The sequence below is a fragment of the Rattus norvegicus genome, chromosome 13 (assembly GCF_036323735.1).
Source record: "Rattus norvegicus strain BN/NHsdMcwi chromosome 13, GRCr8, whole genome shotgun sequence".
NCBI classification, from domain to species: Eukaryota; Metazoa; Chordata; class Mammalia; order Rodentia; family Muridae; genus Rattus; species Rattus norvegicus.
The window spans coordinates 31,239,631-31,311,719 of record NC_086031.1 but is presented as its reverse complement, the minus strand read 5'-3'; positions in this window follow the sequence as shown (position 1 = coordinate 31,311,719).

Below are 72,089 nucleotides of genomic sequence, written 5' to 3'. Positions count from 1 at the left end.
TAAAACGTTGCTCTATCTTGAATAACAAGCTTATTACATGCGAATCCTATTGCGAACCTACTGAATTCACCATGTTACTTAGAGTCCGTTCCCTAAAATGTTGTTACATATTGAAAAGAACACTCATACAAGCATGTCCCATTGGGAACTCACTGAATTCGCCTAAAAATTTTGATTCCATTCGTGAAAATTTTTCTATATCCCGAACAGTCCACTTATTACTACTGCGGCCTATTGGGAACTAACCGAATTCACCATGTTACTCAGATTCGGCACACCAAATTTTGATAAATCTTTAGAAGTACGCATATTACAAGAGCCTGCTACTGGGAAATAACTGAATTCACAGAGAAACAGTGTTTCCGTTCCTTAAAACGTTGCTCTATCTTGAATAACAAGCTTTTTACATGCGAATCCTATTGGGAACCTACTGAATACACCATGATACTTAACGTCCGTTCCTTAAAATGTTGTTACATATTGAAAAGCACACTCATACAAGCATGTCCCATTGGGATCTCACTGAATTCGCCTAGAAATTTTGATTCCATTCGTGAAAATTTTTCTGTATCCCTAAAACTCCACTTATTACTACTGCGGCCTATTGGGAACTAACCGAATTCACCATGTTACTCAGTTCGGCAAACCAAATTTTGATAAATCTTTAGAAGTACGCATATTACAAGAGCCTGCTACTGGGAACTAACTGAATTCACAGAGAAACAGTGTTTCCATTCCTCAAAACGTTGCTCTATCTTGAATAACAAGCTTATTACATGCGAATCCTATTGGGAACCTACTGAATTCACCATGTTACTTAGAGTCCGTTCCTTAAAATGTTGTTACATATTGAAAAGCACACTCATACAAGCATGTCCCATTGGGAACTCACTGAATTCGCCTAGAAATTTTGATTCCATTCGTGAAAATTTTTCTATATCCCGAACAGTCCACTTATTACTACTGCGGCCTATTGGGAACTAACCGAATTCACCATGTTACTCAGATTCGGCACACCAAATTTTGATAAATCTTTAGAAGTATGCATATTACAAGAGCCTGCTACTGGGAACTAACTGAATTCACAGAGAAACAGTGTTTCCATTCCTTAAAACGTTGCTCTATCTTGAATAACAAGCTTTTTACATGTGAATCCTATTGGGAACCTACTGAATTCACCATGTTACTTAGAGTCCGTTCCTTAAAATGTTGTTACATATTGAAAAGCACACTCATACAAGCATGTCCCATTGGGAACTCACTGAATTCGCCTAGAAATTTTGATTCCATTCGTGAATATTTTTCTATATCCCGAACAGTCCACTTATTACTACTGCGGCCTATTGGGAACTAACCGAATTCACCATGTTACTCAGATTAGGCACACCAAATTTTGATAAATCTTTAGAAGTACACATATTACAAGAGCCTGCTACTGGGAACTAACTGAATTCACAGAGAAACAGTGTTTCCGTTCCTTAAAACGTTGCTCTATCTTGTATAACAAGCTTATTACATGCGAATCCTATTGGGTACCTACTGAATTCACCATGTTACTTAGAGTCCGTTCCTTAAAATGTTCTTACATATTGAAAAGCACACTCATACAAGCATGTCCCATTGGGAACTCACTGAATTCGCCTAGAAATTTTGATTCCATTCGTGAAAATTTTTCTGTATCCCGAACACTCCACTTATTACTACTGCGGCCTATTGGAAACTAACCGAATTCACCATGTTACTCAGATTCGGCAAACCAAATTTTGATAAATCTTTAGAAGTACGCATATTACAAGAGCCTGCTACTGGGAACTAACTGAATTCACAGAGAAACAGTGTTTCCGTTCCTTAAAACATTGCTCTATCTAGAGTAACAAGCTTATTACATGCGAATCCTATTGGGAACCTACTGAATTCACCAAGTTACTTAGAGTCCGTTCCTTAAAATGTTGTTACATATTGAAAAGCACACTCATACAAGCATTTCCCATTGGGAACTCACTGAATTCGCCTAGAAATTTTGATTCCATTCGTGAAAATTTTTCTATATCCCGAACAGTCCACTTAGTACTACTGCGGCCTATTGGGAACTAACCCATTTCACCAGGTTACTCAGTTCGGCAAACCAAATTTTGATAAATCTTTAGAAGTACACATATTACAAGAGCCTGCTACTGGGTACTAACTGAATTCACAGAGAAACAGTGTTTCCGTTCCTTAAAACGTTGCTCTATCTTGAATAACAAGCTTTTTACATGCGAATCCTATTGGGAACCTACTGAATTCACCATGTTACTTAGAGTCCGTTCCTCAAAATGTTGTTACATATTGAAAAGCACACTCATACAAGCATGTCCCATTGGGAACTCACTGAATTCGCCTAGAAATTTTGATTCCATTCGTGAAAATTTTTCTGTATCCCGAACACTCCACTTATTACTACTGCGGCCTATTGGGAACTAACCGAATTCACCATGTTACTCAGATTCGGCACACCAAATTTTGATAAATCTTTAGAAGTACGCATATTACAAGAGCCTGCTACTGGGAACTAACTGAATTCACAGAGAAACAGTGTTTCCGTTCCTTAAAACGTTGCTCTATCTTGAATAACAAGCTTATTACATGCGAATCCTATTGGGAACCTACTGAATTCACCATGTTACTTAGAGTCCGTTCCTTAAAATGTTGTTACATATTGAAAAGCACACTCATACAAGCATGTCCCATTGGGAACTCACTGAATTCGCCTAGAAATTTTGATTCCATTCGTGAAAATTTTTCTATATCCCGAACAGTCCACTTATTACTACTGCGGCCTATTGGGAACTAACCGAATTCACCATGTTACTCAGATTCGGCACACCAAATTTTGATAAATCTTTAGAAGTACGCATATTACAAGAGCCTGCTACTGGGAACTAACTGAATTCACAGAGAAACAGTGTTTCCATTCCTTAAAACGTTGCTCTATCTTGAATAACAAGCTTTTTACATGTGAATCCTATTGGGAACCTACTGAATTCACCATGTTACTTAGACTCCGTTCCTTAAAATGTTGTTACATATTGAAAAGCACACTCATACAAGCATGTCCCATTGGGAACTCACTGAATTCGCCTAGAAATTTTGATTCCATTCGTGAATATTTTTCTATATCCCGAACAGTCCACTTATTACTACTGCGGCCTATTGGGAACTAACCGAATTCACCATGTTACTCAGATTCGGCACACCAAATTATGATAAATCTTTAGAAGTACGCATATTACAAGAGCCTGCTACTGGGAACTAACTGAATTCACAGAGAAAGAGTGTTTCCGTTCCTTAAAACGTTGCTCTATCTTGTATAACAAGCTTATTACATGCGAATCCTATTGGGAACCTACTGAATTCACCATGTTACTTAGAGTCCGTTCCTTAAAATGTTGTTACATATTGAAAAGCAAACTCATACAAGCATGTCCCATTGGGAACTCACTGAATTCGCCTAGAAATTTTGATTCCATTCGTGAAAATTTTTCTGTATCCCGAACACTCCACTTATTACTACTGCGGCCTATTGGAAACTAACCGAATTCACCATGTTACTCAGATTCAGCAAACCAAATTTTGATAAATCTTTAGAAGTACGCATATTACAAGAGCCTGCTACTGGGAACTAACTGAATTCACAGAGAAACAGTGTTTCCGTTCCTTAAAACATTGCTCTATTTTGAATAACTAGCTTATTACATGCGAATCCTATTGGGAACCTACTGAATTCACCAAGTTACTTAGAGTCCGTTCCTTAAAATGTTGTTACATATTGAAAAGCACACTCATACAAGCATGTCCCATTGGGAACTCACTGAATTCGCCTAGAAATTTTGATTCAATTCGTGAAAATTTTTCTATATCCCGAACAGTCCACTTAGTACTACTGCGGCCTATTGGAAACTAACCCATTTCACCAGGTTGCTCAGATTCGGCACACCAAATTTTGATAAATCTTTAGAAGTACGCATATTACAAGAGCCTGCTACTGGGAACTAACTGAATTCACAGAGAAACAGTGTTTCCGTTCCGTAAAACGTTGCTCTATCTTGAATAACAAGCTTATTACATGCGAATCCTATTGGGAACCTACTGAATTCACCATGTTACTTAGAGTCCGTTCCTTAAATGTTGTTACATATTGAAAAGCACACTCATACAAGCATGTCCCATTGGGAACTCACTGAATTCGCCTAGAAATTTTGATTCCATTCGTGAAAATTTTTCTGTATCCCAAACACTCCACTTATTACTACCGCGGCCTATTGGGAACTAACCGAATTCACCATGTTACTCAGATTCGGCAAACCAAATTTTGATAAATCTTTAGAAGTACGCATATTACAAGAGCCTGCTACTGGGAACTAACTGAATTCACAGAGAAACAGTGTTTCCGTTCCTTAAAACGTTGCTCTATCTTGAATAACAAGCTTATTACATGCGAATCCTATTGGGAACCTACTGAATTCACCATGTTACTTAGAGTCCGTTCCTTAAAATGTTGTTACATATTGAAAAGCACACTCATACAAGCATGTCCCGTTGGGAACTCACTGAATTCGCCTAGAAATTTTGATTCCATTCGTGAAAATTTTTCTATATCCCGAACAGTCCACTTATTACTACTGCGGCCTATTGGGAACTAACCGAATTCACCATGTTACTCAGATTCGGCAAACCAAATTTTGATAAATCTTTAGAAGTACGCATATTACAAGAGCCTGCTACTGGGAACTAACTGAATTCACAGAGAAACAGTGTTTCCATTCCTTAAAACGTTGCTCTATCTTGAATAACAAGCTTATTACATGCGAATCCTATTGGGAACCTACTGAATTCACCATGTTACTTAGAGTCCGTTCCTTAAAATGTTGTTACATATTGAAAAGCACACTCATACAAGCATGTCCCATTGGGAACTCACTGAATTCGCCTAGAAATTTTGATTCCATTCGTGAAAATTTTTCTATATCCCGAACAGTCCACTTATTACTACTGCGGCCTATTGGGAACTAACCGAATTCACCATGTTACTCAGATTCGGCACACCAAATTTTGATAAATCTTTAGAAGTACGCATATTACAAGAGCCTGCTACTGGGAAATAACTGAATTCACAGAGAAACAGTGTTTCCGTTCCTTAAAACGTTGCTCTATCTTGAATAACAAGCTTTTTACATGCGAATCCTATTGGGAACCTACTGAATACACCATGATACTTAACGTCCGTTCCTTAAAATGTTGTTACATATTGAAAAGCACACTCATACAAGCATGTCCCATTGGGATCTCACTGAATTCGCCTAGAAATTTTGATTCCATTCGTGAAAATTTTTCTATATCCCGAACAGTCCACTTATTACTACTGCGGCCTATTGGGAACTAACCGAATTCACCATGTTACTCAGATTCGGCACACCAAATTTTGATAAATCTTTAGAAGTACGCATATTACAAGAGCCTGCTACTGGGAACTAACTGAATTCACAGAGAAAGAGTGTTTCCGTTCCTTAAAACGTTGCTCTATCTTGAATAACAAGCTTTATACACGCGAATCCTATTGGGAACCTACTGAATTCAAAATGTTACTTAGAGTCCGTTCCTTAAAATGTTGTTACATATTGAAAAGCAAACTCATACAAGCATGTCCCGTTGGGAACTCACTGAATTCGCCTAGAAATTTTGATTCCATTCGTGAAAATTTTTCTGTATCCCTAAAACTCCACTTAGTACTACTGCGGCCTATTGGGAACTAATCGACTTCACCATGTTACTCAGTTCGGCAAACCAAATTTTGATAAATCTTTAGAAGTACACATATTACAAGAGCCTGCTACTGGGTACTAACTGAATTCACAGAGAAACAGTGTTTCCGTTCCTTAAAACGTTGCTCTATCTTGAATAACAAGCTTTTTACATGCGAATCCTATTGGGAACCTACTGAATTCACCATGTTACTTAGAGTCCGTTCCTCAAAATGTTGTTACATATTGAAAAGCACACTCATACAAGCATGTCCCATTGGGAACTCACTGAATTCGCCTAGAAATTTTGATTCCATTCGTGAAAATTTTTCTGTATCCCGAACACTCCACTTATTACTACTGCGGCCTATTGGGAACTAACCGAATTCACCATGTTACTCAGATTCGGCACACCAAATTTTGATAAATCTTTAGAAGTACGCATATTACAAGAGCCTGCTACTGGGAACTAACTGAATTCACAGAGAAACAGTGTTTCCGTTCCTTAAAACGTTGCTCTATCTTGAATAACAAGCTTATTACATGCGAATCCTATTGGGAACCTACTGAATTCACCATGTTACTTAGAGTCCGTTCCTTAAAATGTTGTTACATATTGAAAAGCACACTCATACAAGCATGTCCCATTGGGAACTCACTGAATTCGCCTAGAAATTTTGATTCCATTCGTGAATATTTTTCTATATCCCGAACAGTCCACTTATTACTACTGCGGCCTATTGGGAACTAACCGAATTCACCATGTTACTCAGATTCGGCACACCAAATTATGATAAATCTTTAGAAGTACGCATATTACAAGAGCCTGCTACTGGGAACTAACTGAATTCACAGAGAAACAGTGTTTCCGTTCCTTAAAACGTTGCTCTATCTTGTATAACAAGCTTATTACATGCGAATCCTATTGGGAACCTACTGAATTCACCATGTTACTTAGAGTCCGTTCCTTAAAATGTTGTTACATATTGAAAAGCACACTCATACAAGCATGTCCCATTGGGAACTCACTGAATTCGCCTAGAAATTTTGATTCCATTCGTGAAAATTTTTCTGTATCCCGAACACTCCACTTATTACTACTGCGGCCTATTGGAAACTAACCGAATTCACCATGTTACTCAGATTCGGCAAACCAAATTTTGATAAATCTTTAGAAGTACGCATATTACAAGAGCCTGCTACTGGGAACTAACTGAATTCACAGAGAAACAGTGTTTCCGTTCCTTAAAACATTGCTCTATTTTGAATAACTAGCTTATTACATGCGAATCCTATTGGGAACCTACTGAATTCACCAAGTTACTTAGAGTCCGTTCCTTAAAATGTTGTTACATATTGAAAAGCACACTCATACAAGCATGTCCCATTGGGAACTCACTGAATTCGCCTAGAAATTTTGATTCCATTCGTGAAAATTTTTCTATATCCCGAACAGTCCACTTAGTACTACTGCGGCCTATTGGGAACTAACCCATTTCACCAGGTTACTCAGATTAGGCACACCAAATTTTGATAAATCTTTAGAAGTACGCATATTACAAGAGCCTGCTACTGGGAACTAACTGAATTCACAGAGAAACAGTGTTTCTGTTCCGTAAAACGTTGCTCTATCTTGAATAACAAGCTTATTACATGCGAATCCTATTGGGAACCTACTGAATTCACCATGTTACTTAGAGTCCGTTCCTTAAAATGTTGTTACATATTGAAAAGCACACTCATACAAGCATGTCCCGTTGGGAACTCACTGAATTCGCCTAGAAATTTTGATTCCATTCGTGAAAATTTTTCTATATCCCGAACAGTCCACTTATTACTACTGCGGCCTATTGGGAACTAACCGAATTCACCATGTTACTCAGATTCGGCACACCAAATTTTGATAAATCTTTAGAAGTACGCATATTACAAGAGCCTGCTACTGGGAACTAACTGAATTCACAGAGAAACAGTGTTTCCATTCCTTAAAACGTTGCTCTATCTTGAATAACAAGCTTTTTACATGTGAATCCTCTTGGGAACCTACTGAATTCACCATGTTACTTAGAGTCCGTTCCTTAAAATGTTGTTACATATTGAAAAGCACACTCATACAAGCATGTCCCATTGGGAACTCACTGAATTCGCCTAGAAATTTTGATTCCATTCGTGAATATTTTTCTATATCCCGAACAGTCCACTTATTACTACTGCGGCCTATTGGGAACTAACCGAATTCACCATGTTACTCAGATTCGGCACACCAAATTATGATAAATCTTTAGAAGTACGCATATTACAAGAGCCTGCTACTGGGAACTAACTGAATTCACAGAGAAACAGTGTTTCCGTTCCTTAAAACGTTGCTCTATCTTGTATAACAAGCTTATTACATGCGAATCCTATTGGGAACCTACTGAATTCACCATGTTACTTAGAGTCCGTTCCTTAAAATGTTGTTACATATTGAAAAGAACACTCATACAAGCATGTCCCATTGGGAACTCACTGTATTCGCCTAGAAATTTTGATTCCATTCGTGAAAATTTTTCTGTATCCCGAACACTCCACTTATTACTACTGCGGCCTATTGGGAACTAACCGAATTCACCATGTTACTCAGATTCGGCAAACCAAATTTTGATAAATCTTTAGAAGTACGCATATTACAAGAGCCTGCTACTGGGAACTAACTGAATTCACAGAGAAACAGTGTTTCCGTTCCTTAAAACATTGCTCTATTTTGAATAACTAGCTTATTACATGCGAATCCTATTGGGAACCTACTGAATTCACCAAGTTACTTAGAGTCCGTTCCTTAAAATGTTGTTACATATTGAAAAGCACACTCATACAAGCATGTCCCATTGGGAACTCACTGAATTCGCCTAGAAATTTTGATTCCATTCGTGAAAATTTTTCTATATCCCGAACAGTCCACTTAGTACTACTGCGGCCTATTGGGAACTAACCCATTTCACCAGGTTACTCAGATTAGGCACACCAAATTTTGATAAATCTTTAGAAGTACGCATATTACAAGAGCCTGCTACTGGGAACTAACTGAATTCACAGAGAAACAGTGTTTCCGTTCCGTAAAACGTTGCTCTATCTTGAATAACAAGCTTATTACATGCGAATCCTATTGGGAACCTACTGAATTCACCATGTTACTTAGAGTCCGTTCCTTAAAATGTTGTTACATATTGAAAAGCACACTCATACAAGCATGTCCCATTGGGAACTCACTGAATTCGCCTAGAAATATTGATTCCATTCGTGAAAATTTTTCTGTATCCCAAACACTCCACTTATTACTACTGCGGCCTATTGGGAACTAACCGAATTCACCATGTTACTCAGATTCGGCAAACCAAATTTTGATAAATCTTTAGAAGTACGCATATTACAAGAGCCTGCTACTGGGAACTAACTGAATTCACAGAGAAACAGTGTTTCCGTTCCTTAAAACGTTGCTCTATCTTGAATAACAAGCTTATTACATGCGAATCCTATTGGGAACCTAATGAATTCACCATGTTACTTAGAGTCCGTTCCTTAAAATGTTGTTACATATTGAAAAGCACACTCATACAAGAATGTCCCGTTGGGAACTCACTGAATTCGCCTAGAAATTTTGATTCCATTCGTGAAAATTTTTCTATATCCCGAACAGTCCACTTATTACTACTGCGGCCTATTGGGAACTAACCGAATTCACCATGTTACTCAGATTCGGCAAACCAAATTTTGATAAATCTTTAGAAGTACGCATATTACAAGAGCCTGCTACTGGGAACTAACTGAAATCACAGAGAAACAGTGTTTCCGTTCCTTAAAACGTTGCTCTATCTTGAATAACAAGCTTATTACATGCGAATCCTATTGGGAACCTACTGAATTCACCATGTTACTTAGAGTCCGTTCCTTAAAATGTTGTTACATATTGAAAAGAACACTCATACAAGCATGTCCCATTGGGAACTCACTGAATTCGCCTAGAAATTTTGATTCCATTCGTGAAAATTTTTCTATATCCCGAACAGTCCACTTATTACTACTGCGGCCTATTGGGAACTAACCGAATTCACCATGTTACTCAGATTCGGCACACCAAATTTTGATAAATCTTTAGAAGTACGCATATTACAAGAGCCTGCTACTGGGAAATAACTGAATTCACAGAGAAACAGTGTTTCCGTTCCTTAAAACGTTGCTCTATCTTGAATAACAAGCTTTTTACATGCGAATCCTATTGGGAACCTACTGAATACACCATGATACTTAACGTCCGTTCCTTAAAATGTTGTTACATATTGAAAAGCACACTCATACAAGCATGTCCCATTGGGATCTCACTGAATTCGCCTAGAAATTTTGATTCCATTCGTGAAAATTTTTCTATATCCCGAACAGTCCACTTATTACTACTGCGGCCTATTGGGAACTAACCGAATTCACCATGTTACTCAGATTCGGCACACCAAATTTTGATAAATCTTTAGAAGTACGCATATTACAAGAGCCTGCTACTGGGAACTAACTGAATTCACAGAGAAAGAGTGTTTCCGTTCCTTAAAACGTTGCTCTATCTTGAATAACAAGCTTTATACATGCGAATCCTATTGGGAACCTACTGAATTCAAAATGTTACTTAGAGTCCGTTCCTTAAAATGTTGTTACATATTGAAAAGCACACTCATACAAGCATGTCCCGTTGGGAACTAACTGAATTCTCCTAGAAATTTTGATTCCATTCGTGAAAATTTTTCTGTATCCCTAAAACTCCACTTATTACTACTGCGGCCTATTGGGAACTAATCGAATTCACCATGTTACTCAGTTCGGCAAACCAAATTTTGATAAATCTTTAAAAGTCCGCATATTACAAGAGCCTGCTACTGGGAACTAACTGAATTCACAGAGAAACAGTGTTTCCATTCCTTAAAACGTTGCTCTATCTTGAATAACAAGCTTTTTACATGTGAATCCTATTGGGAACCTACTGAATTCACCATGTTACTTAGAGTCCGTTCCTTAAAATGTTGTTACATATTGAAAAGCACACTCATACAAGCATGTCCCATTGGGAACTCACTGAATTCGCCTAGAAATTTTGATTCCATTCGTGAATATTTTTCTATATCCCGAACAGTCCACTTATTACTATTGCGGCCTATTGGGAACTAACCGAATTCACCATGTTACTCAGATTCGGCACACCAAATTTTGATAAATCTTTAGAAGTACGCATATTACAAGAACCTGCTACTGGGAACTAACTGAATTCACAGAGAAACAGTGTTTCCGTTCCTTAAAACGTTGCTCTATCTTGTATAACAAGCTTATTACATGCGAATCCTATTGGAACCTACTGAATTCACCATGTTACTTAGAGTCCGTTCCTTAAAATGTTGTTACATATTGAAAAGCACACTCATACAAGCATGTCCCATTGGGAACTCACTGAATTCGCCTAGAAATTTTGATTCCATTCGTGAAAATTTTTCTGTATCCCGAACACTCCACTTATTACTACTGCGGCCTATTGGAAACTAACCGAATTCACCATGTTACTCAGATTCGGCAAACCAAATTTTGATAAATCTTTAGAAGTACGCATATTACAAGAGCCTGCTACTGGGAACTAACTGAATTTACAGAGAAACAGTGTTTCCGTTCCTTAAAACATTGCTCTATCTTGAATAACAAGCTTATTACATGCGAATCCTATTGGGAACCTACTGAATTCACCAAGTTACTTAGAGTCCGTTCCTTAAAATGTTGTTACATATTGAAAAGCACACTCATACAAGCATGTCCCATTGGGAACTCACTGAATTCGCCTAGAAATTTTGATTCCATTCGTGAAAATTTTTCTATATCCCGAACAGTCCACTTAGTACTACTGCGGCCTATTGGGAACTAACACATTTCACCAGGTTACTCAGATTAGGCACACCAAATTTTGATAAATCTTTAGAAGTACGCATATTACAAGAGCCTGCTACTGGGAACTAACTGAATTCACAGAGAAACAGTGTTTCCGTTCCGTAAAACGTTGCTCTATCTTGAATAACAAGCTTATTACATGCGAATCCTTTTGCGAACCTACGGAATTCACCATGTTACTTAGAGTCCGTTCCTTAAAATGTTGTTACATATTGAAAAGCACACTCATACAAGCATGTCCCATTGGGAATTCACTGAATTCGCCTAGAAATTTTGATTCCATTCGTGAAAATTTTTCTATATCCCGAACAGTCCACTTAGTACTACTGCGGCCTATAGGGAACTAACCGAATTCACCATGTTACTCAGATTCGGCACAACAAATTTTGATAAATCTTTAGAAGTACGCATACTACAAGAGCCTGCTACTGGGAACTAACTGAATTCACAGAGAAACAGTGTTTCCGTTCCTTAAAACGTTGCTCTATCTTGAATAACAAGCTTTTTACATGTGAATCCTATTGGGAACCTACTGAATTCACCATGTTACTTAGAGTCCGTTCCTTAAAATGTTGTTACATATTGAAAAGCACACTCATACAAGCATGTCCCGTTGGGAACTCACTGAATTCGCCTAGAAATTTTGATTCCATTCGTGAAAATTTTTCTGTATCCCTAAAACTCCACTTATTACTACTGCGGCCTATTGGGAACTAACCGAATTCACCATGTTACTCAGTTCGGCAAACCAAATTTTGATAAATCTTTAGAAGTACGCATATTACAAGAGCCTGCTACTGGGAACTAACTGAATTCACAGAGAAACAGTGTTTCCGTTCCTTAAAACGTTGCTCTATCTTGAATAACAAGCTTTTTACATGTGAATCCTATTGGGAACCTACTGAATTCACCATGTTACTTAGAGTCCGTTCCTTAAAATGTTGTTACATATTGAAAAGCACACTCATACAAGCATGTCCCATTGGGAACTCACTGAATTCGCCTAGAAATTTTGATTCCATTCGTGAATATTTTTCTATATCCCGAACAGTCCACTTATTACTACTGCGGCCTATTGGGAACTAACCGAATTCACCATGTTACTCAGATTCGGCACACCAAATTTTGATAAATCTTTAGAAGTACGCATATTACAAGAGCCTGCTACTGGGAACTAACTGAATTCACAGAGAAACAGTGTTTCCGTTCCTTAAAACGTTGCTCTATCTTGTATAACAAGCTTATTACATGCGAATCCTATTGGGAACCTACTGAATTCACCATGTTACTTAGAGTCCGTTCCTTAAAATGTTGTTACATATTGAAAAGCACACTCATACAAGCATGTCCCATTGGGAACTCACTGAATTCGCCTAGAAATTTTGATTCCATTCGTGAAAATTTTTCTGTATCCCGAACACTCCCCTTATTACTACTGCGGCCTATTGGAAACTAACCGAATTCACCATGTTACTCAGATTCGGCAAACCAAATTTTGATAAATCTTTAGAAGTACGCATATTACAAGAGCCTGCTACTGGGAACTAACTGAATTCACAGAGAAACAGTGTTTCCGTTCCTTAAAACATTGCTCTATCTTGAATAACAAGCTTATTACATGCGAATCCTATTGGGAACCTACTGAATTCACCAAGTTACTTAGAGTCCGTTCCTTAAAATGTTGTTACATATTGAAAAGCACACTCATACAAGCATGTCCCATTGGGAACTCACTGAATTCGCCTAGAAATTTTGATTCCATTCGTGAAAATTTTTCTATATCCGAACAGTCCACTTAGTACTACTGCGGCCTATTGGGAACTAACACATTTCACCATGTTACTCAGATTCGGCACACCAAATTTTGATAAATCTTTAGAAGTACGCATATTACAAGAGCCTGCTACTGGGAACTAACTGAATTCACAGAGAAACAGTGTTTCCGTTCCGTAAAACATTGCTCTATCTTGAATAACAAGCTTTTTACATGCGAATCCTATTGGGAACCTACTGAATTCACCAAGTTACTTAGAGTCCGTTCCTTAAAATGTTGTTACATATTGAAAAGCACACTCATACAAGCATGTCCCATTGGGAACTCACTGAATTCGCCTAGAAATTTTGATTCCATTCGTGAATATTTTTCTATATCCCGAACAGTCCACTTATTACTACTGCGGCCTATTGGGAACTAACCGAATTCACCATGTTACTCAGATTCGGCACACCAAATTTTGATAAATCTTTAGAAGTACGCATATTACAAGAGCCTGCTACTGGGAACTAACTGAATTCACAGAGAAACAGTGTTTCCGTTCCTTAAAACATTGCTCTATCTTGAATAACAAGCTTATTACATGCGAATCCTATTGGGAACCTACTGAATTCACCAAGTTACTTAGAGTCCGTTCCTTAAAATGTTGTTACATATTGAAAAGCACACTCATACAAGCATGTCCCATTGGGAACTCACTGAATTCGCCTAGAAATTTTGATTCCATTCGTGAAAATTTTTCTATATCCCGAACAGTCCACTTAGTACTACTGCGGCCTATTGGGAACTAACCCATTTCACCAGGTTACTCAGATTAGGCACACCAAATTTTGATAAATCTTTAGAAGTACGCATATTACAAGAGCCTGCTACTGGGAACTAACTGAATTCACAGAGAAACAGTGTTTCCGTTCCTTAAAACGTTGCTCTATCTTGAATAACAAGCTTTTTACATGTGAATCCTATTGGGAACCTACTGAATTCACCATGTTACTTAGAGTCCGTTCCTTAAAATGTTGTTACATATTGAAAAGCACACTCATACAAGCATGTCCCATTGGGAACTCACTGAATTCGCCTAGAAATTTTGATTCCATTCGTGAATATTTTTCTATATCCCGAACACTCCACTTATTACTACTGCGGCCTATTGGGAACTAACCGAATTCACCATGTTACTCAGATTCGGCACACCAAATTTTGATAAATCTTTAGAAGTACGCATATTACAAGAGCCTGCTACTGGGAACTAACTGAATTCACAGAGAAACAGTGTTTCCGTTCCTTAAAACGTTGCTCTATCTTGTATAACAAGCTTATTACATGCGAATCCTATTGGGAACCTACTGAATTCACCATGTTACTTAGAGTCCGTTCCTTAAAATGTTGTTACATATTGAAAAGCACACTCATACAAGCATGTCCCATTGGGAACTCACTGAATTAACCTAGAAATTTGGATTCCATTCGTGAAAATTTTTCTGTATCCCGAACACTCCACTTATTACTACTGCGGCCTATTGGAAACTAACCGAATTCACCATGTTACTCAGATTCGGCAAACCAAATTTTGATAAATCTTTAGAAGTACGCATATTACAAGAGCCTGCTACTGGGAACTAACTGAATTCACAGAGAAACAGTGTTTCCGTTCCTTAAAACGTTGCTCTATCTTGTATAACAAGCTTATTACATGCGAATCCTATTGGGAACCTACTGAATTCACCATGTTACTTAGAGGCCGTTCCTTAAAATGTTGTTACATATTGAAAAGCACACTCATACAAGCATGTCCCATTGGGAACTCACTGAATTCGCCTAGAAATTTTGATTCCATTGGTGAAAATTTTTCTGTATCCCGAACACTCCACTTATTACTACTGCGGCCTATTGGAAACTAACCGAATTCACCATGTTACTCAGATTCGGCAAACCAAATTTTGATAAATCTTTAGAAGTACGCATATTACAAGAGCCTGCTACTGGGAACTAACTGAATTCACAGAGAAACAGTGTTTCCGTTCCTTAAAACGTTGCTCTATCTTGAATAACAAGCTTTTTACATGTGAATCCTATTGGGAACCTACTGAATTCACCATGTTACTTAGAGTCCGTTCCTTAAAATGTTGTTACATATTGAAAAGCACACTCATACAAGCATGTCCCATTGGGAACTCACTGAATTCGCCTAGAAATTTTGATTCCATTCGTGAATATTTTTCTATATCCCGAACAGTCCACTTATTACTACTGCGGCCTATTGGGAACTAACCGAATTCACCATGTTACTCAGATTCGGCACACCAAATTTTGATAAATCTTTAGAAGTACGCATATTACAAGAGCCTGCTACTGGGAACTAACTGAATTCACAGAGAAACAGTGTTTCCGTTCCTTAAAACGTTGCTCTATCTTGTATAACAAGCTTATTACATGCGAATCCTATTGGGAACCTACTGAATTCACCATGTTACTTAGAGTCCGTTCCTTAAAATGTTGTTACATATTGAAAAGCACACTCATACAAGCATGTCCCATTGGGAACTCACTGAAATCGCCTAGAAATTTTGATTCCATTCGTGAAAATTTTTCTGTATCCCGAACACTCCACTTATTACTACTGCGGCCTATTGGAAACTAACCGAATTCACCATGTTACTCAGATTCGGCAAACCAAATTTTGATAAATCTTTAGAAGTACGCATATTACAAGAGCCTGCTACTGGGAACTAACTGAATTCACAGAGAAACAGTGTTTCCGTTCCTTAAAACATTGCTCTATCTTGAATAACAAGCTTATTACATGCGAATCCTATTGGGAACCTACTGAATTCACCAAGTTACTTAGAGTCCGTTCCTTAAAATGTTGTTACATATTGAAAAGCACACTCATACAAGCATGTCCCATTGGGAACTCACTGAATTCGCCTAGAAATTTTGGTTCCATTCGTGAAAATTTTTCTATATCCCCAACAGTCCACTTATTACTACTGCGGCCTATTGGGAACTAACCGAATTCACCATGTTACTCAGATTCGGCAAACCAAATTTTGATAAATCTTTAGAAGTACGCATATTACAAGAGCCTGCTACTGGGAACTAACTGAATTCACGGAGAAACAGTGTTTCCGTTCCTTAAAACGTTGCTCTATCTTGAATAACAAGCTTATTACATGCGAATCCTATTGGGAACCTACTGAATACATCATGATACTTAGCGTCCGTTCCTTAAAATGTTGTTACATATTGAAAAGCCCACTCATACAAGCATGTCCCATTGGGAACTCACTGAATTCGCCTAGAAATTTTGATTCCATTCGTGAAAATTTTTCTATATCCCGAACAGTCCACTTAGTACTACTGCGGCCTATTGGGAACTAACCGAATTCACCATGTACTCAGATTCGGCACACCAAATTTTGATAAATCTTTAGAAGTACTCATATTACAAGAGCCTGCTACTGGGAACGAACTGAATTCACAGAGAAACAGTGTTTCCGTTCCGTAAAACGTTGCTCTATCTTGAATACAAGCTTTTTACATGCGAATCCTATTGGGAACCTTCTGAATTCACCATGTTACTTAGAGTCCGTTCCTTAAAATGTTGTTACATATTGAAAAGCACACTCATACAAGCATGTCCCATTGGGAATTCACTGAATTCGCCTAGAAATTTTGATTCCATTCGTGAAAATTTTTCTATATCCCGAACAGACCACTTAGTACTACTGCGGCCTATTGGGAACTAACCGAATTCACCATGTTACTCAGATTCGGCACACCAAATTTTGATAAATCTTTAGAAGTACGCATATTACAAGAGCCTGCTACTGGGAACTAACTGAATTCACAGAGAAACAGTGTTTCCGTTCCGTAAAACGTTGCTCTATCTTGAATAACAAGCTTTTTACGTGCGAATCCTATTGGGATCCTACTGAATACACCATGATACTTAGCGTCCGTTCCTTAAAATGTTGTTACATATTGAAAAGCACACTCATACAAGCATGTCCCATTGGGAACTCACTGAATTCGCCTAGAAATTTTGATTCCATTCGTGAAAATTTTTCTATATCCCGAACAGTCCACTTATTACTACTCCGGCCTATTGGGAACTAACCGAATTCACCATGTTACTCAGATTCGGCAAACCAAATTTTGATAAATCTTTAGAAGTACGCATATTACAAGAGCCTGCTACTGGGAACTAACTGAATTCAGAGAGAAACAGTGTTTCCGTTCCTTAAAACGTTGCTCTATCTTGAATAACAAGCTTATTACATGCGAATCCTATTGGGAACCTACTGAATTCAACATGTTACTTAGAGTCCGTTCCTTAAAATGTTGTTACATATTGAAAAGCACACTCATACAAGCATGTCCCATTGGGAACTCACTGAATTCGCCTAGAAATTTTGATTCCATTCATGAAAATTTTTCTATATCCCGAACAGTCCACTTAGTACTACTGCGGCCTATTGGGAACTAACCGAATTCACCATGTTACTCAGATTCGGCACACCAAATTTTGATAAATCTTTAGAAGTACGCATATTACAAGAGCCTGCTACTGGGAACTAACTGAATTCACAGAGAAACAGTGTTTCCGTTTCGTAAAACGTTGCTCTATCTTGAATAACAAGCTTTTTACGTGCGAATCCTATTGGGATCCTCCTGAATGCACCATGATACTTAGCGTCCGTTCCTTAAAATGTTGTTACATATTGAAAAGCACACTCATACAAGCATGTCCCATTGGGAACTCACTGAATTCGCCTAGAAATTTTGATTCCATTCGTGAAAATTTTTCTATATCCCGAACAGTCCACTTATTACTACTGCGGCCTATTGGGAACTAACCGAATTCACCATGTTACTCAGATTCGGCACACCAAATTTTGATAAATCTTTAGAAGTACGCATATTACAAGAGCCTGCTACTGGGAACTAACTGAATTCACAGAGAAACAGTGTTTCCGTTCCTTAAAACGTTGCTCTATCTTGAATAACAAGCTTTTTACATCGAATCCTATTGGGAACCTACTGAATTCACCATGTTACTTAGAGTCCGTTCCTTAAAATGTTGTTACATATTGAAAAGCACACTCATACAAGCATGTCCCATTCGGAACTCACTGAATTCGCCTAGAAATTTCGATTCCATTCATGGAAATTTTTCTGTATCCCGAACACTCCACTTATTACTACTGCGCCCTATTGGGAACTAACCGAATTCACCATGTTACTCAGATTCGGCAAATCAAATTTTGATAAATCTTTAGAAGTACGCATATTACAAGAGCCTGCTACTGGGAACTAACTGAATTCACAGAGAAACAGTGTGTCCGTTCCTTAAAACGTTGCTCTAACTTGAATAATAAGCTTATTACATGCGAATCCTATTGGGAACCTACTGAATTCACCATGTTACTTAGAGTCCGTTCCTTAAAATGTTGTTACATATTGAAAAGCACACTCATACAAGCATGTCCCATTGGGAACTCACTGAATTCGCCTAGAAATTTTGGTTCCATTCGTGAAAATTTTTCTATATCCCCAACAGTCCACTTATTACTACTGCGGCCTATTGGGAACTAACCGAATTCACCATGTTACTCAGATTCGGCAAACCAAATTTTGATAAATCTTTAGAAGTACGCATATTACAAGAGCCTGCTACTGGGAACTAACTGAATTCACAGAGAAACAGTGTTTCCGTTCCTTAAAACGTTGCTCTATCTTGAATAACAAGCTTTTTACATGCGAATCCTATTGGGAACCTACTGAATACATCATGATACTTAGCGTCCGTTCCTTAAAATGTTGTTACATATTGAAAACCACACTCATACAAGCATGTCCCATTGGGAACTCACTGAATTCGCCTAGAAATTTTGATTCCATTCGTGAAAATTTTTCTATATCCCGAACAGTCCACTTATTACTACTGCGGCCTATTGGGAACTAACCGAATTCACCATGTTACTCAGATTCGGCACACCAAATTTTGATAAATCTTTAGAAGTACTCATATTACAAGAGCCTGCTACTGGGAACTAACTGAATTCACAGAGAAACAGTGTTTCCGTTCCGTAAAACGTTGCTCTATCTTGAATACAAGCTTTTTACATGCGAATCCTATTGGGAACCTACTGAATTCATCATGTTACTTAGAGTCCGTTCCTTAAAATGTTGTTACATATTGAAAAGCACACTCATACAAGCATGTCCCATTGGGAATTCACTGAATTCGCCTAGAAATTTTGATTCCATTCGTGAAAATTTTTCTACATCCCGAACAGACCACTTAGTACTACTGCGGCCTATTGGGAACTAACCGAATTCACCATGTTACTCAGATTCGGCACACCAAATTTTGATAAATCTTTAGAAGTACGCATATTACAAGAGCCTGCTACTGGGAACTAACTGAATTCACAGAGAAACAGTGTTTCCGTTCCTTAAAACGTTGCTCTATCTTGAATAACAAGCTTTTTACATGCGAATCCTATTGGGAACCTACTGAATTCACCATGTTACTTAGAGTCCGTTCCTTAAAGTGTTGTTACATATTGAAAAGCACACTCATACAAGCATGTCCCATTGGGAACTCACTGAATTCGCCTAGAAATTTTGATTCCATTCGTGAAAATTTTTCTGTATCCCGAATACTCCACTTATTACTACTGCGGCCTATTGGGAACTAACCGAATTCACCATGTTACTCAGATTCGGCACACCAAATTTTGATAAATCTTTAGAAGTACGCATATTACAAGAGCCCGCTACTGGGAACTAACTGAATTCACAGTGAAACAGTGTTTCCGTTCCTTAAAACGTTGCTCTATCTTGAATAACAAGCTTTTTACATGTGAATCCTATAGGGAACCTACTGAATTCACCATGTTACTTAGAGTCCGTTCCTTAAAATGTTGTTACATATTGAAAAGCACACTCATACAAGCATGTCCCATTGGGAACTCACTGAATTCGCCTAGAAATTTTGATTCCATTCGTGAAAATTTTTCTGTATCCTGAACACTCCACTTATTACTACTGCGGCCGACTGGGAACTAACCGAATTCACCATGTTACTCAAATTCGGCAAACCAAATTTTGATAAATCTTTAGAAGTACGCATATTACAAGAGCCTGCTACTGGGAACTAACTGAATTCACAGAGAAACAGTGTTTCCGTTCCTTAAAACGTTGCTCTATCTTGAATAACAAGCTTATTACATGCGAATCCTATTGGGAACCTACTGAATTCACCATGTTACTTAGAGTCCGTTCCTTAAAATGTTGTTACATATTGAAAAGCACACTCATACAAGCATGTCCCATTGGGAACTCACTGAATTCGCCTAGAAATTTTGATTCAGTTCGTGAAATTTTTCTATATCCCGAACGGTCCACTTATTACTACTGCGGCCTATTGGGAACTAACCGAATTCACCATGTTACTCAGATTCGGCACACCAAATTTTGATAAATCTTTAGAAGTACGCATATTACAAGAGCCTGCTACTGGGAACTAACAGAATTCACAGAGAAACAGTGTTTCCGTTCCTTAAAACGTTGCTCTATCTTGAATAACAAGCTTTTTACATGCGAATCCTATTGGGAACCTACTGAATTCACCATGTTACTTAGAGTCCGTTCCTCAAAATGTTGTTACATATTGAAAAGCACACTCATACAAGCATGTCCCATTGGGAACTCACTGAATTCGCCTAGAAATTTTGATTCCATTCGTGAAAATTTTTCTGTATCCCGAACACTCCACTTATTACTACTGCGGCCTATTGGAAACTAACCGAATTCACCATGTTTCTCAGATTCGGCAAACCAAATTTTGATAAATCTTTAGAAGTACGCATATTACAAGAGCCTGCTACTGGGAACTAACTGAATTCACAGAGAAACAGTGTTTCCGTTCCTTAAAACATTGCTCTATCTTGAATAACAAGCTTATTACATGCGAATCCTATTGGGAACCTACTGAATTCACCAAGTTACTTAGAGTCCGTTCCTTAAAATGTTGTTACATATTGAAAAGCACACTCATACAAGCATGTCCCATTGGGAACTCACTGAATTCGCCTAGAAATTTTGATTCCATTCGTGAAAATTTTTCTATATTCCGAACAGTCCACTTAGTACTACTGCGGCCTATTGGGAACTAACCCATTTCACCAGGTTCCTCAGATTAGGCACACCAAATTTTGATAAATCTTTAGAAGTACGCATATTACAAGAGCCTGCTACTGGGAACTAACTGAATTCACAGAGAAACAGTGTTTCCGTTCCGTAAAACGTTGCTCTATCTTGAATAACAAGCTTATTACATGCGAATCCTATTGGGAACCTACTGAATACACCATGATACTTAGCGTCCGTTCCTTAAAATGTTGTTACATATTGAAAAGCACACTCATACAAGCATGTCCCATTGGGAACTCACGGAATTCGCCTAGAAATTTTGATTCCATTCGTGAAAATTTTTCTATATCCCGAACAGTCCACTTATTACTACTGCGGCCTATTGGGAACTAACCGAATTCACCATGTTACTCAGATTCGGCAAACCAAATTTTGATAAATCTTTAGAAGTACGCATATTACAAGAGCCTGCTACTGGGAACTAACTGAATTCACAGAGAAACAGTGTTTCCGTTCCTTAAAACGTTGCTCTATCTTGAATAACAAGCTTTTTACATGCGAATCCTATTGGGAACCTACTGAATTCACCATGTTACTTAGAGTCCGTTCCTTAAAATGTTGTTACATATTGAAAAGCACACTCATACAAGCATGTCCCATTGGGAACTCACTGAATTCGCCTAGAAATTTTGATTCCATTCGTGAAAATTATTCTGTATCCCGAATACTCCACTTATTACTACTGCGGCCTATTGGGAACTAACCGAATTCACCATGTTACTAAGATTCGGCAAAACAAATTTTGATAAATCTTTAGAAGTACGCATATTACAAGAGCCTGCTACTGGGAACTAACTGAATTCACAGAGAAACAGTGTTTCCGTTCCTTAAAACAGTGCTCTATCTTGAATAACAAGCTTATTACATGCGAATCCTATTGGGAACGTACTGAATTCACCAAGTTACTTAGAGTCCGTTCCTTAAAATGTTGTTACATATTGAAAAGCACACTCATACAAGCATGTCCCATTGGGAACTCACTGAATTCGCCTAGAAATTTTGATTCCATTCGTGAAAATTTTTCTATATCCCGAACAGTCCACTTAGTACTACTGCGGCCTATTGGGAACTAACCCAATTCACCATGTTACTCAGATTCGGCACACCAAATTTTGATAAATCTTTAGAAGTACGCATATTACAAGAGCCTGCTACAGGGAACTAACTGAATTCACAGAGAAACAGTGTTTCCGTTCCATAAAACGTTGCTCTATCTTGAATAACAAGCTTTTTACATGCGAATCCTATTGGGAACCTACTGAATACACCATGATACTTAGCGTCCGTTCCTTAAAATGTTGTTACATATTGAAAACCACACTCATACAAGCATGTCCCATTGGGAACTCACTGAATTCGCCTAGTAATTTTGATTCCATTCGTGAAAATTTTTCTATATCCCGAACAGTCCACTTATTACTACTGCGGCCTATTGGGAACTAACCGAATTCACCATGTTACTCAGATTCGGCACACCAAATTTTGATAAATCTTTAGAAGTACGCATATTACAAGAGCCCGCTACTGGGAACTAACTGAATTCACAGAGAAACAGTGTTTCCGTTCCTTAAAACGTTGCTCTATCTTGAATAACAAGCTTTTTACATGTGAATCCTATTGGGAACCTACTGAATTCACCATGTTACTTAGAGTCCGTTCCTTAAAATGTTGTTACATATTGAAAAGCACACTCATACTAGCATGTCCCATTGGGAACTCACTGAATTCGCCTAGAAATTTTGATTCCATTCGTGAAAATTTTTCTGTATCCCGAACACTCCACTTATTACTACTGCGGCCGATTGGGAACTAACCGAATTCACCATGTTACTCAAATTCGGCAAACCAAATTTTGATAAATCTTTAGAAGTACGCATATTACAAGAGCCTGCTACTGGGAACTAACTGAATTCACAGAGAAACAGTGTTTCCGTTCCTTAAAACGTTGCTCTATCTTGAATAACAAGCTTATTACATGCGAATCCTATTGGGAACCTAATGAATTCACCATGTTACTTAGAGTCCGTTCCTTAAAATGTTGTTACATATTGAAAAGCACACTCATACAAGAATGTCCCGTTGGGAACTCACTGAATTCGCCTAGAAATTTTGATTCCATTCGTGAAAATTTTTCTATATCCCGAACAGTCCACTTATTACTACTGCGGCCTATTGGGAACTAACCGAATTCACCATGTTACTCAGATTCGGCAAACCAAATTTTGATAAATCTTTAGAAGTACGCATATTACAAGAGCCTGCTACTGGGAACTAACTGAAATCACAGAGAAACAGTGTTTCCGTTCCTTAAAACGTTGCTCTATCTTGAATAACAAGCTTATTACATGCGAATCCTATTGGGAACCTACTGAATTCACCATGTTACTTAGAGTCCGTTCCTTAAAATGTTGTTACATATTGAAAAGAACACTCATACAAGCATGTCCCATTGGGAACTCACTGAATTCGCCTAGAAATTTTGATTCCATTCGTGAAAATTTTTCTATATCCCGAACAGTCCACTTATTACTACTGCGGCCTATTGGGAACTAACCGAATTCACCATGTTACTCAGATTCGGCACACCAAATTTTGATAAATCTTTAGAAGTACGCATATTACAAGAGCCTGCTACTGGGAAATAACTGAATTCACAGAGAAACAGTGTTTCCGTTCCTTAAAACGTTGCTCTATCTTGAATAACAAGCTTTTTACATGCGAATCCTATTGGGAACCTACTGAATACACCATGATACTTAACGTCCGTTCCTTAAAATGTTGTTACATATTGAAAAGCACACTCATACAAGCATGTCCCATTGGGATCTCACTGAATTCGCCTAGAAATTTTGATTCCATTCGTGAAAATTTTTCTATATCCCGAACAGTCCACTTATTACTACTGCGGCCTATTGGGAACTAACCGAATTCACCATGTTACTCAGATTCGGCACACCAAATTTTGATAAATCTTTATAAGTACGCATATTACAAGAGCCTGCTACTGGGAACTAACTGAATTCACAGAGAAAGAGTGTTTCCGTTCCTTAAAACGTTGCTCTATCTTGAATAACAAGCTTTATACATGCGAATCCTATTGGGAACCTACTGAATTCAAAATGTTACTTAGAGTCCGTTCCTTAAAATGTTGTTACATATTGAAAAGCACACTCATACAAGCATGTCCCGTTGGGAACTAACTGAATTCTCCTAGAAATTTTGATTCCATTCGTGAAAATTTTTCTGTATCCCTAAAACTCCACTTATTACTACTGCGGCCTATTGGGAACTAATCGAATTCACCATGTTACTCAGTTCGGCAAACCAAATTTTGATAAATCTTTAAAAGTCCGCATATTACAAGAGCCTGCTACTGGGAACTAACTGAATTCACAGAGAAACAGTGTTTCCATTCCTTAAAACGTTGCTCTATCTTGAATAACAAGCTTTTTACATGTGAATCCTATTGGGAACCTACTGAATTCACCATGTTACTTAGAGTCCGTTCCTTAAAATGTTGTTACATATTGAAAAGCACACTCATACAAGCATGTCCCATTGGGAACTCACTGAATTCGCCTAGAAATTTTGATTCCATTCGTGAATATTTTTCTATATCCCGAACAGTCCACTTATTACTATTGCGGCCTATTGGGAACTAACCGAATTCACCATGTTACTCAGATTCGGCACACCAAATTTTGATAAATCTTTAGAAGTACGCATATTACAAGAACCTGCTACTGGGAACTAACTGAATTCACAGAGAAACAGTGTTTCCGTTCCTTAAAACGTTGCTCTATCTTGTATAACAAGCTTATTACATGCGAATCCTATTGGAACCTACTGAATTCACCATGTTACTTAGAGTCCGTTCCTTAAAATGTTGTTACATATTGAAAAGCACACTCATACAAGCATGTCCCATTGGGAACTCACTGAATTCGCCTAGAAATTTTGATTCCATTCGTGAAAATTTTTCTGTATCCCGAACACTCCACTTATTACTACTGCGGCCTATTGGAAACTAACCGAATTCACCATGTTACTCAGATTCGGCAAACCAAATTTTGATAAATCTTTAGAAGTACGCATATTACAAGAGCCTGCTACTGGGAACTAACTGAATTTACAGAGAAACAGTGTTTCCGTTCCTTAAAACATTGCTCTATCTTGAATAACAAGCTTATTACATGCGAATCCTATTGGGAACCTACTGAATTCACCAAGTTACTTAGAGTCCGTTCCTTAAAATGTTGTTACATATTGAAAAGCACACTCATACAAGCATGTCCCATTGGGAACTCACTGAATTCGCTTAGAAATTTTGATTCCATTCGTGAAAATTTTTCTATATCCCGAACAGTCCACTTAGTACTACTGCGGCCTATTGGGAACTAACACATTTCACCAGGTTACTCAGATTAGGCACACCAAATTTTGATAAATCTTTAGAAGTACGCATATTACAAGAGCCTGCTACTGGGAACTAACTGAATTCACAGAGAAACAGTGTTTCCGTTCCGTAAAACGTTGCTCTATCTTGAATAACAAGCTTATTACATGCGAATCCTTTTGCGAACCTACGGAATTCACCATGTTACTTAGAGTCCGTTCCTTAAAATGTTGTTACATATTGAAAAGCACACTCATACAAGCATGTCCCATTGGGAATTCACTGAATTCGCCTAGAAATTTTGATTCCATTCGTGAAAATTTTTCTATATCCCGAACAGTCCACTTAGTACTACTGCGGCCTATAGGGAACTAACCGAATTCACCATGTTACTCAGATTCGGCACAACAAATTTTGATAAATCTTTAGAAGTACGCATACTACAAGAGCCTGCTACTGGGAACTAACTGAATTCACAGAGAAACAGTGTTTCCGTTCCTTAAAACGTTGCTCTATCTTGAATAACAAGCTTTTTACATGTGAATCCTATTGGGAACCTACTGAATTCACCATGTTACTTAGAGTCCGTTCCTTAAAATGTTGTTACATATTGAAAAGCACACTCATACAAGCATGTCCCGTTGGGAACTCACTGAATTCGCCTAGAAATTTTGATTCCATTCGTGAAAATTTTTCTGTATCCCTAAAACTCCACTTATTACTACTGCGGCCTATTGGGAACTAACCGAATTCACCATGTTACTCAGTTCGGCAAACCAAATTTTGATAAATCTTTAGAAGTACGCATATTACAAGAGCCTGCTACTGGGAACTAACTGAATTCACAGAGAAACAGTGTTTCCGTTCCTTAAAACGTTGCTCTATCTTGAATAACAAGCTTTTTACATGTGAATCCTATTGGGAACCTACTGAATTCACCATGTTACTTAGAGTCCGTTCCTTAAAATGTTGTTACATATTGAAAAGCACACTCATACAAGCATGTCCCATTGGGAACTCACTGAATTCGCCTAGAAATTTTGATTCCATTCGTGAATATTTTTCTATATCCCGAACAGTCCACTTATTACTACTGCGGCCTATTGGGAACTAACCGAATTCACCATGTTACTCAGATTCGGCACACCAAATTTTGATAAATCTTTAGAAGTACGCATATTACAAGAGCCTGCTACTGGGAACTAACTGAATTCACAGAGAAACAGTGTTTCCGTTCCTTAAAACGTTGCTCTATCTTGTATAACAAGCTTATTACATGCGAATCCTATTGGGAACCTACTGAATTCACCATGTTACTTAGAGTCCGTTCCTTAAAATGTTGTTACATATTGAAAAGCACACTCATACAAGCATGTCCCATTGGGAACTCACTGAATTCGCCTAGAAATTTTGATTCCATTCGTGAAAATTTTTCTGTATCCCGAACACTCCCCTTATTACTACTGCGGCCTATTGGAAACTAACCGAATTCACCATGTTACTCAGATTCGGCAAACCAAATTTTGATAAATCTTTAGAAGTACGCATATTACAAGAGCCTGCTACTGGGAACTAACTGAATTCACAGAGAAACAGTGTTTCCGTTCCTTAAAACATTGCTCTATCTTGAATAACAAGCTTATTACATGCGAATCCTATTGGGAACCTACTGAATTCACCAAGTTACTTAGAGTCCGTTCCTTAAAATGTTGTTACATATTGAAAAGCACACTCATACAAGCATGTCCCATTGGGAACTCACTGAATTCGCCTAGAAATTTTGATTCCATTCGTGAAAATTTTTCTATATCCCGAACAGTCCACTTAGTACTACTGCGGCCTATTGGGAACTAACACATTTCACCATGTTACTCAGATTCGGCACACCAAATTTTGATAAATCTTTAGAAGTACGCATATTACAAGAGCCTGCTACTGGGAACTAACTGAATTCACAGAGAAACAGTGTTTCCGTTCCGTAAAACATTGCTCTATCTTGAATAACAAGCTTTTTACATGCGAATCCTATTGGGAACCTACTGAATTCACCAAGTTACTTAGAGTCCGTTCCTTAAAATGTTGTTACATATTGAAAAGCACACTCATACAAGCATGTCCCATTGGGAACTCACTGAATTCGCCTAGAAATTTTGATTCCATTCGTGAATATTTTTCTATATCCCGAACAGTCCACTTATTACTACTGCGGCCTATTGGGAACTAACCGAATTCACCATGTTACTCAGATTCGGCACACCAAATTTTGATAAATCTTTAGAAGTACGCATATTACAAGAGCCTGCTACTGGGAACTAACTGAATTCACAGAGAAACAGTGTTTCCGTTCCTTAAAACATTGCTCTATCTTGAATAACAAGCTTATTACATGCGAATCCTATTGGGAACCTACTGAATTCACCAAGTTACTTAGAGTCCGTTCCTTAAAATGTTGTTACATATTGAAAAGCACACTCATACAAGCATGTCCCATTGGGAACTCACTGAATTCGCCTAGAAATTTTGATTCCATTCGTGAAAATTTTTCTATATCCCGAACAGTCCACTTAGTACTACTGCGGCCTATTGGGAACTAACCCATTTCACCAGGTTACTCAGATTAGGCACACCAAATTTTGATAAATCTTTAGAAGTACGCATATTACAAGAGCCTGCTACTGGGAACTAACTGAATTCACAGAGAAACAGTGTTTCCGTTCCTTAAAACGTTGCTCTATCTTGAATAACAAGCTTTTTACATGTGAATCCTATTGGGAACCTACTGAATTCACCATGTTACTTAGAGTCCGTTCCTTAAAATGTTGTTACATATTGAAAAGCACACTCATACAAGCATGTCCCATTGGGAACTCACTGAATTCGCCTAGAAATTTTGATTCCATTCGTGAATATTTTTCTATATCCCGAACACTCCACTTATTACTACTGCGGCCTATTGGGAACTAACCGAATTCACCATGTTACTCAGATTCGGCACACCAAATTTTGATAAATCTTTAGAAGTACGCATATTACAAGAGCCTGCTACTGGGAACTAACTGAATTCACAGAGAAACAGTGTTTCCGTTCCTTAAAACGTTGCTCTATCTTGTATAACAAGCTTATTACATGCGAATCCTATTGGGAACCTACTGAATTCACCATGTTACTTAGAGTCCGTTCCTTAAAATGTTGTTACATATTGAAAAGCACACTCATACAAGCATGTCCCATTGGGAACTCACTGAATTAACCTAGAAATTTGGATTCCATTCGTGAAAATTTTTCTGTATCCCGAACACTCCACTTATTACTACTGCGGCCTATTGGAAACTAACCGAATTCACCATGTTACTCAGATTCGGCAAACCAAATTTTGATAAATCTTTAGAAGTACGCATATTACAAGAGCCTGCTACTGGGAACTAACTGAATTCACAGAGAAACAGTGTTTCCGTTCCTTAAAACGTTGCTCTATCTTGTATAACAAGCTTATTACATGCGAATCCTATTGGGAACCTACTGAATTCACCATGTTACTTAGAGGCCGTTCCTTAAAATGTTGTTACATATTGAAAAGCACACTCATACAAGCATGTCCCATTGGGAACTCACTGAATTCGCCTAGAAATTTTGATTCCATTGGTGAAAATTTTTCTGTATCCCGAACACTCCACTTATTACTACTGCGGCCTATTGGAAACTAACCGAATTCACCATGTTACTCAGATTCGGCAAACCAAATTTTGATAAATCTTTAGAAGTACGCATATTACAAGAGCCTGCTACTGGGAACTAACTGAATTCACAGAGAAACAGTGTTTCCGTTCCTTAAAACGTTGCTCTATCTTGAATAACAAGCTTTTTACATGTGAATCCTATTGGGAACCTACTGAATTCACCATGTTACTTAGAGTCCGTTCCTTAAAATGTTGTTACATATTGAAAAGCACACTCATACAAGCATGTCCCATTGGGAACTCACTGAATTCGCCTAGAAATTTTGATTCCATTCGTGAATATTTTTCTATATCCCGAACAGTCCACTTATTACTACTGCGGCCTATTGGGAACTAACCGAATTCACCATGTTACTCAGATTCGGCACACCAAATTTTGATAAATCTTTAGAAGTACGCATATTACAAGAGCCTGCTACTGGGAACTAACTGAATTCACAGAGAAACAGTGTTTCCGTTCCTTAAAACGTTGCTCTATCTTGTATAACAAGCTTATTACATGCGAATCCTATTGGGAACCTACTGAATTCACCATGTTACTTAGAGTCCGTTCCTTAAAATGTTGTTACATATTGAAAAGCACACTCATACAAGCATGTCCCATTGGGAACTCACTGAAATCGCCTAGAAATTTTGATTCCATTCGTGAAAATTTTTCTGTATCCCGAACACTCCACTTATTACTACTGCGGCCTATTGGAAACTAACCGAATTCACCATGTTACTCAGATTCGGCAAACCAAATTTTGATAAATCTTTAGAAGTACGCATATTACAAGAGCCTGCTACTGGGAACTAACTGAATTCACAGAGAAACAGTGTTTCCGTTCCTTAAAACATTGCTCTATCTTGAATAACAAGCTTATTACATGCGAATCCTATTGGGAACCTACTGAATTCACCAAGTTACTTAGAGTCCGTTCCTTAAAATGTTGTTACATATTGAAAAGCACACTCATACAAGCATGTCCCATTGGGAACTCACTGAATTCGCCTAGAAATTTTGGTTCCATTCGTGAAAATTTTTCTATATCCCCAACAGTCCACTTATTACTACTGCGGCCTATTGGGAACTAACCGAATTCACCATGTTACTCAGATTCGGCAAACCAAATTTTGATAAATCTTTAGAAGTACGCATATTACAAGAGCCTGCTACTGGGAACTAACTGAATTCACGGAGAAACAGTGTTTCCGTTCCTTAAAACGTTGCTCTATCTTGAATAACAAGCTTATTACATGCGAATCCTATTGGGAACCTACTGAATACATCATGATACTTAGCGTCCGTTCCTTAAAATGTTGTTACATATTGAAAAGCCCACTCATACAAGCATGTCCCATTGGGAACTCACTGAATTCGCCTAGAAATTTTGATTCCATTCGTGAAAATTTTTCTATATCCCGAACAGTCCACTTAGTACTACTGCGGCCTATTGGGAACTAACCGAATTCACCATGTACTCAGATTCGGCACACCAAATTTTGATAAATCTTTAGAAGTACTCATATTACAAGAGCCTGCTACTGGGAACGAACTGAATTCACAGAGAAACAGTGTTTCCGTTCCGTAAAACGTTGCTCTATCTTGAATACAAGCTTTTTACATGCGAATCCTATTGGGAACCTTCTGAATTCACCATGTTACTTAGAGTCCGTTCCTTAAAATGTTGTTACATATTGAAAAGCACACTCATACAAGCATGTCCCATTGGGAATTCACTGAATTCGCCTAGAAATTTTGATTCCATTCGTGAAAATTTTTCTATATCCCGAACAGACCACTTAGTACTACTGCGGCCTATTGGGAACTAACCGAATTCACCATGTTACTCAGATTCGGCACACCAAATTTTGATAAATCTTTAGAAGTACGCATATTACAAGAGCCTGCTACTGGGAACTAACTGAATTCACAGAGAAACAGTGTTTCCGTTCCGTAAAACGTTGCTCTATCTTGAATAACAAGCTTTTTACGTGCGAATCCTATTGGGATCCTACTGAATACACCATGATACTTAGCGTCCGTTCCTTAAAATGTTGTTACATATTGAAAAGCACACTCATACAAGCATGTCCCATTGGGAACTCACTGAATTCGCCTAGAAATTTTGATTCCATTCGTGAAAATTTTTCTATATCCCGAACAGTCCACTTATTACTACTCCGGCCTATTGGGAACTAACCGAATTCACCATGTTACTCAGATTCGGCAAACCAAATTTTGATAAATCTTTAGAAGTACGCATATTACAAGAGCCTGCTACTGGGAACTAACTGAATTCAGAGAGAAACAGTGTTTCCGTTCCTTAAAACGTTGCTCTATCTTGAATAACAAGCTTATTACATGCGAATCCTATTGGGAACCTACTGAATTCAACATGTTACTTAGAGTCCGTTCCTTAAAATGTTGTTACATATTGAAAAGCACACTCATACAAGCATGTCCCATTGGGAACTCACTGAATTCGCCTAGAAATTTTGATTCCATTCATGAAAATTTTTCTATATCCCGAACAGTCCACTTAGTACTACTGCGGCCTATTGGGAACTAACCGAATTCACCATGTTACTCAGATTCGGCACACCAAATTTTGATAAATCTTTAGAAGTACGCATATTACAAGAGCCTGCTACTGGGAACTAACTGAATTCACAGAGAAACAGTGTTTCCGTTTCGTAAAACGTTGCTCTATCTTGAATAACAAGCTTTTTACGTGCGAATCCTATTGGGATCCTCCTGAATGCACCATGATACTTAGCGTCCGTTCCTTAAAATGTTGTTACATATTGAAAAGCACACTCATACAAGCATGTCCCATTGGGAACTCACTGAATTCGCCTAGAAATTTTGATTCCATTCGTGAAAATTTTTCTATATCCCGAACAGTCCACTTATTACTACTGCGGCCTATTGGGAACTAACCGAATTCACCATGTTACTCAGATTCGGCACACCAAATTTTGATAAATCTTTAGAAGTACGCATATTACAAGAGCCTGCTACTGGGAACTAACTGAATTCACAGAGAAACAGTGTTTCCGTTCCTTAAAACGTTGCTCTATCTTGAATAACAAGCTTTTTACATCGAATCCTATTGGGAACCTACTGAATTCACCATGTTACTTAGAGTCCGTTCCTTAAAATGTTGTTACATATTGAAAAGCACACTCATACAAGCATGTCCCATTCGGAACTCACTGAATTCGCCTAGAAATTTCGATTCCATTCATGGAAATTTTTCTGTATCCCGAACACTCCACTTATTACTACTGCGCCCTATTGGGAACTAACCGAATTCACCATGTTACTCAGATTCGGCAAATCAAATTTTGATAAATCTTTAGAAGTACGCATATTACAAGAGCCTGCTACTGGGAACTAACTGAATTCACAGAGAAACAGTGTGTCCGTTCCTTAAAACGTTGCTCTAACTTGAATAATAAGCTTATTACATGCGAATCCTATTGGGAACCTACTGAATTCACCATGTTACTTAGAGTCCGTTCCTTAAAATGTTGTTACATATTGAAAACCACACTCATACAAGCATGTCCCATTGGGAACTCACTGAATTCGCCTAGAAATTTTGATTCCATTCGTGAAAATTTTTCTATATCCCGAACAGTCCACTTATTACTACTGCGGCCTATTGGGAACTAACCGAATTCACCATGTTACTCAGATTCGGCACACCAAATTTTGATAAATCTTTAGAAGTACTCATATTACAAGAGCCTGCTACTGGGAACTAACTGAATTCACAGAGAAACAGTGTTTCCGTTCCGTAAAACGTTGCTCTATCTTGAATACAAGCTTTTTACATGCGAATCCTATTGGGAACCTACTGAATTCATCATGTTACTTAGAGTCCGTTCCTTAAAATGTTGTTACATATTGAAAAGCACACTCATACAAGCATGTCCCATTGGGAATTCACTGAATTCGCCTAGAAATTTTGATTCCATTCGTGAAAATTTTTCTACATCCCGAACAGACCACTTAGTACTACTGCGGCCTATTGGGAACTAACCGAATTCACCATGTTACTCAGATTCGGCACACCAAATTTTGATAAATCTTTAGAAGTACGCATATTACAAGAGCCTGCTACTGGGAACTAACTGAATTCACAGAGAAACAGTGTTTCCGTTCCTTAAAACGTTGCTCTATCTTGAATAACAAGCTTTTTACATGCGAATCCTATTGGGAACCTACTGAATTCACCATGTTACTTAGAGTCCGTTCCTTAAAGTGTTGTTACATATTGAAAAGCACACTCATACAAGCATGTCCCATTGGGAACTCACTGAATTCGCCTAGAAATTTTGATTCCATTCGTGAAAATTTTTCTGTATCCCGAATACTCCACTTATTACTACTGCGGCCTATTGGGAACTAACCGAATTCACCATGTTACTCAGATTCGGCACACCAAATTTTGATAAATCTTTAGAAGTACGCATATTACAAGAGCCCGCTACTGGGAACTAACTGAATTCACAGTGAAACAGTGTTTCCGTTCCTTAAAACGTTGCTCTATCTTGAATAACAAGCTTTTTACATGTGAATCCTATAGGGAACCTACTGAATTCACCATGTTACTTAGAGTCCGTTCCTTAAAATGTTGTTACATATTGAAAAGCACACTCATACAAGCATGTCCCATTGGGAACTCACTGAATTCGCCTAGAAATTTTGATTCCATTCGTGAAAATTTTTCTGTATCCTGAACACTCCACTTATTACTACTGCGGCCGACTGGGAACTAACCGAATTCACCATGTTACTCAAATTCGGCAAACCAAATTTTGATAAATCTTTAGAAGTACGCATATTACAAGAGCCTGCTACTGGGAACTAACTGAATTCACAGAGAAACAGTGTTTCCGTTCCTTAAAACGTTGCTCTATCTTGAATAACAAGCTTATTACATGCGAATCCTATTGGGAACCTACTGAATTCACCATGTTACTTAGAGTCCGTTCCTTAAAATGTTGTTACATATTGAAAAGCACACTCATACAAGCATGTCCCATTGGGAACTCACTGAATTCGCCTAGAAATTTTGATTCAGTTCGTGAAATTTTTCTATATCCCGAACGGTCCACTTATTACTACTGCGGCCTATTGGGAACTAACCGAATTCACCATGTTACTCAGATTCGGCACACCAAATTTTGATAAATCTTTAGAAGTACGCATATTACAAGAGCCTGCTACTGGGAACTAACAGAATTCACAGAGAAACAGTGTTTCCGTTCCTTAAAACGTTGCTCTATCTTGAATAACAAGCTTTTTACATGCGAATCCTATTGGGAACCTACTGAATTCACCATGTTACTTAGAGTCCGTTCCTCAAAATGTTGTTACATATTGAAAAGCACACTCATACAAGCATGTCCCATTGGGAACTCACTGAATTCGCCTAGAAATTTTGATTCCATTCGTGAAAATTTTTCTGTATCCCGAACACTCCACTTATTACTACTGCGGCCTATTGGAAACTAACCGAATTCACCATGTTTCTCAGATTCGGCAAACCAAATTTTGATAAATCTTTAGAAGTACGCATATTACAAGAGCCTGCTACTGGGAACTAACTGAATTCACAGAGAAACAGTGTTTCCGTTCCTTAAAACATTGCTCTATCTTGAATAACAAGCTTATTACATGCGAATCCTATTGGGAACCTACTGAATTCACCAAGTTACTTAGAGTCCGTTCCTTAAAATGTTGTTACATATTGAAAAGCACACTCATACAAGCATGTCCCATTGGGAACTCACTGAATTCGCCTAGAAATTTTGATTCCATTCGTGAAAATTTTTCTATATTCCGAACAGTCCACTTAGTACTACTGCGGCCTATTGGGAACTAACCCATTTCACCAGGTTCCTCAGATTAGGCACACCAAATTTTGATAAATCTTTAGAAGTACGCATATTACAAGAGCCTGCTACTGGGAACTAACTGAATTCACAGAGAAACAGTGTTTCCGTTCCGTAAAACGTTGCTCTATCTTGAATAACAAGCTTATTACATGCGAATCCTATTGGGAACCTACTGAATACACCATGATACTTAGCGTCCGTTCCTTAAAATGTTGTTACATATTGAAAAGCACACTCATACAAGCATGTCCCATTGGGAACTCACGGAATTCGCCTAGAAATTTTGATTCCATTCGTGAAAATTTTTCTATATCCCGAACAGTCCACTTATTACTACTGCGGCCTATTGGGAACTAACCGAATTCACCATGTTACTCAGATTCGGCAAACCAAATTTTGATAAATCTTTAGAAGTACGCATATTACAAGAGCCTGCTACTGGGAACTAACTGAATTCACAGAGAAACAGTGTTTCCGTTCCTTAAAACGTTGCTCTATCTTGAATAACAAGCTTTTTACATGCGAATCCTATTGGGAACCTACTGAATTCACCATGTTACTTAGAGTCCGTTCCTTAAAATGTTGTTACATATTGAAAAGCACACTCATACAAGCATGTCCCATTGGGAACTCACTGAATTCGCCTAGAAATTTTGATTCCATTCGTGAAAATTATTCTGTATCCCGAATACTCCACTTATTACTACTGCGGCCTATTGGGAACTAACCGAATTCACCATGTTACTAAGATTCGGCAAAACAAATTTTGATAAATCTTTAGAAGTACGCATATTACAAGAGCCTGCTACTGGGAACTAACTGAATTCACAGAGAAACAGTGTTTCCGTTCCTTAAAACAGTGCTCTATCTTGAATAACAAGCTTATTACATGCGAATCCTATTGGGAACGTACTGAATTCACCAAGTTACTTAGAGTCCGTTCCTTAAAATGTTGTTACATATTGAAAAGCACACTCATACAAGCATGTCCCATTGGGAACTCACTGAATTCGCCTAGAAATTTTGATTCCATTCGTGAAAATTTTTCTATATCCCGAACAGTCCACTTAGTACTACTGCGGCCTATTGGGAACTAACCCAATTCACCATGTTACTCAGATTCGGCACACCAAATTTTGATAAATCTTTAGAAGTACGCATATTACAAGAGCCTGCTACAGGGAACTAACTGAATTCACAGAGAAACAGTGTTTCCGTTCCATAAAACGTTGCTCTATCTTGAATAACAAGCTTTTTACATGCGAATCCTATTGGGAACCTACTGAATACACCATGATACTTAGCGTCCGTTCCTTAAAATGTTGTTACATATTGAAAACCACACTCATACAAGCATGTCCCATTGGGAACTCACTGAATTCGCCTAGTAATTTTGATTCCATTCGTGAAAATTTTTCTATATCCCGAACAGTCCACTTATTACTACTGCGGCCTATTGGGAACTAACCGAATTCACCATGTTACTCAGATTCGGCACACCAAATTTTGATAAATCTTTAGAAGTACGCATATTACAAGAGCCCGCTACTGGGAACTAACTGAATTCACAGAGAAACAGTGTTTCCGTTCCTTAAAACGTTGCTCTATCTTGAATAACAAGCTTTTTACATGTGAATCCTATTGGGAACCTACTGAATTCACCATGTTACTTAGAGTCCGTTCCTTAAAATGTTGTTACATATTGAAAAGCACACTCATACTAGCATGTCCCATTGGGAACTCACTGAATTCGCCTAGAAATTTTGATTCCATTCGTGAAAATTTTTCTGTATCCCGAACACTCCACTTATTACTACTGCGGCCGATTGGGAACTAACCGAATTCACCATGTTACTCAAATTCGGCAAACCAAATTTTGATAAATCTTTAGAAGTACGCATATTACAAGAGCCTGCTACTGGGAACTAACTGAATTCACAGAGAAACAGTGTTTCCGTTCCTTAAAACGTTGCTCTATCTTGAATAACAAGCTTATTACATGCGAATCCTATTGGGAACCTACTGAATTCACCATGTTACTTAGAGTCCGTTCCTTAAAATGTTGTTACATATTGAAAAGCACACTCATACAAGCATGTCCCATTGGGAACTCACTGAATTCGCCTAGAAATTTTGATTCAGTTCGTGAAATTTTTCTATATCCCGAACGGTCCACTTATTACTACTGCGGCCTATTGGGAACTAACCGAATTCACCATGTTACTCAGATTCGGCACACCAAATTTTGATAAATCTTTAGAAGTACGCATATTACAAGAGCCTGCTACTGGGAACTAACTGAATTCACAGAGAAACATTGTTTCCGTTCCTTAAAACGTTGCTCTATCTTGAATAACAAGCTTTTTACATGTGAATCCTATTGGGAACCAACTGAATTCACCATGTTACTTAGAGTCCGTTCCTCAAAATGTTGTTACATATTGAAAAGCACACTCATACAAGCATGTCCCATTGGGAACTCACTGAATTCGCCTAGAAATTTTGATTCCATTCGTGAAAATTTTTCTGTATCCCGAACACTCCACTTATTACTACTGCGGCCTATTGGGAACTAACCGAATTCACCATGTTACTCAGATTCGGCAAAACAAATTTTGATAAATCTTTAGAAGTACGCATATTACAAGAGCCTGCTACTGGGAACTAACTGAATTCACAGAGAAACAGTGTTTCCGTTCCTTAAAACAGTGCTCTATCTTGAATAACAAGCTTATTACACGCGGATCCTATTGGGAACGTACTGAATTCACCAAGTTACTTAGAGTCCGTTCCTTAAAATGTTGTTACATATTGAAAAGCACACTCGTACAAGCATGTCCCATTGGGAACTCACTGAATTCGCCTAGAAATTTTGATTCCATTCGTGAAAATTTTTCTATATCCCGAACAGTCCACTTAGTACTACTGCGGCCTATTGGGAACTAACCCAATTCACCATGTTACTCAGATTCGGCACACCAAATTTTGATAAATCTTTAGAATTACGCATATTACAAGAGCCTGCTACAGGGAACTAACTGAATTCACAGAGAAACAGTGTTTCCGTTCCATAAAACGCTGCTCTATCTTGAATAACAAGCTTATTACATGCGAATCCTATTGGGAACCTACTGAATTCACCATGTTACATAGAGTCCGTTCCTTAAAATGTTGTTACATATTGAAAAGCACACTCATACAAGCATGTCCCATTGGGAACTCACTGAATTCGCCTAGAAATTTTGATTCCAGTCGTGAAAATTTTTCTATATCCCGAACAGTCCACCTAGTACTACTGCGGCCTATTGGGAACTAACCGAATTCACCATGTTACTCAGATTCGGCACACCAAATTTTGATAAATCTTTAGAAGTACGCATATTACAAGGGCCTGCTACTGGGAACTAACTGAATTCACAGAGAAACAGTGTTTCCGTTCCTTAAAACGTTGCTCTATCTTGAATAACAAGCTTTTTACATGCGAATCCTATTGGGAACCTACTGAATACACCATGATACTTAGCGTCCGTTCCTTAAAATGTTGTTACATATTGAAAACCACACTCATACAAGCATGTCCCATTGGGAACTCACTGAATTCGCCTAGTAATTTTGATTCCATTCGTGAAAATTTTTCTATATCCCGAACAGTCCACTTATTACTACTGCGGCCTATTGGGAACTAACCGAATTCACCATGTTACTCAGATTCGGCACACCAAATTTTGATAAATCTTTAGAAGTACGCATATTACAAGAGCCCGCTACTCGGAACTAACTGAATTCACAGTGAAACAGTGTTTCCGTTCCTTAAAACGTTGCTCTATCTTGAATAACAAGCTTTTTACATGTGAATCCTACTGGGAACCTACTGAATTCACCATGTTACTTAGAGTCCGTTCCTTAAAATGTTGTTACATATTGAAAAGCACACTCATACAAGCATGTCCCATTGGGAACTCACTGAATTCGCCTAGAAATTTTGATTCAGTTCGTGAAATTTTTCTATATCCCGAACGGTCCACTTATTACTACTGCGGCCTATTGGGAACTAACCGAATTCACCATGTTACTCAGATTCGGCACACCAAATTTTGATAAATCTTTAGAAGTACGCATATTACAAGAGCCTGCTACTGGGAACTAACTGAATTCACAGAGAAACATTGTTTCCGTTCCTTAAAACGTTGCTCTATCTTGAATAACAAGCTTTTTACATGCGAATCCTATTGGGAACCTACTGAATTCACCATGTTACTTAGAGTCCGTTCCTCAAAATGTTGTTACATATTGAAAAGCACACTCATACAAGCATGTCCCATTGGGAACTCACTGAATTCGCCTAGAAATTTTGATTCCATTCGTGAAAATTTTTCTGTATCCCGAACACTCCACTTATTACTACTGCGGCCTATTGGGAACTAACCGAATTCACCATGTTACTCAGATTCGGCAAAACAAATTTTGATAAATCTTTAGAAGTACGCATATTACAAGAGCCTGCTACTGGGAACTAACTGAATTCACAGAGAAACAGTGTTTCCGTTCCTTAAAACAGTGCTCTATCTTGAATAACAAGCTTATTACACGCGGATCCTATTGGGAACGTACTGAATTCACCAAGTTACTTAGAGTCCGTTCCTTAAAATGTTGTTACATATTGAAAAGCACACTCATACAAGCATGTCCCATTGGGAACTCACTGAATTCGCCTAGAAATTTTGATTCCATTCGTGAAAATTTTTCTATATCCCGAACAGTCCACTTAGTACTACTGCGGCCTATTGGGAACTAACCCAATTCACCATGTTACTCAGATTCGGCACACCAAATTTTGATAAATCTTTAGAATTACGCATATTACAAGAGCCTGCTACAGGGAACTAACTGAATTCACAGAGAAACAGTGTTTCCGTTCCATAAAACGCTGCTCTATCTTGAATAACAAGCTTATTACATGCGAATCCTATTGGGAACCTACTGAATTCACCATGTTACATAGAGTCCGTTCCTTAAAATGTTGTTACATATTGAAAAGCACACTCATACAAGCATGTCCCCTTGGGAACTCACTGAATTCGCCTAGAAATTTTGATTCCAGTCGTGAAAATTTTTCTATATCCCGAACAGTCCACCTAGTACTACTGCGGCCTATTGGGAACTAACCGAATTCACCATGTTACTCAGATTCGGCACACCAAATTTTGATAAATCTTTAGAAGTACGCATATTACAAGAGCCTGCTACTGGGAACTAACTGAATTCACAGAGAAACAGTGTTTCCGTTCCTTAAAACGTTGCTCTATCTTGAATAACAAGCTTTTTACATGCGAATCCTATTGGGAACCTACTGAATACACCATGATACTTAGCGTCCGTTCCTTAAAATGTTGTTACATATTGAAAACCACACTCATACAAGCATGTCCCATTGGGAACTCACTGAATTCGCCTAGTAATTTTGATTCCATTCGTGAAAATTTTTCTATATCCCGAACAGTCCACTTATTACTACTGCGGCCTATTGGGAACTAACCGAATTCACCATGTTACTCAGATTCGGCACACCAAATTTTGATAAATCTTTAGAAGTACGCATATTACAAGAGCCCGCTACTCGGAACTAACTGAATTCACAGTGAAACAGTGTTTCCGTTCCTTAAAACGTTGCTCTATCTTGAATAACAAGCTTTTTACATGTGAATCCTACTGGGAACCTACTGAATTCACCATGTTACTTAGAGTCCGTTCCTTAAAATGTTGTTACATATTGAAAAGCACACTCATACAAGCATGTCCCATTGGGAACTCACTGAATTCGCCTAGAAATTTTGATTCAGTTCGTGAAATTTTTCTATATCCCGAACGGTCCACTTATTACTACTGCGGCCTATTGGGAACTAACCGAATTCACCATGTTACTCAGATTCGGCACACCAAATTTTGATAAATCTTTAGACGTACGCATATTACAAGAGCCTGCTACTGGGAACTAACTGAATTCACAGAGAAACATTGTTTCCGTTCCTTAAAACGTTGCTCTATCTTGAATAACAAGCTTTTCACATGCGAATCCTATTGGGAACCTACTGAATTCACCATGTTACTTAGAGTCCGTTCCTTAAAATGTTGTTACATATTGAAAAGCACACTCATACAAGCATGTCCCATTGGGAATTCACTGAATACGCCTAGAAATTTTGATTCCATTCGTGAAAATTTTTCTATATCCCGAACAGTCCACTTAGTACTACTGCGGCCTATAGGGAACTAACCGAATTCACCATGTTACTCAGATTCGGCACACCAAGTTTTGATAAATCTTTAGAAGTACACATATTACAAGAGCCTGCTACTGGGTACTAACTGAATTCACAGAGAAACAGTGTTTCCGTTCCTTAAAACGTTGCACTATCTTGAATAACAAGCTTTTTACATGCGAATCCTATTGGGAACCTACTGAATTCACCATGTTACTTAGAGTCCGTTCCTCAAAATGTTGTTACATATTGAAAAGCACACTCATACAAGCATGTCCCATTGGGAACTCACTGAATTCGCCTAGAAATTTTGATTCCATTCGTGAAAATTTTTCTGTATCCCGAACACTCCACTTATTACTACTGCGGCCTATTGGAAACTAACCGAATTTACCATGTTACTCAGATTCGGCAAACCAAATTTTGATAAATCTTTAGAAGTACGCATATTACAAGAGCCTGCTACTGGGAACTAACTGAATTCACAGAGAAACAGTGTTTCCGTTCCTTAAAACATTGCTCTATCTTGAATAACAAGCTTATTACATGCGAATCCTATTGGGAACCTACTGAATTCACCAAGTTACTTAGAGTCCGTTCCTTAAAATGTTGTTACATATTGAAAAGCACACTCATACAAGCATGTCCCATTGGGAATTCACTGAATTCGCCTAGAAATTTTGATTCCATTCGTGAAAATTTTTCTATATCCCGAACAGTCCACTTAGTACTACTGCGGCCTATAGGGAACTAACCGAATTCACCATGTTACTCAAATTCGGCAAACCAAATTTTGATAAATCTTTAGAAGTACGCATATTACAAGAGCCTGCTACTGGGAACTAACTGAATTCACAGAGAAACAGTGTTTCCGTTCCTTAAAACGTTGCTCTATCTTGAATAACAAGCTTATTACATGCGAATCCTATTGGGAACCTACTGAATTCACCAAGTTACTTAGAGTCCGTTCCTTAAAATGTTGTTACATATTGAAAAGCACACTCATACAAGCATGTCCCATTGGGAACTCACTGAATTCGCCTAGAAATTTTGATTCCATTCGTGAAAATTTTTCTATATCCCGAACAGTCATCTTATTACTACTGCGGCCTATTGGGAACTAACCGAATTCACCATGTTACTCAGATTCGGCACACCAAATTTTGATAAATCTTTAGAAGTACGCATATTACAAGAGCCTGCTACTGGGAACTAACTGAATTCACAGAGAAACAGTGTTTCCATTCCTTAAAACGTTGCTCTATCTTGAATAACAAGCTTTTTACATGTGAATCCTATTGGGAACCTACTGAATTCACCATGTTACTTAGAGTCCGTTCCTTAAAATGTTGTTACATATTGAAAAGCACACTCATACAAGCATGTCCCATTGGGAACTCACTGAATTCGCCTAGAAATTTTGATTCCATTCGTGAATATTTTTCTATATCCCGAACAGTCCACTTATTACTACTGCGGCCTATTGGAAACTAACCGAATTCACCATGTTACTCAGATTCGGCAAACCAAATTTTGATAAATCTTTAGAAGTACGCATATTACAAGAGCCTGCTACTGGGAACTAACTGAATTCACAGAGAAACAGTGTTTCCGTTCCTTAAAACATTGCTCTATCTTGAATAACAAGCTTATTACATGCGAATCCTATTGGGAACCTACTGAATTCACCAAGTTACTTAGAGTCCGTTCCTTAAAATGTTGTTACATATTGAAAAGCACACTCATACAAGCATGTCCCATTGGGAACTCACTGAATTCGCCTAGAAATTTTGATTCCATTCGTGAAAATTTTTCTATATCCCGAACAGTCCACTTAGTACTACTGCGGCCTATTGGGAACTAACCCATTTAACCAGGTTACTCAGATTAGGCACACCAAATTTTGATAAATCTTTAGAAGTACGCATATTACAAGAGCCTGCTACTGGGAACTAACTGAATTCACAGAGAAACAGTGTTTCCGTTCCGTAAAACGTTGCTCTATCTTGAATAACAAGCTTATTACATGCGAATCCTATTGGGAACCTACTGAATTCACCATGTTACTTAGAGTCCGTTCCTTAAAATGTTCTTACATATTGAAAAGCACACTCATACAAGCATGTCCCATTGGGAACTCACTGAATTCGCCTAGAAATTTTGATTCCATTCGTGAAAATTTTTCTGTATCCCAAACACTCCACTTATTACTACTGCGGCCTATTGGAAACTAACCGAATTCACCATGTTACTCAGATTCGGCAAACCAAATTTTGATAAATCTTTAGAAGTACGCATATTACAAGAGCCTGCTACTGGGAACTAACTGAATTCACAGAGAAACAGTGTTTCCGTTCCTTAAAACATTGCTCTATCTTGAATAACAAGCTTATTACATGCGAATCCTATTGGGAACCTACTGAATTCACCAAGTTACTTAGAGTCCGTTCCTTAAAATGTTGTTACATATTGAAAAGCACACTCATACAAGCATGTCCCATTGGGAATTCACTGAATTCGCCTAGAAATTTTGATTCCATTCGTGAAAATTTTTCTATATCCCGAACAGTCCACTTAGTACTACTGCGGCCTATAGGGAACTAACCGAATTCACCATGTTACTCAAATTCGGCAAACCAAATTTTGATAAATCTTTAGAAGTACGCATATTACAAGAGCCTGCTACTGGGAACTAACTGAATTCACAGAGAAACAGTGTTTCCGTTCCTTAAAACGTTGCTCTATCTTGAATAACAAGCTTATTACATGCGAATCCTATTGGGAACCTACTGAATTCACCAAGTTACTTAGAGTCCGTTCCTTAAAATGTTGTTACATATTGAAAAGCACACTCATACAAGCATGTCCCATTGGGAACTCACTGAATTCGCCTAGAAATTTTGATTCCATTCGTGAAAATTTTTCTATATCCCGAACAGTCATCTTATTACTACTGCGGCCTATTGGGAACTAACCGAATTCACCATGTTACTCAGATTCGGCACACCAAATTTTGATAAATCTTTAGAAGTACGCATATTACAAGAGCCTGCTACTGGGAACTAACTGAATTCACAGAGAAACAGTGTTTCCATTCCTTAAAACGTTGCTCTATCTTGAATAACAAGCTTTTTACATGTGAATCCTATTGGGAACCTACTGAATTCACCATGTTACTTAGAGTCCGTTCCTTAAAATGTTGTTACATATTGAAAAGCACACTCATACAAGCATGTCCCATTGGGAACTCACTGAATTCGCCTAGAAATTTTGATTCCATTCGTGAATATTTTTCTATATCCCGAACAGTCCACTTATTACTACTGCGGCCTATTGGAAACTAACCGAATTCACCATGTTACTCAGATTCGGCAAACCAAATTTTGATAAATCTTTAGAAGTACGCATATTACAAGAGCCTGCTACTGGGAACTAACTGAATTCACAGAGAAACAGTGTTTCCGTTCCTTAAAACATTGCTCTATCTTGAATAACAAGCTTATTACATGCGAATCCTATTGGGAACCTACTGAATTCACCAAGTTACTTAGAGTCCGTTCCTTAAAATGTTGTTACATATTGAAAAGCACACTCATACAAGCATGTCCCATTGGGAACTCACTGAATTCGCCTAGAAATTTTGATTCCATTCGTGAAAATTTTTCTATATCCCGAACAGTCCACTTAGTACTACTGCGGCCTATTGGGAACTAACCCATTTCACCAGGTTACTCAGATTAGGCACACCAAATTTTGATAAATCTTTAGAAGTACGCATATTACAAGAGCCTGCTACTGGGAACTAACTGAATTCACAGAGAAACAGTGTTTCCGTTCCGTAAAACGTTGCTCTATCTTGAATAACAAGCTTATTACATGCGAATCCTATTGGGAACCTACTGAATTCACCATGTTACTTAGAGTCCGTTCCTTAAAATGTTCTTACATATTGAAAAGCACACTCATACAAGCATGTCCCATTGGGAACTCACTGAATTCGCCTAGAAATTTTGATTCCATTCGTGAAAATTTTTCTGTATCCCAAACACTCCACTTATTACTACTGCGGCCTATTGGGAACTAACCGAATTCACCATGTTACTCAGATTCGGCAAACCAAATTTTGATAAATCTTTAGAAGTACGCATATTACAAGAGCCTGCTACTGGGAACTAACTGAATTCACAGAGAAACAGTGTTTCCGTTCCTTAAAACGTTGCTCTATCTTGAATAACAAGCTTATTACATGCGAATCCTATTGGGAACCTACTGAATTCACCATGTTACTTAGAGTCCGTTCCTTAAAATGTTGTTACATATTGAAAAGCACACTCATACAAGCATGTCCCGTTGGGAACTCACTGAATTCGCCTAGAAATTTTGATTCCATTCGTGAAAATTTTTCTATATCCCGAACAGTCCACTTATTACTACTGCGGCCTATTGGGAACTAACCGAATTCACCATGTTACTCAGATTCGGCAAACCAAATTTTGATAAATCTTTAGAAGTACGCATATTACAAGAGCCTGCTACTGGGAACTAACTGAAATCACAGAGAAACAGTGTTTCCGTTCCTTAAAACGTTGCTCTATCTTGAATAACAAGCTTATTACATGCGAATCCTATTGCGAACCTACTGAATTCACCATGTTACTTAGAGTCCGTTCCTTAAAATGTTGTTACATATTGAAAAGAACACTCATACAAGCATGTCCCATTGGGAACTCACTGAATTCGCCTAAAAATTTTGATTCCATTCGTGAAAATTTTTCTATATCCCGAACAGTCCACTTATTACTACTGCGGCCTAATGGGAACTAACCGAATTCACCATGTTACTCAGAATCGGCACACCAAATTTTGATAAATCTTTAGAAGTACGCATATTACAAGAGCCTGCTACTGGGAAATAACTGAATTCACAGAGAAACAGTGTTTCCGTTCCTTAAAACGTTGCTCTATCTTGAATAACAAGCTTTTTACATGCGAATCCTATTGGGAACCTACTGAATACACCATGATACTTAACGTCCGTTCCTTAAAATGTTGTTACATATTGAAAAGCACACTCATACAAGCATGTCCCATTGGGATCTCACTGAATTCGCCTAGAAATTTTGATTCCATTCGTGAAAATTTTTCTGTATCCCTAAAACTCCACTTATTACTACTGCGGCCTATTGGGAACTAACCGAATTCACCATGTTACTCAGTTCGGCAAACCAAATTTTGATAAATCTTTAGAAGTACGCATATTACAAGAGCCTGCTACTGGGAACTAACTGAATTCACAGAGAAACAGTGTTTCCATTCCTCAAAACGTTGCTCTATCTTGAATAACAAGCTTATTACATGCGAATCCTATTGGGAACCTACTGAATTCACCATGTTACTTAGAGTCCGTTCCTTAAAATGTTGTTACATATTGAAAAGCACACTCATACAAGCATGTCCCATTGGGAACTCACTGAATTCGCCTAGAAATTTTGATTCCATTCGTGAAAATTTTTCTATATCCCGAACAGTCCACTTATTACTACTGCGGCCTATTGGGAACTAACCGAATTCACCATGTTACTCAGATTCGGCACACCAAATTTTGATAAATCTTTAGAAGTACGCATATTACAAGAGCCTGCTACTGGGAACTAACTGAATTCACAGAGAAACAGTGTTTCCATTCCTTAAAACGTTGCTCTATCTTGAATAACAAGCTTTTTACATGTGAATCCTATTGGGAACCTACTGAATTCACCATGTTACTTAGAGTCCGTTCCTTAAAATGTTGTTACATATTGAAAAGCACACTCATACAAGCATGTCCCATTGGGAACTCACTGAATTCGCCTAGAAATTTTGATTCCATTCGTGAATATTTTTCTATATCCCGAACAGTCCACTTATTACTACTGCGGCCTATTGGGAACTAACCGAATTCACCATGTTACTCAGATTAGGCACACCAAATTTTGATAAATCTTTAGAAGTACGCATATTACAAGAGCCTGCTACTGGGAACTAACTGAATTCACAGAGAAACAGTGTTTCCGTTCCTTAAAACGTTGCTCTATCTTGAATAACAAGCTTATTACATGCGAATCCTATTGGGAACCTACTGAATTCACCATGTTACTTAGAGTCCGTTCCTTAAAATGTTGTTACATATTGAAAAGCACACTCATACAAGCATGTCCCATTGGGAACTCACTGAATTCGCCTAGAAATTTTGATTCCATTCGTGAAAATTTTTCTATATCCCGAACAGTCCACTTATTACTACTGCGGCCTATTGGGAACTAACCGAATTCACCATGTTACTCAGATTCGGCACACCAAATTTTGATAAATCTTTAGAAGTACGCATATTACAAGAGCCTGCTACTGGGAACTAACTGAATTCACAGAGAAACAGTGTTTCCATTCCTTAAAACGTTGCTCTATCTTGAATAACAAGCTTTTTACATGTGAATCCTATTGGGAACCTACTGAATTCACCATGTTACTTAGAGTCCGTTCCTTAAAATGTTGTTACATATTGAAAAGCACACTCATACAAGCATGTCCCATTGGGAACTCTGAATTCGCCTAGAAATTTTGATTCCATTCGTGAATATTTTTCTATATCCCGAACAGTCCACTTATTACTACTGCGGCCTATTGGGAACTAACCGAATTCACCATGTTACTCAGATTCGGCACACCAAATTTTGATAAATCTTTAGAAGTACGCATATTACAAGAGCCTGCTACTGGGAACTAACTGAATTCACAGAGAAACAGTGTTTCCGTTCCTTAAAACGTTGCTCTATCTTGTATAACAAGCTTATTACATGCGAATCCTATTGGGAACCTACTGAATTCACCATGTTACTTAGAGTCCGTTCCTTAAAATGTTGTTACATATTGAAAAGCACACTCATACAAGCATGTCCCATTGGGAACTCACTGAATTCGCCTAGAAATTTTGATTCCATTCGTGAAAATTTTTCTGTATCCCGAACACTCCACTTATTACTACTGCGGCCTATTGGAAACTAACCGAATTCACCATGTTACTCAGATTCGGCAAACCAAATTTTGATAAATCTTTAGAAGTACGCATATTACAAGAGCCTGCTACTGGGAACTAACTGAATTCACAGAGAAACAGTGTTTCCGTTCCTTAAAACATTGCTCTATTTTGAATAACTAGCTTATTACATGCGAATCCTATTGGGAACCTACTGAATTCACCAAGTTACTTAGAGTCCGTTCCTTAAAATGTTGTTACATATTGAAAAGCACACTCATACAAGCATGTCCCATTGGGAACTCACTGAATTCGCCTAGAAATTTTGATTCCATTCGTGAAAATTTTTCTATATCCCGAACAGTCCACTTAGTACTACTGCGGCCTATTGGAAACTAACCCATTTCACCAGGTTGCTCAGATTAGGAACACCAAATTTTGATAAATCTTTAGAAGTACGCATATTACAAGAGCCTGCTACTGGGAACTAACTGAATTCACAGAGAAACAGTGTTTCCGTTCCGTAAAACGTTGCTCTATATTGAATAACAAGCTTATTACATGCGAATCCTATTGGGAACCTACTGAATTCACCATGTTACTTAGAGTCCGTTCCTTAAAATGTTGTTACATATTGAAAAGCACACTCATACAAGCATGTCCCATTGGGAACTCACTGAATTCGCCTAGAAATTTTGATTCCATTCGTGAAAATTTTTCTGTATCCCAAACACTCCACTTATTACTACTGCGGCCTATTGGGAACTAACCGAATTCACCATGTTACTCAGATTCGGCAAACCAAATTTTGATAAATCTTTAGAAGTACGCATATTACAAGAGCCTGCTACTGGGAACTAACTGAATTCACAGAGAAACAGTGTTTCCGTTCCTTAAAACGTTGCTCTATCTTGAATAACAAGCTTATTACATGCGAATCCTATTGGGAACCTACTGAATTCACCATGTTACTTAGAGTCCGTTCCTTAAAATGTTGTTACATATTGAAAAGCACACTCATACAAGCATGTCCCGTTGGGAATTCACTGAATTCGCCTAGAAATTTTGATTCCATTCGTGAAAATTTTTCTATATCCCGAACAGTCCACTTATTACTACTGCGGCCTATTGGGAACTAACCGAATTCACCATGTTACTCAGATTCGGCAAACCAAATTTTGATAAATCTTTAGAAGTACGCATATTACAAGAGCCTGCTACTGGGAACTAACTGAATTCACAGAGAAACAGTGTTTCCGTTCCTTAAAACGTTGCTCTATCTTGAATAACAAGCTTATTACATGCGAATCCTATTGGGAACCTACTGAATTCACCATGTTACTTAGAGTCCGTTCCTTAAAATGTTGTTACATATTGAAAAGAACACTCATACAAGCATGTCCCATTGGGAACTCACTGAATTCGCCTAGAAATTTTGATTCCATTCGTGAAAATTTTTCTATATCCCGAACAGTCCACTTATTACTACTGCGGCCTATTGGGAACTAACCGAATTCACCATGTTACTCAGATTCGGCACACCAAATTTTGATAAATCTTTAGAAGTACGCATATTACAAGAGCCTGCTACTGGGAAATAACTGAATTCACAGAGAAACAGTGTTTCCGTTCCTTAAAACGTTGCTCTATCTTGAATAACAAGCTTTTTACATGCGAATCCTATTGGGAACCTACTGAATACACCATGATACTTAACGTCCGTTCCTTAAAATGTTGTTACATATTGAAAAGCACACTCATACAAGCATGTCCCATTGGGATCTCACTGAATTCGCCTAGAAATTTTGATTCCATTCGTGAAAATTTTTCTATATCCCGAACAGTCCACTTATTACTACTGCGGCCTATTGGGAACTAACCGAATTCACCATGTTACTCAGATTCGGCACACCAAATTTTGATAAATCTTTAGAAGTACGCATATTACAAGAGCCTGCTACTGGGAACTAACTGAATTCACAGAGAAAGAGTGTTTCCGTTCCTTAAAACGTTGCTCTATCTTGAATAACAAGCTTTATACATGCGAATCCTATTGGGAACCTACTGAATTCAAAATGTTACTTAGAGTCCGTTCCTTAAAATGTTGTTACATATTGAAAAGCAAACTCATACAAGCATGTCCCGTTGGGAACTCACTGAATTCGCCTAGAAATTTTGATTCCATTCGTGAAAATTTTTCTGTATCCCTAAAACTCCACTTATTACTACTGCGGCCTATTGGGAACTAATCGAATTCACCATGTTACTCAGTTCGGCAAACCAAATTTTGATAAATCTTTAGAAGTACACATATTACAAGAGCCTGCTACTGGGTACTAACTGAATTCACAGAGAAACAGTGTTTCCGTTCCTTAAAACGTTGCTCTATCTTGAATAACAAGCTTTTTACATGCGAATCCTATTGGGAACCTACTGAATTCACCATGTTACTTAGAGTCCGTTCCTCAAAATGTTGTTACATATTGAAAAGCACACTCATACAAGCATGTCCCATTGGGAACTCACTGAATTCGCCTAGAAATTTTGATTCCATTCGTGAAAATTTTTCTGTATCCCGAACACTCCACTTATTACTACTGCGGCCTATTGGGAACTAACCGAATTCACCATGTTACTCAGATTCGGCACACCAAATTTTGATAAATCTTTAGAAGTACGCATATTACAAGAGCCTGCTACTGGGAACTAACTGAATTCACAGAGAAACAGTGTTTCCGTTCCTTAAAACGTTGCTCTATCTTGAATAACAAGCTTATTACATGCGAATCCTATTGGGAACCTACTGAATTCACCATGTTACTTAGAGTCCGTTCCTTAAAATGTTACATATTGAAAAGCACACTCATACAAGCATGTCCCATTGGGAACTCACTGAATTCGCCTAGAAATTTTGATTCCATTCGTGAATATTTTTCTATATCCCGAACAGTCCACTTATTACTACTGCAGCCTATTGGGAACTAACCGAATTCACCATGTTACTCAGATTCGGCACACCAAATTATGATAAATCTTTAGAAGTACGCATATTACAAGAGCCTGCTACTGGGAACTAACTGAATTCACAGAGAAACAGTGTTTCCGTTCCTTAAAACGTTGCTCTATCTTGTATAACAAGCTTATTACATGCGAATCCTATTGGGAACCTACTGAATTCACCATGTTACTTAGAGTCCGTTCCTTAAAATGTTGTTACATATTGAAAAGCACACTCATACAAGCATGTCCCATTGGGAACTCACTGAATTCGCCTAGAAATTTTGATTCCATTCGTGAAAATTTTTCTGTATCCCGAACACTCCACTTATTACTACTGCGGCCTATTGGAAACTAACCGAATTCACCATGTTACTCAGATTCGGCAAACCAAATTTTGATAAATCTTTAGAAGTACGCATATTACAAGAGCCTGCTACTGGGAACTAACTGAATTCACTAGAAACAGTGTTTCCGTTCCTTAAAACATTGCTCTATTTTGAATAACTAGCTTATTACATGCGAATCCTATTGGGAACCTACTGAATTCACCAAGTTACTTAGAGTCCGTTCCTTAAAATGTTGTTACATATTGAAAAGCACACTCATACAAGCATGTCCCATTGGGAACTCACTGAATTCGCCTAGAAATTTTGATTCCATTCGTGAAAATTTTTCTATATCCCGAACAGTCCACTTAGTACTACTGCGGCCTATTGGGAACTAACCCATTTCACCAGGTTACTCAGATTAGGCACACCAAATTTTGATAAATCTTTAGAAGTACGCATATTACAAGAGCCTGCTACTGGGAACTAACTGAATTCACAGAGAAACAGTGTTTCCGTTCCGTAAAACGTTGCTCTATCTTGAATAACAAGCTTATTACATGCGAATCCTATTGGGAACCTACTGAATTCACCATGTTACTTAGAGTCCGTTCCTTAAAATGTTGTTACATATTGAAAAGCACACTCATACAAGCATGTCCCATTGGGAACTCACTGAATTCGCCTAGAAATTTTGATTCCATTCGTGAAAATTTTTCTATATCCCGAACAGTCCACTTATTACTACTGCGGCATATTGGGAACTAACCGAATTCACCATGTTACTCAGATTCGGCACACCAAATTTTGATAAATCTTTAGAAGTACGCATATTACAAGAGCCTGCTACTGGGAACTAACTGAATTCACAGAGAAACAGTGTTTCCATTCCTTAAAACGTTGCTCTATCTTGAATAACAAGCTTTTTACATGTGAATCCTATTGGGAACCTACTGAATTCACCATGTTACTTAGAGTCCGTTCCTTAAAATGTTGTTACATATTGAAAAGCACACTCATACAAGCATGTCCCATTGGGAACTCACTGAATTCGCCTAGAAATTTTGATTCCATTCGTGAATATTTTTCTATATCCCGAACAGTCCACTTATTACTACTGCGGCCTATTGGGAACTAACCGAATTCACCATGTTACTCAGATTCGGCACACCAAATTATGATAAATCTTTAGAAGTACGCATATTACAAGAGCCTGCTACTGGGAACTAACTGAATTCACAGAGAAACAGTGTTTCCGTTCCTTAAAACGTTGCTCTATCTTGTATAACAAGCTTATTACATGCGAATCCTATTGGGAACCTACTGAATTCACCATGTTACTTAGAGTCCGTTCCTTAAAATGTTGTTACATATTGAAAAGCACACTCATACAAGCATGTCCCATTGGGAACTCACTGAATTCGCCTAGAAATTTTGATTCCATTCGTGAAAATTTTTCTGTATCCCGAACACTCCACTTATTACTACTGCGGCCTATTGGAAACTAACCGAATTCACCATGTTACTCAGATTCGGCAAACCAAATTTTGATAAATCTTTAGAAGTACGCATATTACAAGAGCCTGCTACTGGGAACTAACTGAATTCACAGAGAAACAGTGTTTCCGTTCCTTAAAACATTGCTCTATTTTGAATAACTAGCTTATTACATGCGAATCCTACTGGGAACCTACTGAATTCACCAAGTTACTTAGAGTCCGTTCCTTAAAATGTTGTTACATATTGAAAAGCACACTCATACAAGCATGTCCCATTGGGAACTCACTGAATTCGCCTAGAAATTTTGATTCCATTCGTGAAAATTTTTCTATATCCCGAACAGTCCACTTAGTACTACTGTGGCCTATTGGGAACTAACCCATTTCACCAGGTTACTCAGATTAGGCACACCAAATTTTGATAAATCTTTAGAAGTACGCATATTACAAGAGCCTGCTACTGGGAACTAACTGAATTCACAGAGAAACAGTGTTTCCATTCCTTAAAACGTTGCTCTATCTTGAATAACAAGCTTTTTACATGTGAATCCTATTGGGAACCTACTGAATTCACCATGTTACTTAGAGTCCGTTCCTTAAAATGTTGTTACATATTGAAAAGCACACTCATACAAGCATGTCCCATTGGGAACTCACTGAATTCGCCTAGAAATTTTGATTCCATTCGTGAATATTTTTCTATATCCCGAACAGTCCACTTATTACTACTGCGGCCTATTGGGAACTAACCGAATTCACCATGTTACTCAGATTCGGCACACCAAATTTTGATAAATCTTTAGAAGTACGCATATTACAAGAACCTGCTACTGGGAACTAACTGAATTCACAGAGAAACAGTGTTTCCGTTCCTTAAAACGTTGCTCTATCTTGTATAACAAGCTTATTACATGCGAATCCTATTGGAACCTACTGAATTCACCATGTTACTTAGAGTCCGTTCCTTAAAATGTTGTTACATATTGAAAAGCACACTCATACAAGCATGTCCCATTGGGAACTCACTGAATTCGCCTAGAAATTTTGATTCCATTCGTGAAAATTTTTCTGTATCCCGAACACTCCACTTATTACTACTGCGGCCTATTGGAAACTAACCGAATTCACCATGTTACTCAGATTCGGCAAACCAAATTTTGATAAATCTTTAGAAGTACGCATATTACAAGAGCCTGCTACTGGGAACTAACTGAATTTACAGAGAAACAGTGTTTCCGTTCCTTAAAACATTGCTCTATCTTGAATAACAAGCTTATTACATGCGAATCCTATTGGGAACCTACTGAATTCACCAAGTTACTTAGAGTCCGTTCCTTAAAATGTTGTTACATATTGAAAAGCACACTCATACAAGCATGTCCCATTGGGAACTCACTGAATTCGCCTAGAAATTTTGATTCCATTCGTGAAAATTTTTCTATATCCCGAACAGTCCACTTAGTACTACTGCGGCCTATTGGGAACTAACACATTTCACCAGGTTACTCAGATTAGGCACACCAAATTTTGATAAATCTTTAGAAGTACGCATATTACAAGAGCCTGCTACTGGGAACTAACTGAATTCACAGAGAAACAGTGTTTCCGTTCCGTAAAACGTTGCTCTATCTTGAATAACAAGCTTATTACATGCGAATCCTTTTGCGAACCTACGGAATTCACCATGTTACTTAGAGTCCGTTCCTTAAAATGTTGTTACATATTGAAAAGCACACTCATACAAGCATGTCCCATTGGGAATTCACTGAATTCGCCTAGAAATTTTGATTCCATTCGTGAAAATTTTTCTATATCCCGAACAGTCCACTTAGTACTACTGCGGCCTATAGGGAACTAACCGAATTCACCATGTTACTCAGATTCGGCACAACAAATTTTGATAAATCTTTAGAAGTACGCATACTACAAGAGCCTGCTACTGGGAACTAACTGAATTCACAGAGAAACAGTGTTTCCGTTCCTTAAAACGTTGCTCTATCTTGAATAACAAGCTTTTTACATGTGAATCCTATTGGGAACCTACTGAATTCACCATGTTACTTAGAGTCCGTTCCTTAAAATGTTGTTACATATTGAAAAGCACACTCATACAAGCATGTCCCGTTGGGAACTCACTGAATTCGCCTAGAAATTTTGATTCCATTCGTGAAAATTTTTCTGTATCCCTAAAACTCCACTTATTACTACTGCGGCCTATTGGGAACTAACCGAATTCACCATGTTACTCAGTTCGGCAAACCAAATTTTGATAAATCTTTAGAAGTACGCATATTACAAGAGCCTGCTACTGGGAACTAACTGAATTCACAGAGAAACAGTGTTTCCGTTCCTTAAAACGTTGCTCTATCTTGAATAACAAGCTTTTTACATGTGAATCCTATTGGGAACCTACTGAATTCACCATGTTACTTAGAGTCCGTTCCTTAAAATGTTGTTACATATTGAAAAGCACACTCATACAAGCATGTCCCATTGGGAACTCACTGAATTCGCCTAGAAATTTTGATTCCATTCGTGAATATTTTTCTATATCCCGAACAGTCCACTTATTACTACTGCGGCCTATTGGGAACTAACCGAATTCACCATGTTACTCAGATTCGGCACACCAAATTTTGATAAATCTTTAGAAGTACGCATATTACAAGAGCCTGCTACTGGGAACTAACTGAATTCACAGAGAAACAGTGTTTCCGTTCCTTAAAACGTTGCTCTATCTTGTATAACAAGCTTATTACATGCGAATCCTATTGGGAACCTACTGAATTCACCATGTTACTTAGAGTCCGTTCCTTAAAATGTTCTTACATATTGAAAAGCACACTCATACAAGCATGTCCCATTGGGAACTCACTGAATTCGCCTAGAAATTTTGATTCCATTCGTGAAAATTTTTCTGTATCCCGAACACTCCACTTATTACTACTGCGGCCTATTGGAAACTAACCGAATTCACCATGTTACTCAGATTCGGCAAACCAAATTTTGATAAATCTTTAGAAGTACGCATATTACAAGAGCCTGCTACTGGGAACTAACTGAATTCACAGAGAAACAGTGTTTCCGTTCCTTAAAACATTGCTCTATCTTGAATAACAAGCTTATTACATGCGAATCCTATTGGGAACCTACTGAATTCACCAAGTTACTTAGAGTCCGTTCCTTAAAATGTTGTTACATATTGAAAAGCACACTCATACAAGCATGTCCCATTGGGAACTCACTGAATTCGCCTAGAAATTTTGATTCCATTCGTGAAAATCTTTTCTATATCCCGAACAGTCCACTTAGTACTACTGCGGCCTATTGGGAACTAACCCATTTCACCATGTTACTCAGATTCGGCACACCAAATTTTGATAAATCTTTAGAAGTACGCATATTACAAGAGCCTGCTACTGGGAACTAACTGAATTCACAGAGAAACAGTGTTTCCGTTCCGTAAAACATTGCTCTATCTTGAATAACAAGCTTTTTACATGCGAATCCTATTGGGAACCTACTGAATTCACCAAGTTACTTAGAGTCCGTTCCTTAAAATGTTGTTACATATTGAAAAGCACACTCATACAAGCATGTCCCATTGGGAACTCACTGAATTCGCCTAGAAATTTTGATTCCATTCGTGAATATTTTTCTATATCCCGAACAGTCCACTTATTACTACTGCGGCCTATTGGGAACTAACCGAATTCACCATGTTACTCAGATTCGGCACACCAAATTTTGATAAATCTTTAGAAGTACGCATATTACAAGAGCCTGCTACTGGGAACTAACTGAATTCACAGAGAAACAGTGTTTCCGTTCCTTAAAACATTGCTCTATCTTGAATAACAAGCTTATTACATGCGAATCCTATTGGGAACCTACTGAATTCACCAAGTTACTTAGAGTCCGTTCCTTAAAATGTTGTTACATATTGAAAAGCACACTCATACAAGCATGTCCCATTGGGAACTCACTGAATTCGCCTAGAAATTTTGATTCCATTCGTGAAAATTTTTCTATATCCCGAACAGTCCACTTAGTACTACTGCGGCCTATTGGGAACTAACCCATTTCACCAGGTTACTCAGATTAGGCACACCAAATTTTGATAAATCTTTAGAAGTACGCATATTACAAGAGCCTGCTACTGGGAACTAACTGAATTCACAGAGAAACAGTGTTTCCGTTCCTTAAAACGTTGCTCTATCTTGAATAACAAGCTTTTTACATGTGAATCCTATTGGGAACCTACTGAATTCACCATGTTACTTAGAGTCCGTTCCTTAAAATGTTGTTACATATTGAAAAGCACACTCATACAAGCATGTCCCATTGGGAACTCACTGAATTCGCCTAGAAATTTTGATTCCATTCGTGAATATTTTTCTATATCCCGAACACTCCACTTATTACTACTGCGGCCTATTGGGAACTAACCGAATTCACCATGTTACTCAGATTCGGCAAACCAAATTTTGATAAATCTTTAGAAGTACGCATATTACAAGAGCCTGCTACTGGGAACTAACTGAATTCACAGAGAAACAGTGTTTCCGTTCCTTAAAACGTTGCTCTATCTTGAATAACAAGCTTTTTACATGTGAATCCTATTGGGAACCTACTGAATTCACCATGTTACTTAGAGTCCGTTCCTTAAAATGTTGTTACATATTGAAAAGCACACTCATACAAGCATGTCCCATTGGGAACTCACTGAATTCGCCTAGAAATTTTGATTCCATTCGTGAATATTTTTCTATATCCCGAACACTCCACTTATTACTACTGCGGCCTATTGGGAACTAACCGAATTCACCATGTTACTCAGATTCGGCAAACCAAATTTTGATAAATCTTTAGAAGTACGCATATTACAAGAGCCTGCTACTGGGAACTAACTGAATTCACAGAGAAACAGTGTTTCCGTTCCTTAAAACGTTGCTCTATCTTGAATAACAAGCTTTTTACATGTGAATCCTATTGGGAACCTACTGAATTCACCATGTTACTTAGAGTCCGTTCCTTAAAATGTTGTTACATATTGAAAAGCACACTCATACAAGCATGTCCCATTGGGAACTCACTGAATTCGCCTAGAAATTTTGATTCCATTCGTGAATATTTTTCTATATCCCGAACAGTCCACTTATTACTACTGCGGCCTATTGGGAACTAACCGAATTCACCATGTTACTCAGATTCGGCACACCAAATTTTGATAAATCTTTAGAAGTACGCATATTACAAGAGCCTGCTACTGGGAACTAACTGAATTCACAGAGAAACAGTGTTTCCGTTCCTTAAAACGTTGCTCTATCTTGAATAACAAGCTTATTACATGCGAATCCTATTGGGAACCTACTGAATTCACCATGTTACTTAGAGTCCGTTCCTTAAAATGTTCTTACATATTGAAAAGCACACTCATACAAGCATGTCCCATTGGGAACTCACTGAATTCGCCTAGAAATTTTGATTCCATTCGTGAAAATTTTTCTGTATCCCGAACACTCCACTTATTACTACTGCGGCCTATTGGAAACTAACCGAATTCACCATGTTACTCAGATTCGGCAAACCAAATTTTGATAAATCTTTAGAAGTACGCATATTACAAGAGCCTGCTACTGGGAACTAACTGAATTCACAGAGAAACAGTGTTTCCGTTCCTTAAAACATTGCTCTATCTTGAATAACAAGCTTATTACATGCGAATCCTATTGGGAACCTACTGAATTCACCAAGTTACTTAGAGTCCGTTCCTTAAAATGTTGTTACATATTGAAAAGCACACTCATACAAGCATGTCCCATTGGGAACTCACTGAATTCGCCTAGAAATTTTGATTCCATTCGTGAAAATTTTTCTATATCCCGAACAGTCCACTTAGTACTACTGCGGCCTATTGGGAACTAACCCATTTCACCATGTTACTCAGATTCGGCACACCAAATTTTGATAAATCTTTAGAAGTACGCATATTACAAGAGCCTGCTACTGGGAACTAACTGAATTCACAGAGAAACAGTGTTTCCGTTCCGTAAAACATTGCTCTATCTTGAATAACAAGCTTTTTACATGCGAATCCTATTGGGAACCTACTGAATTCACCAAGTTACTTAGAGTCCGTTCCTTAAAATGTTGTTACATATTGAAAAGCACACTCATACAAGCATGTCCCATTGGGAACTCACTGAATTCGCCTAGAAATTTTGATTCCATTCGTGAATATTTTTCTATATCCCGAACAGTCCACTTATTACTACTGCGGCCTATTGGGAACTAACCGAATTCACCATGTTACTCAGATTCGGCACACCAAATTTTGATAAATCTTTAGAAGTACGCATATTACAAGAGCCTGCTACTGGGAACTAACTGAATTCACAGAGAAACAGTGTTTCCGTTCCTTAAAACATTGCTCTATCTTGAATAACAAGCTTATTACATGCGAATCCTATTGGGAACCTACTGAATTCACCAAGTTACTTAGAGTCCGTTCCTTAAAATGTTGTTACATATTGAAAAGCACACTCATACAAGCATGTCCCATTGGGAACTCACTGAATTCGCCTAGAAATTTTGATTCCATTCGTGAAAATTTTTCTATATCCCGAACAGTCCACTTAGTACTACTGCGGCCTATTGGGAACTAACCCATTTCACCAGGTTACTCAGATTAGGCACACCAAATTTTGATAAATCTTTAGAAGTACGCATATTACAAGAGCCTGCTACTGGGAACTAACTGAATTCACAGAGAAACAGTGTTTCCGTTCCTTAAAACGTTGCTCTATCTTGAATAACAAGCTTTTTACATGTGAATCCTATTGGGAACCTACTGAATTCACCATGTTACTTAGAGTCCGTTCCTTAAAATGTTGTTACATATTGAAAAGCACACTCATACAAGCATGTCCCATTGGGAACTCACTGAATTCGCCTAGAAATTTTGATTCCATTCGTGAATATTTTTCTATATCCCGAACACTCCACTTATTACTACTGCGGCCTATTGGGAACTAACCGAATTCACCATGTTACTCAGATTCGGCAAACCAAATTTTGATAAATCTTTAGAAGTACGCATATTACAAGAGCCTGTTACTGGGAACTAACTGAATTCACAGAGAAACAGTGTTTCCGTTCCTTAAAACGTTGCTCTATCTTGTATAACAAGCTTATTACATGCGAATCCTATTGGGAACCTACTGAATTCACCATGTTACTTAGAGGCCGTTCCTTAAAATGTTGTTACATATTGAAAAGCACACTCATACAAGCATGTCCCATTGGGAACTCACTGAATTCGCCTAGAAATTTTGATTCCATTGGTGAAAATTTTTCTGTATCCCGAACACTCCACTTATTACTACTGCGGCCTATTGGAAACTAACCGAATTCACCATGTTACTCAGATTCGGCAAACCAAATTTTGATAAATCTTTAGAAGTACGCATATTACAAGAGCCTGCTACTGGGAACTAACTGAATTCACAGAGAAACAGTGTTTCCGTTCCTTAAAACGTTGCTCTATCTTGAATAACAAGCTTATTACATGCGAATCCTATTGGGAACCTACTGAATTCACCATGTTACTTAGAATCCGTTCCTTAAAATGTTGTTACATATTGAAAAGCACACTCATACAAGCATGTCCCGTTGGGAACTCACTGAATTCGCCTAGAAATTTTGATTCCATTCGTGAAAATTTTTCTATATCCCGAACAGTCCACTTATTACTACTGCGGCCTATTGGGAACTAACCGAATTCACCATGTTACTCAGATTCGGCAAACCAAATTTTGATAAATCTTTAGAAGTACGCATATTACAAGAGCCTGCTACTGGGAACTAACTGAAATCACAGAGAAACAGTGTTTCCGTTCCTTAAAACGTTGCTCTATCTTGAATAACAAGCTTATTACATGCGAATCCTATTGGGAACCTACTGAATTCACCATGTTACTTAGAGTCCGTTCCTTAAAATGTTGTTACATATTGAAAAGAACACTCATACAAGCATGTCCCATTGGGAACTCACTGAATTCGCCTAGAAATTTTGATTCCATTCGTGAAAATTTTTCTATATCCCGAACAGTCCACTTATTACTACTGCGGCCTATTGGGAACTAACCGAATTCACCATGTTACTCAGATTCGGCACACCAAATTTTGATAAATCTTTAGAAGTACGCATATTACAAGAGCCTGCTACTGGGAAATAACTGAATTCACAGAGAAACAGTGTTTCCGTTCCTTAAAACGTTGCTCTATCTTGAATAACAAGCTTTTTACATGCGAATCCTATTGGGAACCTACTGAATACACCATGATACTTAACGTCCGTTCCTTAAAATGTTGTTACATATTGAAAAGCACACTCATACAAGCATGTCCCATTGGGATCTCACTGAATTCGCCTAGAAATTTTGATTCCATTCGTGAAAATTTTTCTATATCCCGAACAGTCCACTTATTACTACTGCGGCCTATTGGGAACTAACCGAATTCACCATGTTACTCAGATTCGGCACACCAAATTTTGATAAATCTTTAGAAGTACGCATATTACAAGAGCCTGCTACTGGGAACTAACTGAATTCACAGAGAAAGAGTGTTTCCGTTCCTTAAAACGTTGCTCTATCTTGAATAACAAGCTTTATACATGCGAATCCTATTGGGAACCTACTGAATTCAAAATGTTACTTAGAGTCCGTTCCTTAAAATGTTGTTACATATTGAAAAGCACACTCATACAAGCATGTCCCGTTGGGAACTCACTGAATTCTCCTAGAAATTTTGATTCCATTCGTGAAAATTTATCTGTATCCCTAAAACTCCACTTATTACTACTGCGGCCTATTGGGAACTAATCGAATTCACCATGTTACTCAGTTCGGCAAACCAAATTTTGATAAATCTTTAAAAGTCCGCATATTACAAGAGCCTGCTACTGGGAACTAACTGAATTCACAGAGAAACAGTGTTTCCATTCCTTAAAACGTTGCTCTATCTTGAATAACAAGCTTTTTACATGTGAATCCTATTGGGAACCTACTGAATTCACCATGTTACTTAGAGTCCGTTCCTTAAAATGTTGTTACATATTGAAAAGCACACTCATACAAGCATGTCCCATTGGGAACTCACTGAATTCGCCTAGAAATTTTGATTCCATTCGTGAATATTTTTCTATATCCCGAACAGTCCACTTATTACTACTGCGGCCTATTGGGAACTAACCGAATTCACCATGTTACTCAGATTCGGCACACCAAATTTTGATAAATCTTTAGAAGTACGCATATTACAAGAACCTGCTACTGGGAACTAACTGAATTCACAGAGAAACAGTGTTTCCGTTCCTTAAAACGTTGCTCTATCTTGTATAACAAGCTTATTACATGCGAATCCTATTGGAACCTACTGAATTCACCATGTTACTTAGAGTCCGTTCCTTAAAATGTTGTTACATATTGAAAAGCACACTCATACAAGCATGTCCCATTGGGAACTCACTGAATTCGCCTAGAAATTTTGATTCCATTCGTGAAAATTTTTCTGTATCCCGAACACTCCACTTATTACTACTGCGGCCTATTGGAAACTAACCGAATTCACCATGTGACTCAGATTCGGCAAACCAAATTTTGATAAATCTTTAGAAGTACGCATATTACAAGAGCCTGCTACTGGGAACTAACTGAATTTACAGAGAAACAGTGTTTCCGTTCCTTAAAACATTGCTCTATCTTGAATAACAAGCTTATTACATGCGAATCCTATTGGGAACCTACTGATTTCACCAAGTTACTTAGAGTCCGTTCCTTAAAATGTTGTTACATATTGAAAAGCACACTCATACAAGCATGTCCCATTGGGAACTCACTGAATTCGCCTAGAAATTTTGATTCCATTCGTGAAAATTTTTCTATATCCCGAACAGTCCACTTAGTACTACTGCGGCCTATTGGGAACTAACACATTTCACCAGGTTACTCAGATTAGGCACACCAAATTTTGATAAATCTTTAGAAGTACGCATATTACAAGAGCCTGCTACTGGGAACTAACTGAATTCACAGAGAAACAGTGTTTCCGTTCCGTAAAACGTTGCTCTATCTTGAATAACAAGCTTATTACATGCGAATCCTTTTGCGAACCTACGGAATTCACCATGTTACTTAGAGTCCGTTCCTTAAAATGTTGTTACATATTGAAAAGCACACTCATACAAGCATGTCCCATTGGGAACTCACTGAATTCGCCTAGAAATTTTGATTCCATTCGTGAAAATTTTTCTATATCCCGAACAGTCCACTTAGTACTACTGCGGCCTATAGGGAACTAACCGAATTCACCATGTTACTCAGATTCGGCACAACAAATTTTGATAAATCTTTAGAAGTACGCATACTACAAGAGCCTGCTACTGGGAACTAACTGAATTCACAGAGAAACAGTGTTTCCGTTCCTTAAAACGTTGCTCTATCTTGAATAACAAGCTTTTTACATGTGAATCCTATTGGGAACCTACTGAATTCACCATGTTACTTAGAGTCCGTTCCTTAAAATGTTGTTACATATTGAAAAGCACACTCATACAAGCATGTCCCGTTGGGAACTCACTGAATTCGCCTAGAAATTTTGATTCCATTCGTGAAAATTTTTCTGTATCCCTAAAACTCCACTTATTACTACTGCGGCCTATTGGGAACTAACCGAATTCACCATGTTACTCAGTTCGGCAAACCAAATTTTGATAAATCTTTAGAAGTACGCATATTACAAGAGCCTGCTACTGGGAACTAACTGAATTCACAGAGAAACAGTGTTTCCGTTCCTTAAAACGTTGCTCTATCTTGAATAACAAGCTTTTTACATGTGAATCCTATTGGGAACCTACTGAATTCACCATGTTACTTAGAGTCCGTTCCTTAAAATGTTGTTACATATTGAAAAGCACACTCATACAAGCATGTCCCATTGGGAACTCACTGAATTCGCCTAGAAATTTTGATTCCATTCGTGAATATTTTTCTATATCCCGAACAGTCCACTTATTACTACTGCGGCCTATTGGGAACTAACCGAATTCACCATGTTACTCAGATTCGGCACAACAAATTTTGATAAATCTTTAGAAGTACGCATATTACAAGAGCCTGCTACTGGGAACTAACTGAATTCACAGAGAAACAGTGTTTCCGTTCCTTAAAACGTTGCTCTATCTTGTATAACAAGCTTATTACATGCGAATCCTATTGGGAACCTACTGAATTCACCATGTTACTTAGAGTCCGTTCCTTAAAATGTTGTTACATATTGAAAAGCACACTCATACAAGCATGTCCCATTGGGAACTCACTGAATTCGCCTAGAAATTTTGATTCCATTCGTGAAAATTTTTCTGTATCCCGAACACTCCACTTATTACTACTGCGGCCTATTGGAAACTAACCGAATTCACCATGTTACTCAGATTCGGCAAACCAAATTTTGATAAATCTTTAGAAGTACGCATATTACAAGAGCCTGCTACTGGGAACTAACTGAATTCACAGAGAAACAGTGTTTCCGTTCCTTAAAACATTGCTCTATCTTGAATAACAAGCTTATTACATGCGAATCCTATTGGGAACCTACTGAATTCACCAAGTTACTTAGAGTCCGTTCCTTAAAATGTTGTTACATATTGAAAAGCACACTCATACAAGCATGTCCCATTGGGAACTCACTGAATTCGCCTAGAAATTTTGATTCCATTCGTGAAAATTTTTCTATATCCCGAACAGTCCACTTAGTACTACTGCGGCCTATTGGGAACTAACCCATTTCACCATGTTACTCAGATTCGGCACACCAAATTTTGATAAATCTTTAGAAGTACGCATATTACAAGAGCCTGCTACTGGGAACTAACTGAATTCACAGAGAAACAGTGTTTCCGTTCCGTAAAACATTGCTCTATCTTGAATAACAAGCTTTTTACATGCGAATCCTATTGGGAACCTACTGAATTCACCAAGTTACTTAGAGTCCGTTCCTTAAAATGTTGTTACATATTGAAAAGCACACTCATACAAGCATGTCCCATTGGGAACTCACTGAATTCGCCTAGAAATTTTGATTCCATTCGTGAATATTTTTCTATATCCCGAACAGTCCACTTATTACTACTGCGGCCTATTGGGAACTAACCGAATTCACCATGTTACTCAGATTCGGCACAGCAAATTTTGATAAATCTTTAGAAGTACGCATATTACAAGAGCCTGCTACTGGGAACTAACTGAATTCACAGAGAAACAGTGTTTCCGTTCCTTAAAACATTGCTCTATCTTGAATAACAAGCTTATTACATGCGAATCCTATTGGGAACCTACTGAATTCACCATGTTACTTAGAGTCCGTTCCTTAAAATGTTGTTACATATTGAAAAGCACACTCATACAAGCATGTCCCATTGGGAACTCACTGAATTCGCCTAGAAATTTTGATTCCATTCGTGAATATTTTTCTATATCCCGAACACTCCACTTATTACTACTGCGGCCTATTGGGAACTAACCGAATTCACCATGTTACTCAGATTCGGCACACCAAATTTTGATAAATCTTTAGAAGTACGCATATTACAAGAGCCTGCTACTGGGAACTAACTGAATTCACAGAGAAACAGTGTTTCCGTTCCTTAAAACGTTGCTCTATCTTGTATAACAAGCTTATTACATGCGAATCCTATTGGGAACCTACTGAATTCACCATGTTACTTAGAGTCCGTTCCTTAAAATGTTGTTACATATTGAAAAGCACACTCATACAAGCATGTCCCATTGGGAACTCACTGAATTCGCCTAGAAATTTTGATTCCATTCGTGAAAATTTTTCTGTATCCCGAACAATCCACTTATTACTACTGCGGCCTATTGGAAACTAACCGAATTCACCATGTTACTCAGATTCGGCAAACCAAATTTTGATAAATCTTTAGAAGTACGCATATTACAAGAGCCTGCTACTGGGAACTAACTGAATTCACAGAGAAACAGTGTTTCCGTTCCTTAAAACGTTGCTCTATCTTGTATAACAAGCTTATTACATGCGAATCCTATTGGGAACCTACTGAATTCACCATGTTACTTAGAGGCCGTTCCTTAAAATGTTGTTACATATTGAAAAGCACACTCATACAAGCATGTCCCATTGGGAACTCACTGAATTCGCCTAGAAATTTTGATTCCATTGGTGAAAATTTTTCTGTATCCCGAACACTCCACTTATTACTACTGCGGCCTATTGGAAACTAACCGAATTCACCATGTTACTCAGATTCGGCAAACCAAATTTTGATAAATCTTTAGAAGTACGCATATTACAAGAGCCTGCTACTGGGAACTAACTGAATTCACAGAGAAACAGTGTTTCCGTTCCTTAAAACGTTGCTCTATCTTGAATAACAAGCTTTTTGCATGTGAATCCTATTGGGAACCTACTGAATTCACCATGTTACTTAGAGTCCGTTCCTTAAAATGTTGTTACATATTGAAAAGCACACTCATACAAGCATGTCCCATTGGGAACTCACTGAATTCGCCTAGAAATTTTGATTCCATTCGTGAATATTTTTCTATATCCCGAACAGTCCACTTATTACTACTGCGGCCTATTGGGAACTAACCCATTTCACCATGTTACTCAGATTCGGCACACCAAATTTTGATAAATCTTTAGAAGTACGCATATTACAAGAGCCTGCTACTGGGAACTAACTGAATTCACAGAGAAACAGTGTTTCCGTTCCGTAAAACATTGCTCTATCTTGAATAACAAGCTTTTTACATGCGAATCCTATTGGGAACCTACTGAATTCACCAAGTTACTTAGAGTCCGTTCCTTAAAATGTTGTTACATATTGAAAAGCACACTCATACAAGCATGTCCCATTGGGAACTCACTGAATTCGCCTAGAAATTTTGATTCCATTCGTGAATATTTTTCTATATCCCGAACAGTCCACTTATTACTACTGCGGCCTATTGGGAACTAACCGAATTCACCATGTTACTCAGATTCGGCACACCAAATTTTGATAAATCTTTAGAAGTACGCATATTACAAGAGCCTGCTACTGGGAACTAACTGAATTCACAGAGAAACAGTGTTTCCGTTCCTTAAAACATTGCTCTATCTTGAATAACAAGCTTATTACATGCGAATCCTATTGGGAACCTACTGAATTCACCAAGTTACTTAGAGTCCGTTCCTTAAAATGTTGTTACATATTGAAAAGCACACTCATACAAGCATGTCCCATTGGGAACTCACTGAATTCGCCTAGAAATTTTGATTCCATTCGTGAAAATTTTTCTATATCCCGAACAGTCCACTTAGTACTACTGCGGCCTATTGGGAACTAACCCATTTCACCAGGTTACTCAGATTAGGCACACCAAATTTTGATAAATCTTTAGAAGTACGCATATTACAAGAGCCTGCTACTGGGAACTAACTGAATTCACAGAGAAACAGTGTTTCCGTTCCTTAAAACGTTGCTCTATCTAGAATAACAAGCTTTTTACATGTGAATCCTATTGGGAACCTACTGAATTCACCATGTTACTTAGAGTCCGTTCCTTAAAATGTTGTTACATATTGAAAAGCACACTCATACAAGCATGTCCCATTGGGAACTCACTGAATTCGCCTAGAAATTTTGATTCCATTCGTGAATATTTTTCTATATCCCGAACACTCCACTTATTACTACTGCGGCCTATTGGGAACTAACCGAATTCACCATGTTACTCAGTTTCGGCACACCAAATTTTGATAAATCTTTAGAAGTACGCATATTACAAGAGCCTGCTACTGGGAACTAACTGAATTCACAGAGAAACAGTGTTTCCGTTCCTTAAAACGTTGCTCTATCTTGTATAACAAGCTTATTACATGCGAATCCTATTGGGAACCTACTGAATTCACCATGTTACTTAGAGTCCGTTCCTTAAAATGTTGTTACATATTGAAAAGCACACTCATACAAGCATGTCCCATTGGGAACTCACTGAATTCGCCTAGAAATTTTGATTCCATTCGTGAAAATTTTTCTGTATCCCGAACAATCCACTTATTACTACTGCGGCCTATTGGAAACTAACCGAATTCACCATGTTACTCAGATTCGGCAAACCAAATTTTGATAAATCTTTAGAAGTACGCATATTACAAGAGCCTGCTACTGGGAACTAACTGAATTCACAGAGAAACAGTGTTTCCGTTCCTTAAAACGTTGCTCTATCTTGTATAACAAGCTTATTACATGCGAATCCTATTGGGAACCTACTGAATTCACCATGTTACTTAGAGGCCGTTCCTTAAAATGTTGTTACATATTGAAAAGCACACTCATACAAGCATGTCCCATTGGGAACTCACTGAATTCGCCTAGAAATTTTGATTCCATTGGTGAAAATTTTTCTGTATCCCGAACACTCCACTTTTTACTACTGCGGCCTATTGGAAACTAACCGAATTCACCATGTTACTCAGATTCGGCAAACCAAATTTTGATAAATCTTTAGAAGTACGCATATTACAAGAGCCTGCTACTGGGAACTAACTGAATTCACAGAGAAACAGTGTTTCCGTTCCTTAAAACGTTGCTCTATCTTGAATAACAAGCTTTTTGCATGTGAATCCTATTGGGAACCTACTGAATTCACCATGTTACTTAGAGTCCGTTCCTTAAAATGTTGTTACATATTGAAAAGCACACTCATACAAGCATGTCCCATTGGGAACTCACTGAATTCGCCTAGAAATTTTGATTCCATTCGTGAATATTTTTCTATATCCCGAACAGTCCACTTATTACTACTGCGGCCTATTGGGAACTAACCGAATTCACCATGTTACTCAGATTCGGCACACCAAATTTTGATAAATCTTTAGAAGTACGCATATTACAAGAGCCTGCTACTGGGAACTAACTGAATTCACAGAGAAACAGTGTTTCCGTTCCTTAAAACGTTGCTCTATCTTGTATAACAAGCTTATTACATGCGAATCCTATTGGGAACCTACTGAATTCACCATGTTACTTAGAGTCCGTTCCTTAAAATGTTGTTACATATTGAAAAGCACACTCATACAAGCATGTCCCATTGGGAACTCACTGAAATCGCCTAGAAATTTTGATTCCATTCGTGAAAATTTTTCTGTATCCCGAACACTCCACTTATTACTACTGCGGCCTATTGGAAACTAACCGAATTCACCATGTTACTCAGATTCGGCAAACCAAATTTTGATAAATCTTTAGAAGTACGCATATTACAAGAGCCTGCTACTGGGAACTAACTGAATTCACAGAGAAACAGTGTTTCCGTTCCTTAAAACATTGCTCTATCTTGAATAACAAGCTTATTACATGCGAATCCTATTGGGAACCTACTGAATTCACCAAGTTACTTAGAGTCCGTTCCTTAAAATGTTGTTACATATTGAAAAGCACACTCATACAAGCATGTCCCATTGGGAACTCACTGAATTCGCCTAGAAATTTTGATTCCATTCGTGTAAATTTTTCTATATCCCGAACAGTCCACTTAGTACTACTGCGGCCTATTGGGAACTAACCCATTTCACCATGTTACTCAGATTCGGCACACCAAATTTTGATAAATCTTTAGAAGTACGCATATTACAAGAGCCTGCTACTGGGAACTAACTGAATTCACAGAGAAACAGTGTTTCCGTTCCGTAAAACATTGCTCAATCTTGAATAACAAGCTTATTACATGCGAATCCTATTGGGAACCTACTGAATTCACCAAGTTACTTAGAGTCCGTTCCTTAAAATGTTGTTACATATTGAAAAGCACACTCATACAAGCATGTCCCATTGGGAACTCACTGAATTCGCCTAGAAATTTTGATTCCATTCGTGAAAATTTTTCTATATCCCGAACAGTCCACTTATTACTACTGCGGCCTATTGGGAACTAACCGAATTCACCATGTTACTCAGATTCGGCACACCAAATTTTGATAAATCTTTAGAAGTACGCATATTACAAGAGCCTGCTACTGGGAACTAACTGAATTCACAGAGAAACAGTGTTTCCATTCCTTAAAACGTTGCTCTATCTTGAATAACAAGCTTTTTACATGTGAATCCTATTGGGAACCTACTGAATTCACCATGTTACTTAGAGTCCGTTCCTTAAAATGTTGTTACATATTGAAAAGCACACTCATACAAGCATGTCCCATTGGGAACTCACTGAATTCGCCTAGAAATTTTGATTCCATTCGTGAATATTTTTCTATATCCCGAACAGTCCACTTACTACTACTGCGGCCTATTGGGAACTAACCGAATTCACCATGTTACTCAGATTCGGCACACCAAATTTTGATAAATCTTTAGAAGTACGCATATTACAAGAGCCTGCTACTGGGAACTAACTGAATTCACAGAGAAACAGTGTTTCCGTTCCTTAAAACGTTGCTCTATCTTGTATAACAAGCTTATTACATGCGAATCCTATTGGGAACCTACTGAATTCACCATGTTACTTAGAGTCCGTTCCTTAAAATGTTGTTACATATTGAAAAGCACACTCATACAAGCATGTCCCATTGGGAACTCACTGAATTCGCCTAGAAATTTTGATTCCATTGGTGAAAATTTTTCTGTATCCCGAACACTCCACTTATTACTACTGCGGCCTATTGGAAACTAACCGAATTCACCATGTTACTCAGATTCGGCACACCAAATTTTGATAAATCTTTAGAAGTACGCATATTACAAGAGCCTGCTACTGGGAACTAACTGAATTCACAGAGAAACAGTGTTTCCGTTCCTTAAAACGTTGCTCTATCTTGAATAACAAGCTTATTACATGCGAATCCTATTGGGAACCTACTGAATTCACCATGTTACTTAGAGTCCGTTCCTTAAAATGTTGTTACATATTGAAAAGCACACTCATACAAGCATGTCCCATTGGGAATTCACTGAATTCGCCTAGAAATTTTGATTCCATTCGTGAAAATTTTTCTATATCCCGAACAGTCCACTTAGTACTACTGCGGCCTATAGGGAACTAACCGAATTCACCATGTTACTCAGATTCGGCACAACAAATTTTGATAAATCTTTAGAAGTACGCATACTACAAGAGCCTGCTACTGGGAACTAACTGAATTC